Source organism: Bufo bufo, chromosome 8 (genome assembly GCF_905171765.1).
Source record: "Bufo bufo chromosome 8, aBufBuf1.1, whole genome shotgun sequence".
NCBI classification, from domain to species: Eukaryota; Metazoa; Chordata; class Amphibia; order Anura; family Bufonidae; genus Bufo; species Bufo bufo.
The window spans coordinates 39,514,140-39,586,228 of NC_053396.1; the positions used below are offsets into that span (position 1 = coordinate 39,514,140).

Here is a 72,089-nt window from a genome sequence, read left to right on the forward strand (position 1 = left end):
TCAATAAAAATAAAATAGTGGGTTTTTTTTTAAGTCAGGAAACTAGCCCCTGTGTCTTTGTTGGTTAAAGAGCCAAACAGTGCTTGAGAGTCAAACAAAGCATCAGAAGATCAGATGACAATTTGACAGCTCCAGGTAGATACAAGGGTTAACAATTTACACCGTTTTTGGCAGACACTGTTTTTTTTATTTTTATATCCAGTTTACACTATACACGTTGGTCACACAGATTTTTTTAGTTTATTAAAGGGATTTTTGACTTTTTTTTTTATATATACACAAGGGCTTTCATTTTAATTACCTACATTGATTTATATTATTGGGTTTTTATTGTGTAAAGATTACTTATTTTTTTAAACATACTCCCCCTCTCAATAACAGAAAACATTTTTTATCCATCATTGTCCATTTAGACATAGAACTTCCGATCAGGCTTGGTGGAGGGGGCATATGCAGTTGTAGTGTGTTTTTTGCATTATTATGATTTTTTATTATTTTCTTCCTGCCTGACATTACTACTACAACACAAACAACAACACAGTAAAAGATAGTTCATTAATTTATTCTGTTCCCACATAGATAATAAAACTTAAGTGTGGACGCAAGACCAGAACTTGACATTGGAAAGTGCACAACTACCAGTTCCAGAAGAAGAGCTTGCTGCCATATTTGGATGGTTTTAACTCTCCCTCAACAGGAGGGTTTGGTTCTGGTCTTGGTCTTGAGTGATAGACATTTTCTGGGAGAGGTCTGTCAGTTTTCACTTTTGTCACCTGATATGGAAGAAAACAGAAAATGTTAGTATGAAATAATAAGAATATCTCATATACAGATGCATCTCAATAAATTAGAATATTATCGAAAAATTACTGTAGTTTATTTCAGTAATTCAGTTTAAAAAGTGAAACTCATATATAAATGCATTACAAACAGAACAGAATGATCAATTTCAAGTGTTTATTTCTTTTCATGTTGATGATTATGGCTTACAGCTAATGAAAACCCAAAACTCAGTATCTCAGAAAATGACAATATTGTAGACTCATGGTGTCACACTCTAATAAGCTAATCAACACAAACACCTGCAAAAGTTTCCTAATCCTTTAAAAATGGTCCCGGTTTGGTTCAGTAGGCTACACAATCATGGGGAAGACTGATGACTTGACAGTTGTCCAGAAGACAGTCACTGACACCTTCCACAAGGACGCCACGTTACAAAAAGTCACTGCTGAAGAAGCTGGCTGTTCACAGAGTGCTGTATCCAAGAATATTAATGGAAAGTTGAGTGGAAGAAAAAAGTGTGGTAGAAAAAAGTGCACAAGCAACAGGGATAACCACAGCCTTGAAAAGATTGTCAAGAAAAGGCCATTCAAGAATTTGGGGGAGATTCACAAGGAGTGGACTGCGGCTGGAGCCAGTGCTTCAAGAGCCAACATACACACACACAGACGTATCCAGGATATGGACTACAACTTCTGCACTCCTTGCATCAAGCCACTCATGACCCAGAAGAGTCTTACCTGGGCTAAGGAGTAAAAGGACTGGACTGTTGCTCAGTGGTCCCAAGTCCTGTTTCAGATGAAAGTAAATTTAGCTTTTTGTTTGGAAATCCAGATCCCAGAGTCTGGAGGAAGAGTGGAGAGGCACATAATCTAAGTTGTTTGAGGTCAAGTGTGAAGTTTCCACAGTCAGTGATGATTTGGGGAGTCAGGTCATCTGCTGGTGTTGGTCCACTGTGTTATATTAAGTCAGCGCAGCCGTCTACCAGGAAATGTTAGAGCACTTACTGCTTCCCTCTGCCGGTAAGCTTTATGGAGATTATGATTTGAATAGCAAACTCTGACCTAAACTCCATGGGGAATCTAGGAGACACACCAGACCCAACAATGTAAGCTGGCCGCCCTGAACACCTCAGCAGTGCCACAGGCTCATCCTCCATGCCACGTCGCACTGATGCAATAATTCATGTAAAAGGAGCCCGATCACATATTGAGTGCATATACTGTACATACTTCTCAGCAGGCAAACATTTCTGTATTAAAAATAATTTTTTAAGTGGTCTCATAATATTCAGATTTCCTGAGATCTGACTTTTTGGGTTTTCATTAGCTGTAAGCCATAATCATCAACATTAAAAGAAATAAATGCTTGAAGTAGATCACTCTGTGTGTAATGAATATAGGAATTTCACCTTTGAATTGAATTACTGAAATAAATTAACTTTTCAATGGTATTCTAATTCTGTGTTCAGCAACCTTCGACACTTCAGCTGCTGTGAAACTACAACTCCCAGCATGCACACTTGCTTGGCTGTTCTTGTATCTACCATAGAAGAGAAAGGAGCATGCTGGGAGTTGTGGTTTCAGAACAGCTGGAGTGCCGGAGGTTGCTGATCTCTGTTCTGATAGTAATTTGTAGGTTACTATATCGTTCATATACCAAGCACTTATGAAGCAAATTATTGACAAAGATGTAGTCAATACAGGATGACGGCTCCACAGAACCAACCAGAAATTCTGATTTTTTTAGTCGTAACATTCTAAACTGGGCTATGATTAAAAGTGCAAAAAATAAAAATAAAAACGCACTTGAAACGCATCAGCAGCAAGAATATGCCTGTTCATATTTGATCACTTTGGCTGGATTTGAACTTGAATCAATAAACCAGGATTTTTTCCGGAGCACTGGCTGGAGCTGCTTTTCTTCATGCATTCTAGATTATGGGTCATAGTGAGGTACCACCACTATCCCCAAGTACAACATAGATATTCAATAAACAATGCATAAGTAAGACACGACTAAATCAGTGTCACAAATCTAGCACGTCTCTGTATACACTTCCATCGCAGATTCCAGAATGGCTTGGCAATAAGACCTTTCATACACCTGTACAGAAAAAACCCTGCACATTTAGAGGCCATTTAACCCCTTAGTGGCCAGCCTGTTTTTGGCCTTACTGTCCAAGCGTTTTTCTTCCTTTTTTCACCGTCGCGTTCCAAGAGCTATAACTTTTTTTATTTTTCCGTCTATATAGCTGTATGAGGGCTTGTTTTTTGCGGGAAAAGTTGTAGTTATTTTGGGATACACATCATTCTGATTAACTTTTATTAACCCTTTCTGGGAGGGAGATAAATACGGCGTAAATTTTTCGTTATAAATAACATAATATCTTTATTCTCTGGGTCAGTACGATTACAGCGATACCAAATACATATACATTTTTTTACGTTTTATTACTTTTTTTGCAATAAAACCCCTTTTTTCAAAAGGAAAAAAAAATGTTTTTGCATTGCTGCTTCCCAAGACACATAACTTTTATTTTTCTTTCTATGGAGTTGTGTGAGGGCTTGCTTTTTGCAGGACGACTTGTATTTTTCATTGGCATCAATTTTGGAGTAAATTACGCTTTTTGATCGCTTGTAATATATTTATGTAGTCTGGGTCGTTACGGACGCAGCAATACCAAACATATGGGGGAGATTTTTTATTTTATTTAACCACTTAATAGTCCCACAATGGGACTATAAAGCCTAATTCACACGTCCGTGCACAAATCCGTGAGCAGGTAGTCAGTGATGCATCCGTGAAGCTGTCCGTAAAGGATCTGTGTTGGGTCAGTGCGTCAGTTTTTTGCTGTCCGTGTTGCTTCCGTGTTTCACTGGCACTAAACAGCTTAAAAATAATTTTCAAAGTATCTCTTCTTAATAAGAAGCGCATCCTGCTGGAAATTACTCAAGGCTGGTCTGGGGCCTACATGAGACCCCAGCCAGCTTTCACACACATCTGCGCCCCACGATCACATTTGCGGGGTGCCGACGGGAGACAGAGGGAGTCTGGAGGACCCGTGCGTTTATAACAACTAAAACTTGAAACTATGGGGAACTCTGACCCCCACAAGTTTTACTTCTGGGCAGAGATGCATTTTACATGTCAGTCTCCCACGATCTTACCTTAGACAATTCTCCCAGGTCTGGTCTCACCCAACCAAGCTGGTCAAGAACACAGTTATCAAATGCCTGCTGCTGGTTACGACAGCGACGGAGTTCCAATAAACCAGTATAGTCGAGACAAGTCCAATATTCAGTAAAAGGCTCAGCACAATGAGTCTTAATTTTCCTGAAAAAAGAAACACAATCGCGTTATTTAAGGATAAGGCCTAATTTGGTCTTCAGGAAGTAGTGATTTTGTAATTTCAGCTCTGCATTTCAAAAGCATTCATTTTTAATATTTCCAAAGCCGTATTAAGCTTTTATTGCAGGATGAGATGTTTTTTTAATGGCCCCATTTTGGGGTACACCCAGTGTACATATCCGCCCCTGACAAAGCATGAGCGAAACCCGGGTCGGGCAGGAATACGAGGCCGATTTTATTGATGATATGCTTTTAACCTTACCACGTTTGTGAGTATAAATAAAACCCTTTATATGCGATTCTGTCGATGGTGCTTCACTATCTATGCGACCTTCTGATACTTCAAAGAGCGACTTACCCAGAGGGACAGTGTCTCGTGTAAAGATTGATGTTCTTTTCCCTCAGTCAAATTTTTACGTTTGAATTTTGTATGGCCGCAAACAATTTTACAAATATCCAAATGGCCCTTGGCATCAAAAAGGTTCTCCACCCCTGGTATAAGGTCTCACGGCTGATAATGCATATCCGAGCAAAAATCAAGCAATGAGGAGGAAAGAACTGCCTGTACAGCTCAGAGACAGCATTGTGTGGAGGAACAGATCTGGAGAGGGGTACAAAATATTTCTGCTGCACTGAAAGTTCCCAGGAGCACAGTGGTCGCCATAATTCTTAAATGGAAGAAGTTTGGTTCAACCAGGACTCTTCCTAGAGATGGCCGCCCCACCAAACTAAGTAATCGGGGAAAAAGGGCATTGGTAAGAGAGGTGACCAAGAACCCAAAGGTCACTCTGGCTGAGCTCCAAAGATCCTGTGTGCACATGGGAGAAACTTCTAGAAGGTCAATCATCACTGCAACACTCTACCAATCTGAGTTTTATGGCAGAGTGGCCAGAAAGAAACCTTTCCCCATTAAAAGACACAAGAAAGTTTGCAAAAAAAAAACATCTAAAAGCCTCTCAGACTGTGAGAAACAAGATTCTCTGGTCTGATGAAGGTAAGGCCTCTTGCACACGGCCGTGGTGCTCCTGTGGCCTTGAATGGGTCCGCAAATCCGGAGATGTGGTACGGTGCAAAACGGAAGCACGGAACGGAGCCCCTCGGAAGCACTACAGAGTGCTTCCGTGGGGTTCTGATCCGTGCTTCCATTCCGCAAAAAAAATAGAACTTGTTCTATCTTTTTGAGGAACAGACGGATCACGGACCCATTCAAGTTGAATGGGTCTGGATCCGTCCCAGCCGCCGCATGGACGTTGCCCGTGCATTGGGGACTGCAAATTGCGGTCCCCAATGCACGGAATGGAACCAATATGTTCGTGTGCAAGAGGCTTGCATTGCGCGTGCACCCATTCATTTCAATGGGTCTGTGTACATGTGCGTTAGTTTTCACGCATCACTTGTGCGTTGCGTGAAAAATCGCAGCATGTTCTATATTCTGCGATTGTCACGCAACGCTGGCCCCATAGAAGTGAATGGAGCTGCGTGAAAAATTGCATCCGCAAGCAAGCGATGCGTTTTTCACGGATGGTTGCTAAGAGATGTTGTTTGTACACATTCAGTTTTTTATCACGCGCGTGCAAAACGCATTAAATTGCATTGCACCCGCACAATAAAAACTGAACAGCTGAATGCGATCGCAAACAAAACTGAATGGACCTGCTTGCAAAATCACGCATTTTTAACTGAACGCATCCGCACCTAATCCGCACACACTCGTCTGCAAGGGGCCTAAGATTGAACTTTCTGGCCTCAGTTTTAAACATCATGTCTGGAGGAAAACAGGCAATCCTCAACACCTGCCCAATATCATCCCTACATGGTGGTGGCAGAATCATGCTGTGGGGGTGTTTTTCAGCAGCGAGGACACGGGGACTGGTGAGAGTTGCGGGAAAACTGAATGGAGCATAGTACAGAGATATTCTTAATGAAAACCTGATCCAGATTATTCTGAACCTCAGATTGGGCCTCCAACAAGACAATGACCCTAAGCACACAGCCATAACAACATATGGTGGCAATTCTATGAATGTCGTGGAGTGGCCCAGCTCTGACTTGAAGCCAATTGAGTCTCTGGAAGGACCTGAAAATGGCTGTCCACCAACAGTCCCCATCCAACCTGACAGAGCTTGAGAGGATCTGCAGAAAAGAGCGGCAGAAAATCCTCAAAGAGTTCTAACTAAAGGGTCTGAATACTTACGTCAGTGCAAGATCTTATTTTTTCCCTTTTTAATAAATTTGCAAAAATTTCAAACATTCTGTTTTCACTTTGTCAAATTTGTAGAATTATGGGGAAAATCTTAAATTTTATTTTATTTTATTTTAGCACATGCGTTTCACTAAGCAAATAAATGTCGCTAAAATGTAACTTTTATTAGGTATGTATTTAAATAATTGGGGGGGAAAAATCTCATAAAATATAGATTGTCCAATCCCACTTTATTTATCCCTGAGGAATAAGTGGGATTGGACAAATTTATATTTTAGGAGATTTTTTTCCCCCAATTATTTTAATACATACCAAATAAAAGTTACATTTTAGCGACATTTATTTGCTTAGTGAACCGCTCTAGTATGTTTAGTCGCCAAACTAATTCCATGATTTTTGAGTTAAAGGGAACCTGTCATCAACTTTATGCTGACCGCACTGAGGGCAGTATAAAGTAGTGACAGAAATACTTCAATTACTCTTACCGGTAATTTGTTTTCCATGAGCCCATGACAGCACCTGTGAGAGATCCTCCTCCTTCCGGACAGGAAACAGGAACTTCCCAGATCTTTAAATTGGTCCCGTGCCTTCCACCTTCAGTATTTGACAAGATTCCTGGGACCAGCAACACACCTATATATAGTGAAAACTAAAAACATAGGCGAGAAAAACATAATAGAAAAAAACTCTGCGCCAAATATATGCCAGGCATATCTCCTCTTTGGCACCATACCAAAGGGTAGATTTCTCTTTTTTCATCATTCTTTATGTATAAATAAAAAAAAATCTTTTTTAATTAAGGGAGGGAATTATGTAGGTGCTGTCATGGGCTCATGGAAAAAAATTACCGGTAAGAGTAATTGAAGTATTTCCATTACGCCCCATGACAGCACCTGTGAGAGACTAGACTAGATAACTATTAGGGAGGGACTACAGCCTGCAGCACCTTTCTCCCAAAAGACATATCCTGCACAGATGAAAGCTATAACCTATAGTGCTTGTAGAACGTAGAGGGAGAACTCCACGTTGCAGCCCTACAGATCTGTTCGATGGTAGCGCACCCTTTTTCTGCCCAGGAAGAGGCTACTGCCCTGGTGGAATGGGCTGAAAAATCTGAAGGAACCTGACAATCTGATATTGAATATGCCAGACCTATCGCTCTCTTGATCCATCTGGCTAAGGTACGGCTTGTAACTTTCGAGCCCCTGTTCTGACCCTGAAACTGAACAAAGAGTTGCAGGGTTTTTCTAAAGCCCTTTGTAGACTCTAAATATGCACAGACACACCTTCTAACATCTAAAGTATGAAAGGATCTTTCTCCTTCATTCTTTGGGTCCTGACAAAAGGAAGGGAGAACTATTTCCTGAGACTTATGGAATACCGACACTACTTTGGGCAGGAATGCAGGATCCGGTTTGAAAACAATTCTATCCTCCAGAATCTGAGTATATGGTGGGGAAGAGGACAAAGCGGATAGTTCTCCTACTCGTCTGGCAGATGTAATGGCCACTAAAAATACGGTCTTATAGGACAGCATCTTTAAGGGGATGTCCCCCAGAGGTTCAAACGGAGCCTTGGTTAGAGCAGAAAGAACCAGGTTAAGGTCCCATGGGGCTGACTTAGATTTAACTATAGGACATAGTCTAGAGGATCCCTTAATGAACCTTTTGACCCAAGGATGAGTAGCCAATCGAAAATCAAACAGGACACTCAGTGCCGAGACCTGTACCTTGAGAGTGCTGGGTTTAAGCTTTTTGTTAAGGCCTTCCTGTAAAAAGTTTAAAATTAACGGGATGTTGGGTGAGCTCAAGTCTAAGCCTGGACCTGCAAACCGAAGGAAGGTTTTCCATACTCTCAGATAGATTTCGGAGGTGACTTTTTTCCTACTAGCCAGGAGAGTCCCAATGACTTGTTCTGATAGGCCTCTAGACCTGAAGAATGTCCTCTCAAAATCCAAGCTGTCAGGTGGAGGTTCTTGACTTCCGGATGACGTAGAGGGCCCTGATATAATAGGTCCTGTCTTTCTGGACGCACCCAGGGATCGGCTATTGATAGTCTCCTCAACCAAGCAAACTAAACTCTTTTTGGCCAGAATGGTGCTATTAGTATCACTGTAGCCTGTTACCTCCTGATCTTCTGGATCACTCTGGGCAATAGGGTGATGGGAGGGAAAACATAGACTAGGCCCTTCAGATTTATCATCAGCCTGTTGGGCTTGGGGACCAGAAATAGGGTTGAATAAAAACCCTCTCCTTGTTCGTCCTTTGGGACTGGAACAAGGACTACCTTCTCCACCTGTTTTGGAGAATTTTGGTTTAATGAAGTAATTTTGAATGTCCTGGGTGGTAGTCTCTTGAAGTCTAGGCGATAGCCTTCCCTTATAACATCCTTTATCCAGGCGCTTGCGGTAATATTTCGCCAGGCCGGAAAAAATAAGGAAAGACGACCGGCTACTTGGGGTCTGGCGTCATTGTTGAGTGGAACTTGATGTTTGAGGTCTGGATTTAAACAGCACACCTTTGGATTTATCAGAACTCCACTCCCTCCTTATCTTTTGATCCCCAAAACCTTTCCTTCTTTCATTGATCCGAAATGGCTTCCCCTGTTTAGGAAAGGACGGTGCTGGAAAACCTTTTTTCTTATCAGATGCCTTATCTAAAATATCATCTAAGGCTGACCCAAACAAAAAATCTCCTTGGCAAGGGAGGGCACAAAGCTTAGATTTTGAAGCTACATCGCCCTTCCACCCCTTCAACCATAACGACCTTCTGGCTGAATTGGACAATGCAGCCGCCCTAGCGGAAAGCCTCAATGCGTCAGCAGAGGCATCAGAGATAAAATCCACTGCACTGGACATAGTTGGTATAGCCTCCAGCAGCTGATCCCTAGGAGTCTTGTTCTCTATATGAGACTCTAATTCCTCCAACCAGAGCTTTAATGACCTTGCCACCGAGGTAGTCGATATATTTGGTTTAAAGGCAGAAGTGGAAGCTTCCCAATTCTTCCTTAAGTACGCATCAGCCCTTTTGTCCATGGGATCTGTAAGGGACCCTAAATCCTCAAACGGGAGAGCTGACTTCTTATTTATCTTAGCTACGGGAGCGTCTACCTTCGGTACCTCCTGCCAAGCTGATACTTCTTGATCGTCAAAGGGGTACTTTCTCCTGACCGCTCTAGGGATAAAGAATTTTTTATCGGGCTTCTCCCATTCGCGTTTAATCAGGTCCTTGATACAGTCCTGAATGGGGAACACCCTAGACTTTTTAGGCTTTAGGCTCTCAAACATTAGCTCTGGTCTAGACCTGGACTCCTTTTCTTCCTCAAGCTCCATCGTGGATCTAACCGCCTTTAATAGTAGATCTGTATTTTCCGCTCTAAATAACGGCTTCCCTGTTAAATCCTCAGAGGAGGAATCTGAGTCTGCAATATCGCCCTCCTCAGACCCAGAGTCCATAGAATCCTCCACTATCGCCTTTTGGGCCATCTTATGCCTGGATGAGCTAGGCAGGGATTTTTTAAACTCCTCCACAGAAGAACGTACTTCATTTTTAACTAAATCTTGGATACTTTGCAATAAAGATGGCGACTCCTCTGCCACTAACTTATCCAGACATGGTTGACAACATGCTTTTGGGTAAGACGGATCCAACTTCCGCTTGCAAATTCCACACTCTTTAGCTCTTTTGTGGGAAGCTTTCTTTGGGGCTTCTTTAACCTGCATTTAATAAAACAGCCCAATCAGTCTAACCTGACCATAATAATAACTCCCCGAAGGGAGATGGTGGGGGTTAACCCCTCTTACCCCCAGGAGTACCATGCTTGGTTCCGAAAGCTGCTCCTGTCTGTCGGTGCGCTGTTGTACTTCCCCCTCTTCTTGCATGATAATGCTGCCTCAAGGGGGGCCAATGGAGGGCTGCAGGTGCCGCCTGGCGTCCGGTCCGGTCAGTATCTGCCTGCTGCTGCTCCCTCCACGCTGGCTGGCCGGCGTTCCCTCTTTCAAATGGGCCGCGCAGCGCCCGCCATGTTTAAGCTCCTCCCCTTCCGGCCGGTGGAACTCACGCGTCACTTCCGGTGCGACGCGCACGCCCAGCTCAGCCAGCCTCAATGAGAGGAGAAGACGTACCTTCCCCCTCACGCCGCAACTTCGCCGGCAGGCAGGGTCACAAGGCAGCTACAGGATTCCCCCCCATGGCACCGAAGAAGGAAAAAAACAGCAGACGCCGGGCTTCTCAGCGTCTCCTGGTGGAGACTTACGCCGACAGGTACCTCCACTAGGTTTCGCTTTAACCCTAGAGATCCTGCAGCCGAAAATAGACCTGGAAAGAAATCCTCCTGTCCCTGGACAGGAAACAGGAAAGAACTGAAGGTGGAAGGCACGGGACCAATTTAAAGATCTGGGAAGTTCCTGTTTCCTGTCCGGAAGGAGGAGGATCTCTCACAGGTGCTGTCATGGGGCGTAATGGAAATGCTGATTTCAGCGCTGTGTCACTCTTCAGCTAAAAGTAAGTTGTTGCTGAGAACCAGCATCACAATCATTGCAGACTGGGCCTGGAAAAGAGTCATAGCCACCTGAGAAGAGCCCTGGTTATTCATGACTTCCTGCTCTCCTGCCCACCTGCTGGTGACTGACAGTCTTCTACCTAGTTTTCTCCCTTTTTCTCTAGGAGAGAACTGCCAGTCATCAGCAGATGGGTGAGAGAGCAGGAGATTAGGAATAACCAGGACTCTTCTCAGGTAGATTTGACTCTTTTCAAGGCCTGTGCTGCAATGATTATGATGCTGGTTCTTGGCAACCACTTACTTTTAGCTCATGAGTGACACATCTCTGAAATCAGCATTACTGTCACTATTTTATACTGCCTTCAGTACGGTCAGCATAAAGTTGATGACAGGTTCCCTTTAACCCCTATTTTAACATGCTCACAAGATAACAAAATGTGAAAAAAGTGAAAGCGTCTGAAGACTTACTGAATGCTTTGTAGTTTTATATTTTGCTTTGTCTTTATTTATGTTCCATTCTCCACCCCCTTCCCATAAGGTCATAAGAGACTTATGGGGACATTTAATCAGCACATACATTTTTTTATTGAAGAGTTCCCCTGTAATCAGGGCTGACTGCTCCAGTTAGAGGGGGAGTACAGCCTCCTGAGACGGACTGTGGAGATCACTGGTGTCTACGATGACCCGGCAGTTCCTGGAAATATGCAGCACCTGGTGATCACACAGTCAATGGGATAGGAGCAGTATCATTACAGTAGAAACAATATGCTGATAATTGCAGTTTTTTGCAGCTCACTTGTCAGCTTTGCTGTGTAGACTAGGACAGAGTGAACAGAGGATGGTAGATTTAATGGTAGCACTACTGCACTTCTCAAGACCTTAAATAAGAAAGTATTCCAATACTATACACATAGATAAGGCTCTGTATGCATATCCCCTTGTTAATCCATGGTATTATTTTTCTGATAATTTGAGGGCTATTCCGGTTATAGGAAGTTATCCCCTATCCACAGAATAGGGCATAACTATTAGATTAGTGGGGGTCCTACTGCTGGGACCCCCAACGATCACAAGAACGCAGACTCCGTACCGCATGGGACCCCTGAAATGTATAGGGCAGCCTCTTGGGCATGCATGCAGCTGCTCCATTCAGTTTTATGGGAGCTCTGGAAAAAGCAGAGTACAGCGCATGGATAGGGGATAACTTCATGTAACCAGAATACCTCTTTACAGCTGCAGTACAGCACACCCCCCCCTGCTGGACGGTCTCTGCAGACAATACAAAATGGAAGTGGTGTCTCCAAAAAAGAAAATTATTTCTCTTCCATCTAATTAATCCAATTTAATACACAAAACTTTTCCTTTTAACTATACACAAACTTAATTCATATATCTAGTGAACAGAAATGTCTAGAAGTTCACTGTATTCTTCAGGAGGCTCTGTGAGCCATAGTAGGCCGGGCCTGTGCTGCACTGCTCTTACATATAGTGACAGATCCACTGTAACACTTTATTAAAGAGGTTCCCCAGGCTTTTAATATTGATGACTTATCCTCAGGACAGGTCATCAATATCTGATCGAAGGCACCCCCACCGATCAGCTGTATGAGGAGACATGGACATAGCAGCAGCAGGAAGAGAGGTGGGAGACGGCATGTGCACACTGCGTGCGCCGTCTCTTCATACAGCTGATCGGCGGGGTGCCGCGTGTCCGAATCCCGCCAATCTTATATTGATGACCTATTCCGAGGATAGGTCATCAATATTAAAAACCTGGAAAAACCATTTAATTCTAAAGTATTACCGGAAAAAGTCCAGGGCGCATTCGTTCACTTTTTTGCCTTCACTCAGACATTTTCTTGGGTCTTTCTCTTCCCAGCGACACAGCATGAAATCTTTGTTGGGCTTGTCACACTGGGACCCATAGTGGTGGGCCGCAGCCTTCAGCACAGCCGAGCTGACATTCACCTAAAGGGTTTAAAAATAGAAAAGTGAAATAAATTTTATTCTGGAGAATTTTTGGAGGCATGAAAGGGAAATAATCTAGAGACAGATCCACGACATCTAGGCCAGACCTGTGTACAACAGATACCGGTGATTCCCATCACACCCCAGCAAGCTAACTGGGGGCCGTACAGGGTCTGGTACTTTTGGGCACAGGAATATTGCTGCAGACTTCACAAAAATTACAATGGAAATTTCAATGGACCCCATAAATACAAGTGTGAACAGAACCTTAAAGGGGTTATCCAGGCTGTGCCATGATCCCGTGTAGCAGCTACTTGCTGGGCACCTGATCCTAACCGGGGGTTAGCCCGAATCTCTAGCCACGGCGCTAGTGAGAGATTTAGACTCATGCATGTGCTTCCGGTTATAAGTCCAGGCTACGACCACATGCCCAATGTATGGCGTGTGATCCCGGAAGTGGCCGCTGTACGGTATCATAGTGCAACCCAGATAACCCCTTTAAAGGGAGTCTGTCACCAGCATTTCACTTTTTTAACCCTTCCCACAGCTCCCTAGCATGCTTACAGTTAATAAAAACGTTACCTCTGGCATCAATCCTGGACTTAAAGAACCATCAAAAACGATCTTTATAAGATATGCAAATGAGGGCTCGCAAGTGCCCAGGTCGGCGTTACTCTCTTAGGTGCCCTGCTTGCTCAGCCTTCTCATTGCGTCCCCCCGCCCCTTCCTACCCTCTGTCCGCCCATCCTTTCCCTCTGACCGCCTTTGTACTAACTTGTTATGCTGCCGATATCCCGCGCCGGCGCACTCACTCCTTTGGCCGGCGCATGCGCACTGCGATGCCCATTCCTTGTACGGCATCACCGTAACTATTGCGCATGCGCCGGCTGACGACGCCGATTTTCGCGTCGTTAGCCGGCGCATGCGCAATAGTTACTGTGATGCCGTACAAGGAATGGGCATCGCAGTGTGCCTGCGCCGGCCAAAGGAGTGAGTGCGCCGGCGCGGGATATCGGCAGCATAACAAATCGTGGGGACTTTTTGAGGATTTAGAGGCCCGCTTGGCGATCGGTGCCTTGGCACATTTATTATAAACTACACAGGAAGCCGACATAGATTATAGAGGAAAACTACAGCAGCTCATTTGCTGTGTAAAATTCAGTTTTGGTGCACAGATACACCACAAATATTAAGGGGGTTCCCATCTTAATAACTGTGGCACATCTGATGACTGGTATATAATAGTCAAATCTTAAGGGGAATGTGTCATCAGAGATTGACTTGCTGTTTAAATCACATTTTTTAAAAATATTTAACATATTTTTAATGATGTTGTTTTTAATTTTCCATGTATTCCATATAGTTAAACAAAAAAGATAAAATCCTGCAGTTTTTGCACTGGCCGCTAAGCATAATAATATGCGCCACCTCTTGGTCTGTACAGATCACTTTACTGCAGTTATCTGCTTATCTATACACAGAGGTGGTACCATTACAGGCAGGATCCACCATTCACAGTAGGCGATTGTCCAAGCTTATCTATTCCTTCCTTGTACAATGACCTCTGCACAGGACACAGAGCATGCCTAGAAGACTCTCCCATAGAAGTCACTGAGGTCGCCTCCTGACCATTGTGTCTATGGACCATGGGGCTGCCATATAGCAATTTTCTTAATGCTTTGTAAATGCTATTAGGAACAGCTCAGGCAGTATGGCCGCCCCCATAATCATGCTCAGGAAACAGAATAAAAAATCTACAATCAGAAAGTAAAAACAGATTAGAAAAAAGATGATATGTTACTATCTGGTTTTAACTGGCAGATACATTTTGGGCGACACATTTCCTTTAATAAACGCCCCACTAAATGCACATACAATACAACCTGACCTGTAGAAATGTATGAATGGATATTCACAACGTGTATGCAGCTGAGTTCCCAAAAAGGCCAGTAGCGGTCGTGAGTAGAAACCTCTGGCGACATCTTAACCACCTCAGCCCCCCTAGCTTAAACCCCCTTAAAGGGCTTCTGTCACTCCACTAAACTCATTTTTTTTTTGTCTCCTTAAAATCCTTATGCTGCGATTTCTCAATATATAGGGCGGCTATTACTCAGTTTGGTTCAGTAGTTATATAAAAAAACGGACTTTTATAATATGCAAATTACCTCTCTAGCAGCAGGTAGGGCGGCTATCTGCTGCTAGCAGCCGCATCCTCCATTCATAATGACGCCCCCTCCTCATGTTGATTGACAGGACCAGCCAATGCGCTCGTCCTCTGACTGGCCCTGTCTGCGTTTTAAATCTCGCGCCGGTCTTCAGTTGGCGCAGGCGCACTGAGTGGAGGACGCTCGCTCGGCCGCTCCATCCTCAGTGCGCCTGCGCCGGGTGTACATGTGACGTCATCGGCCCGCGCCAACTGAAGACCGGCGCGAGATTTAAAATGCAGACAGGGCCAGTCAGAGGACGAGCGCATTGGCTGGTCCTGTCAATCAACATGAGGAGGGGGCGTCATTATGAATGGAGGATGCGGCTGCTAGCAGCAGGTAGCCGCCCTACCTGCTGCTAGAGAGGTAATTTGCATATTATAAAAGTCAGTTTTTTTTAAATAACTACTGAACCAAACTGAGTAATAGCCCTATGTATTGAGAAATCGCAGCAGTATAAATATCCCACATGTGACCCCATTTTGGAAAGAAGACACCCCAAGGTATTCCGTGAGGGGCATGGCGAGTTCATAGAAGATTTTTTTTTTTGGCACAAGTTAGCGGAAATTGATTTTTTTTTGTTTTTTCTCACAAAGTCTCCCTTTCCGCTAACTTGTGACAAAAAGTTCAATCTTTCATGGACTCAATATGCCCCTCAGCGAATACCTTGGGGTGTCTTTTTTCCAAAATGGGGTCATTTGTGGGGTGTTTGTACTGCCCTGGCATGTATGGCCAGCATTAGGAGTTTCTGCTATTCTCCTTAGGCCTCATGCACACGACCGTTGTTTGGGTCCGCATCCGAGCCGTCGTTTTGGCGGCTCGGATGCGGACCCATTCATTTCAATGGGGCCGCAAAAGATGCGGACAGCACTCCGTGTGCTGTCCGCATCCGTGGTTCCGTTCCGCAGCCCCGCTAAAAAAATATAACATGTCCTATTCTTGTCCGCGCTTTGCGGACAAGAATAGGCATTTATATTGCCGGTGCCCGTTCCGTTCCGCAAATTGCGGAAGTCAACACGGACGCCTTCCGTTTTTTGCGCATCCGCGGTTTGCGGACTGCAAAAAACGGCACAGTCGTGTGCATGAGGCCTTCTATTGAGCATACGGGTAATGAGATTTTTTTTCCCCGTTCAGCCTCTGGGCTGAAAGAAAAAATGAACGGCACAGATTTCTTCATTCGCATCGATCAATGTGGATGAAAAAATCTCTGCCAAAAAATGTGCAAAAAAAAAAAAAAACTGCGATCGCTAATAAAGATCCAAAAAGCTCAAAAGTGATCTTTATAGCGGCGCAGCGATTTTACGGTGTTTTTGCAGTGATCAGAAAAAAAACATTTCTGTCACTGCGGTGGGGCGGACTGAACGCAAGTGTGCGCACAAGATCAGGCCTGATCGGGCAAACACTGCGTTTTTTTGTAGAGCCTAAGGTGACCCTAATGTACTGATATAGATCTGATTGCGATCAGTCTTGATCACTTACAGATACTATATACTGTAGTACTAGTGCTGATTAGCGACAGCGATGACGCTAATCAGCGACTAATCAGTGACTGCGGTGCGGTGGGCGCTAACTAACTAACAAGTGGCTAACTAACTGGCGGTAATAAGGGACCCTTAGGCCCCATTCACACGTCCGCAATTCTGTTCCGCATTTTGCGGAACGTAATTGTGGACCCATTCGTTTCTATGGGGACAGACTTTGTCCCGCTCGGATCCGGAATTGCGGATCTGCACTTCCAGGTCCGCACTTCCGTTCCGCAAAAATATAGAACATGTCCTATTCTTGTCCGCAATTGCGGACAAGAAAAGGCATTTTCTATATAGTTCTGGCAATGTGCGGATCCGCAAAATGTAGAAAGCACATTGCCGGTGTCCGTGTTTTGCGGATCCGTGGATCCGCAAAACACATACGGACGTCTGAATGGAGCCTTAAAGGGGGGTGATCAATGACAGGGGGGTGATCAGGGAGTCTATATGGGGTGATCAGGGGTTAATAAGTGACAGGGGGGGGGGGGTGTAGTGTAGTGTAGTGGTGATTGGTGCTACTTACAGAGCTGCCTGTGTCCTCTGGTAGTCGATCCAAGCAAAAGGGACCACCAGAGGACCAGGTAGCAGGTATATTAGACGCTGTTATCAAAACAGCGTCTGATATACCTTTCTGATGCAAAAAAAAATAAATCGCATCTACAGCCTGCCAGCGAATGATCGCCGCTGGCAGGCTGTAGATCATCTCGTTTACCTTGCGATCCTGTGAGCTCGCGTTCACAGGAAATCTCGCGTCTCGCGAGATGACGCGCTGATGCGTCCAGGAGGAATAACCCGGCCGCCCGCAGGATGCATCCCTGCGTTAGGCGGTCGGGGGGTGGTTAAAGAGGACCTCTCACCACCCCTGACACGCCTGTTTTAATGGCTACATGCATCCCCCATGTAATAACAATTCTGGAGCATCTATTCCTATGACTCTATGTTATACCACTCCTTTATTATTTCTACTAGAAGTTATGAATGAACTGCTAGCAGTCTGCAGTAAGGGTACAGAGGGGTGGTAACCAGTAAGGGGGTGTGTCCCTGCACAGTCTGAAAATGGCAGCCCTGATTGGATAGAGTGAGTCTGTGCAGGTACACCCCCCCAACTGGTTACCTCCCCTGTGTACCCTTACTGCAGACTGCTAGCAATTCATCCATAACTTCTAGTAGAAATAATAAAGGAACGACACAACATAGAGCCATAGGAATAGATGCTCCAGAACTGTTATTACATGGGGAATGCATGTAGCTATTAAAACAGACATGTCAGGGGTGGTGAGAGGTCCTCTAACTCGCCTGAGAGAAAAAAGGATCGGGCATGCTGAAATTCTACGGCATCATCCTATCACTGACACGAGGCCCCCATAGTTTATGAGGGGAACAGTTGATCTCAGCTGGAGATGGACTCCCAGCATGCACACTTGCTTGGCTGTTTTCAAAATTCCCATAAAAGGGAACAGAGAAAGTTGGGAGTTGTAGTTTCTCAACAGCCGGAATTACGGAGGTTGCTGACCCCTGAGCTACATAAATGTAATTATGCCATACCTTCCAGTGTGCGCCATATCCGTGAAGGAATTACTCCATTCTCTAATCCCTGTTTCACACTTGCGTTGTTGTTCTCCGAGATCCGGCAGAGGATGTCAATACTGGAATTAAATGTTTCCGTTTAGTCCTCATGCCTTCTGAATGGAAACAGATCCGTTCCGGATGCATCAGGATGTCTTCCGTTCCGGAAGCATTCTGCTTTGTGACCGGACACAAAACCGCTGGGACCCGCACCTATATAGAGAACATAGCCCTGCAAGGTGGTGGCTGGAGGACTCCGGGGCGGCCACCACCAAGCCGGCTTTCCATAGAAGTGAATGGGAGCGTACCGTGCATGCGCGGCCCCCGCTCCCATTCATTTCTATGGGGCTGATGGAGAAAGTCGAGCCAGTTCTTGGCTATTTTCGCCGGCCCCATAGAAAATGAATGGAGGGCGGCTGCGCATGCGCAGTGCGCCCTCCTTCACTTGCAGGGCTCCGTTCTCAATATAGGTGCGGCTCCTAGTGATATGCCCCCGTTGTCCATGATGAGACAACCCCTTTATGTTCCGGTATTGAGATCCTCTGCCGGATCCCAATACCGGAATTAACAACGCAAGTGTGAATGTAGCCTAACAACACGTCATCAGTTTTCTCTTTAACACTTTGGAAAGAACAGAATTCTCCGTTATTTATGTGGTGCACATGACCGGTCTGTTTACGGTGGGTTCGCACCTCCATTTAACTGATTCTGCAGGAGTTCACCGGATCTGGCGTGGCCGGATACTGCCGCACCGGTTTTTGTCCGACTGAAATCCGGCAGTCATACCAGAAAGCGCCCGTGTCCCCTTATAAACACCGCATCCAGTGAATCCCGGCAGGCTGTCCCTCTGAGGTGTCAGGTACCTACCTCCAATCAGTGACATATGTCATGTGACATACAATCTTAGTTTCCGTAGACACGCGCGTTTTTGCAGCGCACACCATATCCAGGCGTAATATCTGTCAGTGTCACTCTGTAACCCCAGAGATGATAAAGACTGGTATTCTGCAACCAATAACGAGCTAATACCGCATGCACCCACACTGCACGGTAAAAACCGCATGTTATACGCGCGTGCACACATGTCATTTCTACTTTCTCCCCTGCACAGCATATTCCCATACAGGGTCTATACAGATATAGCTACCTCCTGCACTGACAGCTCATCAGCCGTGGGCAAGTCCACGGTCCCGGGCATGGCTGCTTCTGTCCCCGGAAGGTCAGCCTACTGCGCATGCGCGATAGGATTTCTCTTTCTGTCGCAGGCGGAATGACGTCACCGCGTCCTATGGTCCCTAGAAGGAAAAGGTGACCCCCGGTACACGGCGGGTATACTCACATTCAGAAATGGCCGATGTACATAAAGCTGTTCCGGGCGTTAGAGCTCCGACACTGACGGGCAGGTTGTAAATTAGGGGCTCTCGCGTAAACCCATTTCTAATTGGGCGGCGGTCGTCACGTGATCCTCGGTCGTCATGGTGAAGCTTCCTACACTGTTGTCATAGGAACGCCCGGTCTGAAGGGATGGAGTATACGGGCAGCCGGTATAATGGGGAGCACCGGAATGGAAGGTACGGGGGATGTGTGACGTGCAGGAGGGCGACACCACAGCACGAAATGACAGGAAATGGTGTGGCCCTGAAAGGTTAATGTGGCCCTCAGAAGTGATACTCTGTTATACTCGGTGCAGGGTCCGGTATTCCTAGTCAAGGACGTACATTAGGGGATCGCTATTACAAATGCTCTAGTATAAAAACATAAAAAGGAGTTGTCCATGGCAGCCAATCAGATGCCACCTTTCATTTTCCAAACCTCCTTTGGAACATAAAAGCTGCAACCTGATTGGCTGCTGAGGGCAGCAAAAACACTCTTCCTTTTGATAAATTTTACCCCCCAAACTGTATGGCTATAACCTGGAGTGTTCCTTTAAGAAGCAAGCCGTCCGGCAGTACTGCCTCCCCACCCTCCTGCGGTCCCGCTTGGGACTTCCTTTCTGACTTGCGGCACTTGGTGGTTGGGGCAGCAGGTCAAAGCTTTTCCACGTCACATGCCGCCCGCCTTCTTTTTCTGTGTTATCTGATTTTTGCAATTTTTGCCCCAAGCCCATGCACATCGTGAGAACCAGCCCATTATCGAGCGTTCCCTCCTGACTGTTGCAGAATGATATATGTGTAGTGTGCACAAGCACCGACGGGCGGGGATCGTCAGTGGACGGATGCTGGGACTGATCCAGGGGCGTAGCTAGAACTGACTGGGCCCCACAGTAAATTTTTGCACCGGGTCCTCCCCCATGACCATCCTGGCATCACATGTGAGGCTGGGTTCATACCACGTTTTTGTCATCCGCATGATGTATACGTTAAAGATACAAATACTCAGAACGCCACGTAAAAAGACATATACGTTAACATGACAGAGGCCACTGTATGGTATCGGTCTGAGACATCCGCTAACGTATACTTCTAAGCCTTCTAACGTCCCAAAAAATAAAATGAAATTTCCAAAATGATCCAAACATGAAGTAGACATATGGGGAATGTATAGTAATAACTATTTTATGAGGTATCACTATCTGTTTTAAGAGCAGAGAAACCGAAATTTTGAAAATTGCAAATTTTTCAAAATTTCGGGTAAATTTGGGATTTTTTTATAAATAAAGGTGAAATATATTGACTCAAATTTATAATTATCATGAAGTACAATGTGTCACGAGAAAACAATCTCAGAATGGCTTGGATAAGTAAAAGCGTTCCAAAGTTATTACCACATAAAGTGACACGTGTCAGATTTGCAAAAACTGGCCTGGGGTAGAAGGGGTTAAACCCCGCTGTCTGTGGAAATCTGTGGTTGCTGACCTCCGTGGGAGAGGATGATCCCTTACAGCACCCAACTACAGTATCCACATGATGTAAAAGAAAATGTGATTCCTCAGAGCAGGCCACCTTCTTCTGATGCTCCTGTGTCCATTGTGTGTACGTTTAGCAGTGGACAGGGGTCAGCACGGGCGCCCGGACCCATCTGTGCATCACCAAGCACCCGTGCGCTGTGGGCCCTGACACCTATCATCACCAGCAGGAACGTTTTCAGTTACAGCAGCTCTTCTGTGGATTTGGACCAGGCAGACTTCAGCCTGTGCTCCCCATGCACATTACTGAGCCTTTTGGCAGTTCACTGGTTCTCCTTCCTTGGACCCCTTTTAGTTGATACCACTGCATACTGGGAACTTCCCACAAGACCTGCCATTTTGGTGATACTCTGACGGTCTGACCTAGTCATCACAGTTTGGCCCAAGTCAAAGTAGCCCACATCCTTACACTTGCCCATCTCTCCTGCTTCTAGCACATCACTTGCTGTCTAATATGTCCCATGTTAGTGATGCCATTACTCACGTCACCTGTCACCAGGTCCAATGCCTTGTAGGGGTAGCTCCGCTGAAAGTAATGACACCTTTCACTTAGCGATCTTCTGCATTTAGTCCATATGAAGATGAGCAATCACGTCCACCAAGGGCAGGCCCAAGCCAATCTTTGCACCCTTCCTCCTCACACTTCCTATGCAGGCCCCTCCTTGCCATTCTTGATTGATAGGGCCAGGTTCCTACATAGTCCTCTCGCCTGACCCTGTCAATCAAGGAGATCACCTCACATGTGTCCATTGTGCTCTTTCTCGGAATTCTGGATTCTTCGGATTGGCTGACAGTTCTGCCTTGATGTGGCTCCTGGTGCTGACCCTGCCTGGTAATTGGCGTAGGGTTGTCTATTGTGGTTTTTGACTGAGGATTGTTTCTGTTTTTTTATTTGTCTTCTAAATTGGGCTTTCTTGTATTATCCTGGTTCAGACCTGGTTCTGTCTGATTGCCCTTTTAGGTCCCATGCACCTAGTTAGGAAGGGACCGTCACTCAGTTGGGGGCCGCCACTTAGGGTGGATTGTCCAAGGAGATAGGGGCAGAAGCGTGGTTGGAGTTCAGGGCTACACTGTTCCCTAAATATTATAACAATAGTAGATGGGCACTCTAATATCCAGAACCACCGAGTAATTTGTTCATAATATTTAATCAGAGTAAAACAAATAATAGCAATATCATAAAATACAATCAATGAATCCAATATCTAAAATAGGCCTACAAACAAAATATGAACAATCTTATATTAATTCTAATAGCCGCTATAGATGGGGTAGATAAAACTAGTAATAAGCTGCCACCAGAACAATCTCCGGTTACAATGGTTGAATAAGTCGGGCGGGTAATAGGCACCTGCAAATAATCCCCAAGTGATGTGTTACACAAAGAAATATATAAACGTGAAGTGCAATATAATGCAATAATCCAAGTGCAATATAATACAAATAAAACCAGGAAAAGGGGGTATAATAGAAATAAATAAAAATTATAAGATGCTGGTGATCACTTTTCCGTGAAAAAAGAGACAAAAAAGTCAATTTAGATTGTGCAATGTTGCTGTATATGAATAGGTGATAGTCAATCACTATTTAAAGTGCATATGCTGCCCGTATTCAACAAGATTTTGTAGTGGCTATTCCACAACTGTAGCTAATACCTCCGGGTATAGCTATTTTGTTCCAATGGTCTGGTCAGTGTTAAATGCTCTCCATAATCAACCAGAGAAAATGCAGAGAAAATAAAATGTCAATTATTTAACAATCGCTGCACCTTGTAGTAATACTCACGCTTGATGGTATATTCCGATCTGTAGCGTGGCTGTAAGAAGGCTTACCTCACGTATGATATAAGGAGGTACCTTGCTAGTATGTCTTGACTCTATGGTCCGTTTTCGCTGTTAACCGCAGTTGTCCAGAGCCGACCGTGGTTCCCAGGTCTCACTCTGATTGAATCAAGGGCAGAATCTGGATGCGTCTGCACTGGGCGTTTCTCACTGCTCCATGTGGTTGGTTTAATTACTCCAGCTGATTTCTGCTATCCATGTGTTACCAGACTATGGCCAGTAGATCTGGTATTAGTTTGGTGGAAGCGCTTTTTCTAGATATCAATCATCATATTGAAAATCTAGTTCTGCCGGTTTTCTGCCAGGATTAGTTTCTTATCCGTCCACGCCAGACGCGTTTCGAAGGTTGGACTACCTTCTTCCTCAGTGGCTTTGGTAAGAACTGCCTGGATATCCGGCTTTTATTCCTCTGGCTATCAAAGAGGGTTGTTTATTAACCCTGGAGTGGATCTTGTGGATCTGGTAGTCATTTAGTCATATAGTTTTTTCAATATGGTTCCTATGCGGTTTTTTATGCGGTTTTTTATTATTTATTTCTCTGGCTATCAAGAGAGCTCTTTATTAATCCTGAACACGATCTTGTGGATCCAATAGTCTTTTGGTCAAGCAGCTTTTTCACCATAATTCCTATGTGGTTTTCTGGTGCGTTTTTTTAGTGCGGTTTTTTCTGCGTTTTTTTTCATGCGGTTTCTTACAAAAATCTCATAAATTCTTTTATAACCACACATAACTCTATTTGCAATGAATCGCTTTTGTGGGAACTAGTTATATTCTCACATTAACTCGCTTTCCCTTTGAAGGTAGGAAATCAAACATCTGAGCGACATCTAAATAATTTATATATAATTATACATATCAATGGTAATGCATAAGATGGACCCATGCCCTAGACAATATAGGATCACCTATAGATTTGGCGTATCTGGTAGGTGGGTTAATCTCAGTATGCATTACCTGATATCTATCATAAAAATATAAAATAAACATATATATAATTTAATAAATATCATAAAAAGTTTTTTAGCTAAAAATTTATTAAAACATTTCTAAATTTTATTTCAAGAGAGAGACATACATGTGAGTAAAGCAGGGAGGTCTGTGGGAGAAATTTTGCAGAGGGTTCCCACTTAGAGACTTAGGTAGTGGATTATTAACCCTGTATGGTCCATTTATCGTATACTCTATTCTGGTGTGCAGTAGTAGTCAAGGGAATACTAGATGATTTCATGTAAGAGGAATACTCGTGATGTATTTGGGTTGGAAGCCTTCCGACCAGGAGGGGTCACAGTGCTGATAAACAGCCAAACTGGTACCCCCCGTGATCCGGAGGCATCCAACCCATTATAGGAATCCGAAGATCTCGAGTTCGGCATTTAATCCGGCTGGTGCCAGACTGCCAAACTCGAAAATTCTTCTTGACTCCACCCTTGACATTCGGGCAATATGATTGCCTCCCCTCCAATGTCGATCCAGCTGTTCAAAAGCTGCGAATTTCAAGGTTTTTGGATCCTGGTTATGAATCAGTTTAAAGTGTCTGGACAATACATGCTTATCATAGCCCTTTTTAATATTATTTATGTGTTCCGCTATTCTTACTTTTAATGGTCTTTTTGTTCTACCTATGTATTGTTTGCCACACATACACTCTATTATATATATGACATTTGAACTATTGCATGTTAAAAGTTTTTTAATCTCAACGGAGAAGGTATTTTGGGTTGAATTCACTCTTGTGGTTTTTCTAGCAAAGGATGTAGTTTTACAGTTCACACAGCGTCCGCATCTGTGGAAACCACTGCTTTTAAGCCAATTGTTAGTGGATCCTTTGGTCACTACTTTCTGTTTAATTGATGGCGCTATTTTCAAACCCAAATTGGGTGCTTTCGTATATACTATCTCCGGTATTAAGGGAACTAAGGGGCCTATGATTTTGTCCTTCTGGATCAGATGCCAGTGATTTTTAATAATCCGCTCAATTTTTTTATGCTGTGTATTATAAGGTAAAATTATACGGAATTTTTCTTCACTGGTTTTAGTCTCTGTATCAATCTGATTAGGTATAAAAAACTGGTTCCTATCCATTTCTCTGACTTTTTGTAGGGCTTTGTCCACCACTGCATCTGGATAATTTTTAGCCAGGAATTGATTCCTCATATTAGTTGCTTCCTCTTCAAATTTATCCTCACTAGTACAATTCCTCTTAATCCTCCGAAATTGACCTGTCGGTATATTCATCAGCCATGAGGGTAGGTGGCAGCTGGAGTAGAGAATAAAACTATTTTTCGCCACTTTTTTCTGATAGGTGGTACACACATAGTGGTCCACTTGGGTAGTGATCAGTAGGTCTAAGAATTCTGTACCCTCCTGATTAATGTTAGACGTAAACTTGAGGTTATATCTATTATTATTAATTTCTTCTAGGAAAATAAATAACTCCCCTTCATCGCCCTGCCAAATAAAGATAACATCGTCAATAAAGCGCTGCCAGAGCACCAGATCCGACCCCAGCCTGGGTAATATGGTCTCAAGTTCCCATTGAGCCATAAATAAGTTGGCATAGCTGGGGGCGAATCTGGTGCCCATGGCAGTGCCCCGGGTCTGGAGGTAATAAGCCCCCTCAAAGAAAAAATAATTATGCGTGAGTATATATTCGACACCCTCCGCCAAATATTCTATTTGTCTACTCTTAAGATTTCCATGATTTTCAAGTTGCAATTTCATATTATTTATGCCCTGTTCGTGATTAATAACGGTATAGAGCGATTGGACATCCAAGGTCCCCATACGCCAATGTGGCTCCACTTTCAAGTTCTCCAATAATTGGACAACTTGTGTGGTGTCCTTAATATATGCAGGGATCTTTTTGACCGTAGGTTGGATCAGTCTGTCAATATAGTGAGATAAGTTGGATGTCAACGATTCTATACCAGAAATTATCGGGCGACCTGGTGGGTCAGTCATATTCTTGTGAATCTTCGGGAGACAATAGAAGACAGGGAGTCTCCGTTGGGTCCCCATGATAAAATCTGATTCCTGTTTCGTTAATAAACCGCCATTAAGGCCTTTTTCACAGAATTGATTAAGTATTTTTGCAAATTCCTCTGTGGGGTCTCTTATGAGCTTCCTATATGTAGTTATGTCTCCTAATTGTTTTAAACACTCAGCATTATATTTCTCCGTTTCCAGGAGGACAATCGCCCCCCCTTTATCCGCAGGGCGGATAGTGAGATTATTGCAGCTTTGCAATTCTTTTATTGCATATATTTCCTGTGTAGTTAAATTACTCCTTCGTCCACATTTATCAGGTATCTTCCTTAGTTCAGTCTCTATATTTTTCTGAAAGGTGGCTATCTCAGCACTGATCTCCTGCCTGGGGAATTTTTTTGACCTCAATTTTAATTCAGTATATTTGATTTCTCCTTCCCTATGTTCATTTAAATTAGTTAAAATCGGGTTTTTTAAAAAAAGTTTCCTTTTCTCTTTGAGTCCAGAATGAAGCAGCAGATCGGATATCATTACATTCAGCTGAGCTAGCCCTACAAGACATTGTGCCTGGTTTAAGTCCCTTGTGAAATTTTTAAAGTGTCCCTGTACGTTCAATAAACTTTTCATATGTCATAACCTTGTGTCAAAGGTTTTGATCGGTGGGGTTCCAAGTGGTGAGACCTCAAGTGATCGCTGAAACAAGGAGAGAGAAGTGCTCGCACACAGCGCTCTCTCATTGGGAAATCTTGAGCTGATCTCGTCTGTCTCCTGCAGTGAGGAGAGAGAATGCTATGTGTGTGAGTGCTTCTCTCTTCTCATTCTAGCGATCAGTGGGGGTCTCAGTGCTCAGACCTTCACCAATCAAACTCTTTTGTGACTATGACATATCAAACATTTTATTTTTTATTAAAGGATAACTGTCATATTTTCACTAAAAATTCAATTTTCATATATGTTGTTGCTGCTGTGGTGATAATCCATAATCACTAATTATTGTGTTCACATAGCACTTGTTTCTGACTATCTTCTCAAGATGGCCGCCCTGAGGCTAAGACCTCCCTCCCTAATTACCCAGAAATCATTCTGCTCATCTCGGTAACGCGCACCAGCCTCACCCCAACCAATCGGCTTTCTCCAGACTTAAACACGCCCTCTTCCTCCTGAGTATTGTTGATCGCGAATATTCTAATCGCAAATTTTTATCGAGAATATCGGCACTATCCTGGTCCGACGGGAGCGCGCACACACAGTGTTTGGGACTGCCCTCTACTACGTCCTCTGTCTTCTGTATATAGAAGATAGGAGATGGAGGACACCTAGCAACGCTGTTTTAGCCGCACCACTGAAATGCCTGGGGGAGGAAAGAACATGCTGCAATTACCAGGTAATTCAAAACCTATACAAAAGTATTAACTAACTAGGGAACAAAGGTAAACTTAGTCAGACCAATCCAATTACATAAAAAAATAAAAATATGACAGTTACCCTTTAAAATAAAGGTGTTTTCCAGCCATTAATATTGATGACCTATCTTCAGAATATGCCATCAATATCTGATCAGTGGGGCTCTATGCGAGCGCCGCTTCCTTGTCATTACACTGCATGACGTCTCCTGTGGAGCGGTGGCGTCATGTACTTACAAGCACTTGCTTCATTCACTTGAATGGAGTGAGTACTTTTATTACATTTCACTTCTGAGACGATGTGCAATGTAAGCCCTCCTGCACACGAACATATGTGTTCCGTTCCATGCATTTGAGGTCCCCAATGCACGGAGAACGTTCATGCGGCCTCCGGGATGGAGCCAGACCCATTCAACTTAAAAGGGTCCATGATCCGCCCGTTCCGCAAAAAGATATATCAAGTTCTATCTTTTTGCGGAACGGAAGTACTTCCGTAGTGCTTCCGTAGGGTTCCGTTCCGTGCTTCCGTTCTGTATTTCTGGATTTGCTGACCCATTCAAGTGAATCGGTGTCACTGTCCCTCAAGGAGATTAGCTGAGCGTGGAGTAATCTAACAGCCTCCTTGATTTCTCTTGATTCAGTGTTGATAGGGTTAATGACCACTTCCCTTTTCTCAGCTGTTGCTCAGTGGTGATCACTTCTACCCTTTATAGTCTGACCCCACCCTTCTGACTATGCGGTAGATAGCTTAATTTGGGTTTGGCTGAGCTGGTGTGAGGTCGTCTCTGGTGTTCCTGCTCGTCCGTCTCTACAGAAGTTAAGTATTGCGTTAGTTTGTGTTTGTTATATTCCCTGCTGTTTGTATCTGGTCCTGAGACAGAGACTTCCATTCGTCCATCTGGGGAGAAATGGGTTGTCTCTGGTCCAAAACCTATTCCAGGGCCTTATAGGGATATCAGGGCCTAGGTATCCTGCATATGAATATTCCTACCTTCCAGGTCTATTCATATTGATAGGTAGTCAGGGCCCGAATTAGGGTTGTCTAGCAGGTGACCTGTTTCTTCCGTAGTTTCCAGGCCCAGTTACTGTTCCCCTCCCCTCCTGTGTTCAGTGTGGAGTCCCCCCCCCCCCCCCCCCACACACACACACTGATCGTGACAAACGGAATGCACGCGGAACGGTGTCCGTTTATTGCGGATCCGCATATGTGCTCTGCAATACTGCAACGGAACACATACGTTTGTGCAGGAGGCCTAATGAAGAGGAAGCGGCACTCGCATGGAGTGCCGTCTCCTCTTCAACCAGCTGACACCCGGGACCCGATCTGATATCAATTATCTATTTTGTAATCAATATTAATGACTGGACAACCCCTTTAACTTCCAACATATTGTTAATACTTCCCTATAGTGTTTGCCATGGCCAGAAGTAGAAATCTAGAATGCAGCAAAATACCTTTAATATCTTATTTGTCCTTTTCTTGTAGACTGGAGGGTAAAGGAGAATATATCCTCCCCACGGAAACCCGCTATGAGGGAGAGATGAAGGATGGCATGTTCCACGGACAGGGAGCACTCTATTTTCCAAATGGGAGTAAATATGAAGCTCGGTGGGATTCTGGTGTTGCTCTGGAGGTAAAAAAATGGACAAGACTTATATCCTGTACTTTAGCTTGTATTATCGACCTGTAGGCACGCTAGATGTAGCCATATGGTGCCGTATTTTTCCTGTAGAAGCAGTAACATGCAATTCCGCATGTCCCCATTTTTAATGTGGGAGAATTCTCATGGCACTTAACCTGTCGTGGGTTGTAACAAGTACCAAATAACGTATTTTTTGCTTTATAAGATGCATCTGATGATAAGATGCACCTAGGTTTTTAGAGGAGGAAAATAAGAAAAAATATATTTTTCTTTAGCCCTCAGAACAGACCCCCAGGCTTCATCAGACCCCCAGGCTTCATCAGACTTCAGATCAGACCCCCATATTAAATGTCAGATCAGACCCTCAGATCAGTCCTCAGATCTGACCCTCCATGTCAGACCCTCAGATACAACCCCTGTATCAGTTCAGACCTTATGTGAGACCTCAGATTAGACCCCTATATCAGATCATACCCCCCCCCTTTCACACCTCAGATCAGACTCTACATGTCAGACCTCAGATCGGACCCCTTCATCACATCAAACCCTCCATGTCAGACCTCAAATCAGACCCCTATATCAGATCAGACTCCCATGTCAGACATCAGATCAAACCCCCATGACAGAACTCAGATCAGACCCCCATATCAGATCACACCCCCATGTCAGAGCTCAGATCAGTCCCCCATTTCAGATCAGACCCCCATGTCAGACCTCAGATCAGACCCCCAAATTAGATCAGACCCCCATTTCAGTCCTCAGATCAGACCCCCATATTAGATCAGAGCTCACATCAGACCCCAAGACCTCAGATCAGATGCCCATCAGAAATAAAATAAATTTACTAACCTCTCCTCCTCTGCTGCCACTCTGCAGATCTGGCAGTCTCTGCTGCAGTCGCACTGCCTGATCTCCTCTGGGCCTGGGCTGCACTGTGACCTGACTGCGTGCAATCTCAGGTCATAGTGCGCGCACTTTGTCCTGGCGCTGTAAGCCGTCAGTACAGTGGATCGTGTGCCCAGAGAAGATCAGGGAGAGGTGAGTACATTCAGTGCTAGCAGCTCTTCACTCCCTGTGACTCCTGCTTACTAGTGAGCGCTTGCATAGGGGAAGCGCTCACTAGTATTCACTTTACAAGATGCACTGATGTGTCTTATGAAGTGTAAAATACGGTACTTACTCTTTAGTGTTTTTTTTTATCTCGTTGATGTTTCATAGGGAAAATACACCTTTGCAGATGGACTCCAGTATGAAAAAGAAAAATGGCATTACTGCGATGGATATGACAGAAGATTTTACACTGAAATTTGTAACGGCCTGAAGCCTGCAGGTACATCTTCGTTGGCTTCCAAATCCTGAGGCCTCTTTCATGCAAGCGTGGTCAGTCCAGGAAATACACTTTGTGCGATGATCGCGTTTTCCAGACTGAACACTGTTCCTCTGATCCAAACTCACAGCACCCTAATAACTTATGATGTAGTGACTTCCTGCCTGACAACGGGTCTGCTGCACTGTACTCACACAAAACCTTGAGTACAGTGCAAATCATTATGATACCTTGAGTTTAGGTCAGAGGAGCAGTGTTCGGTCTGCGAAATGTGACCTTTACCTGGAGTGTGTTTCTCGCGCCGAACACGCTCATGTGAAAGTGGCCTTGGTGTGACTTGTGGTTGAGCGCTTTGCGCCATATGTATAAAACAAGTGTTGCAAAAAATAACAGTACGAGTGCTGGTACCAGAACTCAGAAACCTGGCAGGACCCATTGTAAGTCAGTCAATTGTTAGTATACAATGAAGCTGCAAATTTTTTTTCTGTTGTATTTTGATCCTTTAGGTCGCTCACAACTTACAAATTTGGATCCTCCTCGACAAATCCCAGAAGGTTGCTATGATTGTGGGGATGGATTCTATGATCCAGTCAGTAGAGTGGTGAATGACTACCAACACCGATTCCTCCGAAATGCCGGTAAATTTACATTGTTTTTATACCCATTTGTGATATGAATGCAAAATAGATTTTGGCCATCAAGAAAGACACCTCACGCCACCATAAATGATCTGGCTGTGTGAATGTTTCTCTGCATCAGAACACGTAAGGCTTGTAAGGGCTAAGCGGGTGAATAAGTGCACAAAATGAAAAAAGGAAAACCTGCTGCTGTCTGAAAGGTAACTGTGATTTGGGGGAAAAATCGTTTTTTTTTTCAAGACAATGACCAATGTCATAAAGCTTGAGCTTAGGCGCCAGGAGCAAGCTTTGCGTGTACAGTTGCATTCATACTGGCGTAAGGATTAACTGATTTCTACTTCTTCTAGCACAGGAGCAATTGCTCTACTCAGACAGACTTAGGGCTCAAGCACACGACCGTATGTATTTTGTAGTCTGCAAAAAAACTGATCCGCAGAAAATACGGATGATGTCCGTGTGCTTTTTGCATTTTGCGGAACGGAACATCTGGCCCCTAATAGAACAGTCCTATCCTTGTCCGTAATGCCGACAAAAATAGGACATGTTCTATATTTTTGCGGAACGGACATACGGAAACGGAATGCACACAGAGTAACTTCCGTTTTTTTTTGCGGACCCATTGAAGTGAATGGTTCTGCATACGGTCCACACAAAAAAATGGAACGGACACTGAAAAAAAATTAGCCCTTAAAGAGTGAATCAAAGGTGCTTCCACTAAGTACTGACTTGAATAGTTGTATATTCTCATATTTTGCGTGTCTTAATTTTCGAGATTTGTTTTCACATTGTGACATTGACACTAAATAGCGATCAGTGTATAAAACATCTAATAAACAGTAAAACATGAAAAGGTCCAAGGGGGGCGAATACTTTTTATAGTGTCGGTACATGCTGCAAACACAGACTTTTATGAGAGGGTGGTTCAGACTGAATGTAATTGCCGTAATTATTCAACTGAACCTGGTTTCTGCAGGAAACCTTATTTAGACCCTCTCCTGACACCGCTCTCATCTTAGCTGGAAAATGTTTCTGTGAACAGTCACTGCACTGCAGGCAACACTTACCCATCTCTAAGGACTAGTTCAAGAGCGTGTTATATATAACTTGTCAGCGCCAAGACACATTCTCCGCGATGGGGAGCATTAACCCAACTGCTTTCTTGTGTTGTGTAGCGGCAGAAGGCTTCCTCTGTGGACGGCCACACAACTCAATGAAAGCGTCCACTGCGTCACTTAATGACATTACACATAATTATCTTTATTGTTATATTGTGCTAATGGTGGTTTATATTATAGCGCACATGTTTTTCTTTTAAGCAAATTAATGATCGCAATTCATATTTGAACTGACTGATCTATCTATAGAATTCCAACTAAAAAAGCTAATATAAAGGTTGGTATGAACACGACAATTTCCTGCTGGTCAGTCAAAAAATATAAAAAGGTGGGCATGAACACAGTTTCCTGCCAGTCAGTCCAAAATGTATTAATAAAGGAACTATTTTGTCATATTTAACTTTTAATATATATATCAATTTGTTTCCACAGCAGGGCTTCTTAACCTGTGGGGGGTTGTCCCTGCAAGTGAAGAAGCGTCCACCTGCCCCAAGATTGACCAGGCCAGACATTTAGCCCAGCCGTGACACTTTCATGTGTATATGTTTATAACTGATGACCCATCCTCTGGATAGGTCATCAATATCTGGTTGGTGGGGGTCCGATATCCGGGACCCCCTTCGATCAGCTGTTCGAGAAGGCAGCGGCACTTGCAGTAGTGCCACGGTCTCCTCTCATCTTTTCCTAGAATAGTGATGACACGTTCATCAGTCATGTAGCCTAGAAGTGAATGGGGCTGAGCTGCGATACTAAGCACAGCCGCTATACAATGTACGGCGCTGTTCTTGGTAAGCACAGAGAAGGCCGCGGCACTCACGGTGCCTTCTCAAGCAGCTGTTCGCAGGGTGTTCCGGGTGTCGGGCCCCCACCGATCAGATACTGATGACCTTTCCAGAGGAGTATGAAAATCTCAGAAAACCGTATTTTTTTCCCCATAAGACGCATTTTTGTCCCCCCAACTGAAGCGCTCATTAGTACAGGAGGACCAGGAAGCGGTGAATGCAGTGCTCCCCGGGCTCTGTACTTACCGCTTCCTGGTCCTCTGCAGTCGGCTGTGCAGTGGCTGCGCACAGTGTGAGGGCGCTCTGTAACCTCACGCTGTGCGCACCAGTTCACAGCACAGACGGAGGAAGGATGAAGACAGAGCGCGGGCAGTGAGGAGCGGCGGCGGGAGCAGGAGAGGTAAGTGGTTTATTTATTTTGTCTGGCATGAGGCTGGAGGCTGATCTGAGGCAATGGGGCTGATGAGAGGCATAAGGGTTGATAATGGGGGCTAATGAGAGACATAAGGGCTTATTATGGGGGCTGATAAGAGGCATCAGGGCTGATGAGAGGCAAAAGGGATGATTACGGGGGCTGATGAGAGGCATAAGGGCTGAATATAGGGGCTGATGAGAGGCATAAGGGCTGAATATATAGGGCTGATTAGAGACATGGGGGCTGATATGGGGCTGATGAGAGCCATGGGGGCTGAGATGGGGCTGATGAGAGCCATGGGGGCTGATATGGGGCTGATGAGAGGCATGGGGCTCCTATCTGAGGTCTGATTGGGGGTCATTTACATTGGGGTCTGAGCTGAGGTCTGATTGGGGGTCTGATCTGAGGTCCTATTGGGGTCTTATTAACATTGGGGGTATCGTCGGGGCTGTCAGCTGAGGTCTGATTAACATTGGGGGTCTGATTGCTAGTCTTACCCGAGGTGTAATGAAAAATATTTTTTTCTTATTGTCCTCCTCTAAAACCTAGGTGCGTCTTATGGGGCAAAAAATACGGTAAATATATATATACACATACCAGAGTACTTCCATTAATAGACCCATCAGAATGCCTTGTTAACAGTTTTGCCATAGTGTCCCATTCAGATTAGCAGCCAAAGATCCCCATAACACTGACTGCCTCCGGACCCCATAACAAGGATAGCTACAGACCTCCCCCCAACCCTCAATAACGTGGCAGACACATTGGACCAGTACAAAAGGGCTTGAATACCCACAGCCCCACAAAAATCTATGGCATAACTAACTGATTGGTCACAAATAGTCATTAAAGTGTAACTTTCGGTTTGTTTTTAATATCGTGTAGGGACAAGGGTAATATACACTCACCTAAAGAATTATTAGGAACACCTGTTCTATTTCTCATTAATGCAATTATCTAGTCAACCAATCACATGGCAGTTGCTTCAATGCATTTAGGGGGGTGGTCCTGGTCAAGACAATCTCCTGAACTCCAAACTGAATGTCAGAATGGGAAAGAAAGGTGATTTAAGCAATTTTGAGCGTGGCATGGTTGTTGGTGCCAGACGGGCCGTTCTGAGTATTTCACAATCTGCTCAGTTACTGGGATTTTCACGCACAAACATTTCTAGGGTTTACAAAGAATGGTGTGAAAAGGGAAAAATATCCAGTATGCGGCCGTCCTGTGGGCAAAAATGTCTTGTGGATGCTAGAGGTCAGAGGAGAATGGGCCGACTGATTCAAGCTGATAGAAGCGCAACGTTGACTGAAATAACCACTCGTTACAACCGAGGTATGCAGCAAAGCATTTGTGAAGCCACAACACGCACAACCTTGAGTAGGATGGGCTACAACAGCAGAAGACCCCACCGGGTACCACTCATCTCCACTACAAATAGGAAAAAGAGGCTACAATTTGCACGAGGTCACCAAAATTGGACTGTTGAAGACGGGAAAAATTTTGCCTGGTCTGATGAGTCTCGATTTCTGTTGAGACATTCAAATGGTAGAGTCCGAATTTGGCGTAAACAGAATGAGAACATGTATCCATCCTCTGATGGCTACTTCCAGCAGGATAATGCACCATGTCACAAAGCTCGAATCATTTCAAATTGGTTTCTTGAACATGACAATGAGTTCACTGTACTAAAATGGCCCCCACAGTCACCAGATCTCAACCCAATAGAGCATCTTTGGGATGTGGTGGAACGGGAGCTTCGTGCCCTGGATGTGCATCCCTCAAATCTCCATCAACTGCAGGATGCTATCTTATCAATATGGGCCAACATTTCTAAAGAATGCTATCAGCACCTTGTTGAATCAATGCCACGTAGAATTAAGGCAGTTCTGAAGGCAAAAGGGGGTCCAACACCGTATTAGTATGGTGTTCCTAATAATTCTTTAGGTGAGTGTACTTTATTAGGGAAAGATGTTTCTTCTTTTCACACTAGTGGAGGATGGATCCGACAGGCTGTTCACCCTGTCGGATCCGTCCTGCTGCTATTTCGCCGTGCCGCCGAACCGCGGCTCCGTCCTCATTGAATATAATGGGTAACGGGGGCGGAGCTCCGGCGCAGTTCGCGGTGAGAGGCCGCCGTACTAAAAAGTCGGACATGCAGTACTTTTAGTCCGGTGGCCTTTCGCTGTGCACTGCCGTGCTGCGCCGGAGCTCCGCCCCCGTCCTTATTATAGTCAATAGGGACGGAGCGGCGGTCCAGCGGCACGGCGAAATAGCAGCAGGACGGATCCGACAGGGTGAACAGCCTGTCGGATCCGTCCTGCCGCTAGTGTGAAAGTAGCCTTAGAAAACAAGGTGTAAGGAGTCTTCCTAGCAAAGCTCTAACAGCGTTACTAAGGAGAGTCTGTCTTCAGTCATGAGTCTGCAGAAGACTCCTGTGTGTAACATACAGAGGCTTCCGGCCGCCTCGTATCACTACCCTGGTCCGTGGCCATGGACATCTGCACTAACTTTCACTGTCCATCACCTGCATACCTTACTTGTTACACACTGGCATCTTTAGTGCTCAGTAAAATACTGAAGACAGACTCTCCTTAGAAATGCTCACTTACACCTTTGATAGAAGACTCTTTAAGAAAATTCTCAACCGTTTCCTTGTTAGAAAGCCATGCTGTTATTTAATACATATCAGGCCTTGACTGCTCAGAGAAGAAGAGAATCTGTAATTTGAATTAAAGGGGTTCTCCAAGATTTTAAAGGTGGGTGTTCCAGGATGTTTATGATTGGTGGGGGTTCCAACACAAACTTCCAAGCACTGGACGGAATTTGTAACTGCAGCGTTGCTTCTATTCATTTAGGTGGGAGCAGTGCTGTGGTTTCTAGCTCTGTCCAGTACACAATGGAAGTTGTAACTGGAGCTACCCCAAAACGTCTGATCGGTGGGGTTGGACCCAGACCGATCTGATATTGATGACCGATCTGGAGGATTGATGATCAATATAAAAAAGCTGAAATACCGCCTTAAGTTCCCAAGAGGTGGAGCTTGTCTGCTGTCTGAATTGAGGTGCTTCATAGCCCCTCCCCACTACTTTGATTGACAGCTGTAGCATCCAACCAGAAGACTACAACTTCAGCTACCGTTGGCACTCAGAGCAGAGGGCAGGGGTGGGAGGCAGCTCAATGCAGAGTGCACTTTACAGTGAATCTCTGCCTCCAGGGCACCGAAGGCGCACAATCTGGCAGAATAAAAGGACATATTCACACTACAAATGATGACAAATGCACCACAACAGGTATGTTTATCCTAAACTCCCCAGTGCCTTCCTAGTGCAATTTACCTTACCATACAGTGGTAAATGGAGATCATAAATGTCTGTATTTGTGAAAGGTGCAGAATAACTTTGTGTATAATCTAACTTATGTTTTATGTTTAATGGCCCTTTAAATAATGTGTTTACTTCCATAGTGTCCATAGGTTTTTATGCTTGCAGGATAGATCCCCACTAGCAGTGTCTGTACAAGCTGTCCTTCTGCCCTGTCTGACACCCCGTCCTATAACTTTGTCTCAGTCGTTTTAGTTGGCGAACATCCCAAAAAGTTTGGTATGCAGAAAATATTATATCAGTCGAGATAAGCAGTATGCTTTCCAAAAACACAGGAACCTGTAATGATTAACAATATGGTGGGAACACCCACCCATCCCATGTTCTCGCATAGGCTTTGAACTTGTTGTTTAGAAGATATCCTGTCTGTGACAAAATCACTGTTTAACTAGACACCAGTCATATGACAGCGGCATTGTAAACTGGGGTGCAGCGTTTCCTTGATGCAGAAAATGGCTTCACAATTTATAATTAATGTTAAAACAGATCAGAACGTACGTCACAGTGAGAGATTCTCCAAGAAATGGAAAGATGCTAACAAATACATTTACAAAATGTCTATGACGTCTGTCGGACCATTATATGTTTATTTGTAAATGTTTAGGAAAGATAAGAAGTGACCCCCATTCTTTATTATAAGCAGTATCCCATAAAATTCAGTGTCCCCACCTTCCAGTATAAATGGAGTACCTCAACCTTTCACCATAAGATGCTGTGCCTCTAACTTCTACCATAATATGCAGTGCCCCCCAACATCTACCATAATATGCTGTGACTTCCACCATCTACCATAATATGCAGTGACCCCAACATCTACCATAATATGCAGTGACCCCAACATCTACCATATTATGCAGTGATTCCCCATGTAAAATAATATGCAGTGAGCCCCAACATTTATTATAATATGCAGTGATCCCCCATCTAAAATAATATGCAGTGACCCCCAACATTTACTATAACATGCATTGATCCCCCATCTACCATAATATGCAGTGACCCTCAACATTTCGTATAATATGCAGTGACCCCCAATGTCTACAATAATAGGCAGCGTCCACCACCATCTACCATAATGGGCAGTGTCCACCACCATCTACCATAATAGGCAGTGTCCACCACCATCTACCATAATGGGCAGTGTCCATCACCATCTACCATAATGGGCAGTGTCCATCACCATCTACCATAATAGGCAGTGTCCACCACCATCTACCATAATGGGCAGTGTCCACCACCATCTACCATAATGGGCAGTGTCCACCACCATCTACCATAATGGGCAGTGTCCATCACCATCTACCATAATGGGCAGTGTCCACCACCATCTACCATAATGGGCAGTGTCCACCACCATCTACCATAATGGGCAGTGTCCACCACCATCTACCATAATGGGCGGTGTCCACCACCATCTACCATAATGGGCAGTGTCCATCACCATCTACAATAATGGGCAGTGTCCATCACCATCTACAATAATGGGCAGTGTCCATCACCATCTACCATAATAGGCAGTGTCCACCACCATCTACCATAATGGGCAGTGTCCACCACCATCTACCATAATGGGCAGTGTCCACCACCTTCTACCATAATGGGCAGTGTCCACCACCTTCTACCATAATGGGCAGTGTCCATCACCATCTACCATAATGGGCAGTGTCCACCACCATCTACCATAATGGGCGGTGTCCACCACCATCTACCATAATGGGCTGTGTCCACAACCATCTACCATAATAGACGGTGTCTACCACCATCTGCAAAGAAAAGGGGGGTTAGTCAGCACCTCCCAATGTGCAGGTGCACGATGCCATGGCTAAAAACATAGAGAAAAAAAGACAATGCAACAGCACCCTGCAAACCAGATAAAGTACAATAATGCCATAGTCGACCACCATCTACCATAATAGGCAGTGTCCACCAATATCTACCATAATATGCAGTGACACCCAACATTTACTATATTATGCAGTGACCACCACCATCTACTCTAATAGGCTGTATACACCACCATCTACCATAATATATAGTGACCCCCACTACCTACTATAATATGCAGTGACCCACAATGTCCATAATAGGCAGTGTCCACCACCATCTACCATAACAGGCAGTGTCCACCACCATCTACCATAACAGGTAGTGTCCACCACCATCTACCATAACAGGTAGTGTCCACCACCATCTACCATGACGGGTAGTGTCCACCACCATCTACCATAACAGGTAGTGTCCACCACCATCTACCATAATATGCAGTGTTCATTATCACATTATAAGAAGTAGCGCCACCCTTTCTCCTATTGTAAGATGCAGTGCCCCAACCTTACATTTAAAGGGTTTAACTTTTTTTTTTTTTAATGGGCTAAAATGTGTTAAAACTATATAAAAAAAAAAAAAATAGCACTGCCATTTTGATGCTGCTTTGGTCCCCACTGCCCTCTACTTCATGGTCTGGGCCTGACACACAGGAAATAGCTATAATTGCGCACTCAGCAAATCACTGGCCACAGCAGTGACCCATATCATCCAGTGATTGGCTGAGCAGTAGTGATGTGCGGCATAGGCAATATTCGTTTTCGTGATATTTCGCGATTTTATGCCTTAATAGTCACCATAAATTCGCAAATTCGCGATTTTGCTAGATTGTGAAAAGCGGCAATGTAGTTTGCGCGTATTGCGTGCGCAATACAGTCGTGGCTCACTTTTGCTACATTTGTCAAGCTGCTAGAAGTTTCCTGAGACTGGAGAAAATGGTTGGCAGCAACTTTTCGTGACTGTGAGGAAGAACTCCTGATAGAGTGCTCCAATATATTCACGATTGCGCAAATCGGCACTAATGATGCGCATATTTTTGGCGCAATACATGCAACTTCACATTTTATCAGGTCTGAGTAGATATTACTAATTGGTGCACTATGTCTGTAGCATGTATGTATGGACAGCAGAGAAACAGTAATTCTTAACACCCTGCACTAGAACATCAGCTACACTATATCACTATCTAACCTACACTGACTATCTCCCACTAACTATCTGTATTATATATTTGAGATAACTATCTAATGTAATGACACAGGAAAGCAGAGAGCACAGCAATGACACTGCTGTCTCTCTCTGAGATCTGCAAAATACTGCATACAAGGGCTGCTGGGAGGTTCTTATATAGTAAGGGGCAGGCAACTTTCCTATTGGTTGCTAGGGATGTTGCTAAGCTCAGACAAAGACATTGCAGCCTTCTTATTGGCCCACAAGCAAAAAGGGAGGTTACTGATGAAAAAAAAATCTAGAATATTCGCGATTACAAATATGTAGCACTATCTTCTAGATGATCGCGAATTATCAAAGTGCCGAAATTCACAATAAAAAATTTGCGATTAGAATATTGGCGCCCAACACTTCTGAGCAGACATTTCCAGCCATTTATTGTGTGTGCCGAACAAGGCCAGGTGGTAGGGAGCAGCAGGGACCAGAGCAGCAGGGGGACAGTGAGGTCCGTAATTCTCATTTTTTTTAGTTCAACCTATTCCTGCTTTTAAAGAAAATGTTTTCTTCTTGTCAGCCCATTTAAGGGGGTTGTCCAAGTGGATGAACACTTTCCTAAACAGACTGCCCGATAGGTCCAACTGCTGAAGGCCTGAGAATGATCTTTGCGCCCTATGCTCTGGCAGATAGTCAGGGGGCTCCCCTCGAGCTATTACTTTCTATCTTCAGCTAGCGAGGAGGGATTACACTTGCCTGTGCACTTTGTCAGCAATATTACCGGTCTCAGCGCCTGGACCCCCACAAATCACAACTTCTGGAATGTCAATGTACTCTTTAAATGAGTATCACAAAGCATCACTATGCAATCAATAAGGCATTTCAAATGAAGTCTTATTGCAATATACATTTTTATGTAGATTACATGTTCCTCTCTGGTAGCGCCCCCTGCTGTTTCTCCTCTGGACACCTTCTCCTGCATTCAGTGGTGGACTCACATGCTCAGTAGATTCCTGTCTCTCTTCCCAGTGTAGTGATCTGATAGAGAAGCAGGTGAAGCGGTCCAGACATCATTCACTCTCTCAGCTCTACTTCCAGATTCATAGAGATATACAGCTATTTCTCTCTAGACAGTGGAGAAGGAAATTGTGGGGGCATGATCTACCATATGTAACTTTAGGGCTGTATGTGAAGGACTATATTCTATGCAGCGGAGGAAGGGTTTAACAACAGCTATTGGGAGATGCAGGCGCTTGATGAGCTGCTGTCCACCCACAGAAAGGAGAGAAAGTCCTCCAGATAAGTGAGTATAAAATTCATGGGAGAACCCCCTTTAAAAAATAATCAGCAATATTAAAGGGTTTGTGCAGCGATTTATAGTGATGACCTATCCTCAGGATGGGTCATCAATATCATATCGGTGGGGGTCCGAAACACGGCCCCACCGCCAATCCACTGTTTGAAGAGGAGACGGCGCTCCATGCAAGTGCCGCTTCCTGTTCATTACACTGCCCGTCGTCTTGGAAGTTTGGAAGTGCAGTGTAATACAAGTACTTGCTCCATTTACTGTAATTACACTACGCTGCCGCTCCCCAGGAGACAAGGGGTAGTGTAATGACCTGGAAGTGACGCTTGCGTGGTGTGCTGGATGTCAGACCCCCGCCAATCAGATATTGATGACCTATCCTGAGGATAGGTCCTCAATATAAATCACTACACAACCCCTTTAACCCCTTTTAGGGAATGACTTTCTGTAATACATCCATTCTATACTATATTTATTATTAAATTAGGAAATTGCTATTTAAGCAGTGCCATTAATTAGGAGCCAAGAGGTGATTGCTTTGCTGGATTATTCGATGGAACAGTTTATGAAACTTAGGGGACATTCACATGACCGCATATTTCATGGGTAACGACTGTGTACTTTCCGCATTTTGTAGATCAGCACGTCCCTCCCTTTGTTAGAAATGCGGATTAGATGCAGACCTGTGAATGCCCCCTTAGGCCTCCTGCACACGACCGTTTCTTTCCCCCGTTTACTGGCCGTTTTTTGCGTTCCGTATACAGTCCGTATACGGAACCATTCATTTCAATGGTTCCGCTAAAAAAACGGAATGTACTCCATATGCATTCCGTTTCCGTATTTCCATTTTTCCGTTCCGTTGAAAGATAGAACACGTCCTATTATTGCCCGCAAATCACGTTCTGTGGCTCCATTCAAGTCAATGGGTCCGCAAAAAAACGGAACACATTCCGTTTTTTGCGGAACCATCTATTGAAATGTTATGCCAAGCCCAATTTTATCTATGTAATTACTGTTTACTGTATATGCCATACGGAAAAATGGAACGGAAAAGCGGAACAGAAACACAACGGAAAAACGGACCGCAAAACACTGAAAAAGCCATACGGTCGTGTGCAGGAGGCCTTAGGCTACTTTCACACTTGTGTTCGGGGTTCCGCTTGTGAGCTCCGTTTGAAGGGTCTCATATAAGCGGCCCCGAACGGATCCGTACAGCCCCAATGCATAAGGATAAGGATACGCTCAGAATGCATCAGTATGGCTCCGTTTCGCCTCCGTTCCGCTCAGCAGACGGACACCCGAACGCAGCTTGCATCGTTCAGGTGTCCGCCTGGCCGTGCAGAGGCAAACAGATCCGTCCAGACTTACAATGTAAGTCAATGGGGACGGATCCGTTTGAAGTTGACACAATATGGTGCAATTTCAAACGGATCCGTCCCCCATTGACTTTCAATGTAAAGTCTGGACGGATCCGTCTGACTAACTTTTAGACTTTTAGAATTTTTTCGGAAATATAATGCAGAAGGATCCGTTCTGAACGGATCCCAACGTTTGCATTATAGGAGCGGATCCATCTGTGCAGATACCAGACGGATCCGCTCCGATCGCAAGTGTGAAAGTAGCCTTACTTGTAGATAATCTGACTGGTTGTCTCTTCTCAGAATTCTGCTCCTGATGATAGGAGATCCCCGATTATTTTGCAGTTTTGGGTTAACAATAAGTGCCAATTATCCAAATTCTTGAATTTTACATTAAGGTTTTTATTTTCTGTTTATGAAGTTTCATCCCAGGTATTGTCATGTATACACAAACCTAGGAGAGTTTGTTAAAGGGGTTGTCTCACTTCAACAAGTGGCATTTATCACGTAGACAAAGTTAATACCAGGCACTTACTAATGTATTGTTATTATCCATATTGCCTCCTTTGCTTATCACGTTACTCACTGCTCATTTCGATGGTTACGACCACCGTTCACTCCATCAGCGTGGTCATGCATGACCACTATAGAAAAAAGCACCAGCCTATGTGCATTCCCACGGTCGCGGCCACCAGAGAGGCCGGCACTTCTTCCTATAGTGTGCAAGCACGACCACCGCTGCTGGATTGCAGGGTGGTCGTAACCATGAAAACGAACGGTGTATAATGTTATGGAAAAATGAATTCAGCCAGCAAAGGAAGCAATATGGGTAATAACAATACATTAGTAAGTGCCTTGTATTAACTTTCTCTACATGATGAATGTCATTTGCTGGTCACACAACCCCTTTAACAATACAGTGATACCTCGGTTCACGAACTTAATTCGTGAACTGACTCTGGTCGCGAACCGAATTGGTTGTGAACCGAGGCACATTTTCCCATAGGGTTCAATGTAAATCCGGTTAATCCGTGCTGACCTTTTTTTGGGGGTTTTTGAAGCACAAAAATATGAAACAAATTACAATACACATTAGTACAGTATAGTATAGCTCAATGGTTATTTTCTTCTCAACCTTGCTGTCACCTTTACTATTGCTCTGCACTTTCTTTTTGCCACCATGCTTGCGCTGCACATTCTTGTCACCTGCATTTCCACTTTGCACATTGTCACTTGCATTTCCACTTTGCACATTGTCACTTGCATTTCCACTTTGCACATTGTCACCTGCATTGCTGTTCTTGTCACCTTCATTGCTGCTCCGCACTTTCTTCTTTCCACTATGCTTCTTGGGAGCCATATTGGGTGTCCAATGAACTGTACAGTACTGTATGTGCTAAAAAGCACACCAAAAATCAAAAAATCACTTAAAATGTTTGCAGAGTACTCACAGTACTTCTTTCTGTGTCTCTTCTTCTCTCCACGGTCTTCCTACAGGAAGTCACGACCATGTGACAGCCTGGAAATAGCATTAAAAAGGCTGCGGCTCCTGTTCGTGAACCGAGGCGGAGTTCGTGAACCGGAGCATATTTTTATGAACTTTTCTGTTCGTGAACCGAGTTGTTCGTGAACAGAAGCGTTCGTGAACCGAGGTATCACTGTATATGCGAAAGAAAAGTGATGGCCATTACACTCGCAATCTCCCCTAGCTCTTTGCTGGCATAGCTTTCATATTCTGCCTAATGGACCTCCTGAGGATGCTCCAAACTAATCAAGGCTACTTTAACACTTGCGTTGTTGGATTTTGGCAGGCTGTTCCGTCGCCAGATCCGGCAATCTGTATGCAAAAGGACACCATTTGTAGAAGGATCTGGATGCGGATCCGTCTCACAAATGCATTGCAATACCGGATCCGTCTCTCCGGTTGTCATCCGGAAAAACGGATCCAGTATTTATCTTTTTCACATTTTTAAAGGTCTGCGCATGCGCAGACCACAAAACCGGATCCGTTTTTCCAGAACACTTGGGCCCGGATCCGGAAATTAATGCATTTCAATGGAAAATAATGCCGGATCCGGAATTCCGGCAAGTGTTCCGGAATTTTGTACGGAGAAAATACTGCAGCGCGCTGCAGTATTTTCTCCATCCAAAAACCGTACAGCGACTGAACTGGAGACATCCTGATGCACACTGAGCGGATTGCTCTCCATTCAGAATGCATTAGGATAAAACTGATCAGTTCTTTTCTGGTATTGAGCCCCTAGGACGGAACTCAATGCCGGAAAAGTTTAGCAGTAGTGTGAAAGTACCCTAAGAGGGGTGCAGCTCTTAATAATTTTGGCACATCATATACTAAGTTTTATTAAGACTGGAGTCAGAATTTCCCCCAAGATATATAGAAAAGATGTGCAGGATGGTCAGTTTTCCATCCGAATTCATTTTATTAGACCGGCACGTGGACAGAATCCTGAAGCTCTTTTCCTATTATTCTGCATTGGAGGGCAGGCTCCTTTTGTATGGATTCTTTTCCTATTATTCTGCATTGGAGGGCAGGCTCCTTTTGTATGGATTCTTTTCCTACTATTCTGCATTGGAGGGCAGGCTCCTTTTGTATGGATTCTTTTCCTATTATTCTGCATTGGAGGGCAGGCTCCTTTTGTATGGATTCTTTTCCTATTATTCTGCATTGGAGGGCAGGCTCCTTTTGTATGGATTCTTTTCCTATTATTCTGCATTGGAGGGCAGGCTCCTTTTGTATGGATTCTTTTCCTATTATTCTGCATTGGAGGGCAGGCTCCTTTTGTATGGATTCTTTTCCTACTATTCTGCATTGGAGGGCAGGCTCCTTTTGTATGGATTCTTTTCCTATTATTCTGCATTGGAGGGCAGGCTCCTTTTGTATGGATTCTTTTCCTATTATTCTGCATTGGAGGGCAGGCTCCTTTTGTATGGATTCTTTTCCTATTATTCTGCATTGGAGGGCAGGCTCCTTTTGTATGGAGTGCTTCTCTTGTAATTGCCCTCATGTACTGGAGAGTTCTTCAGACACAACTATGACTCTTAGACACATGCCATGCTTTATTGGAGCCTTTCCTTTACTCCACTTTAGACGGAGGATTGGTATTGTAGAGATTGTACTGACATATGACACCTACTCATACAATTAGTACGGCATGCAACACCGGAGCCTTCACTTAGGTTAGGTGCAGGCAGCATTTTGACAGAATTGGTGGCTGCTGGTCATGCGTGCAGAGAAACGCCCTAACAATGCCCCTCAGTATTTACACAGTATCTCCATAGTAGATTGAACGTGTGTTAGAACATTAGTAGGATGTTCCTTTTAATTAATACTCAGCAGTATCCCCAAGTAGGGATGAGTGAACTTGTGTTTTCAAGTTCGGCGTACAAGGTTCGGGTTATTTAAGAATTCCGTTATGGATTCCACTACCACGGACCATAAGTTATGGTCTGTGGTAGCGGAATTCATAAGGGAATTCTTAGATAACCCGAACCTTGTACGCCTAACCTAAGGGGAGAACCCCTTTAATAAATGCCGGCAGTTGGCTGGACAAAAAACACTGCATGCAGCCATATTTGTCTGGCTGAAACCCAGCTGGAACGCGGCCGGATCACCACCAGATCCCATTATAGTTAATAGGGATCTGGCAGTGATCTGTTGAATGCCGGATCTGGTGAACGCCGGCTGACTATTCTCTGACTATTCTCTGCCGGCAATGCCTGCCAGAAACGTTCACTGGAGATGCAAATGTCGCTAATGGCTGACACCATTAGGAGGTGGAAGAGAAATGATCCTTCAGATCCCTCATGCTCTGTACATGCTTGGAGTGCCGACTGTATGGAATGGTGGACCCTTTCACAAGTCTGGTCTACAGCTTTTGGGACATAGGGGTTCTAATACTTCTTCTCATGGGAGTCTAGCCAGGTAGAAGGTATCCTACTGAATATTATAATGTTCCCAAAGGACAAGATCCAAGACCATGACACTCAAGGGAGTATTGTATATGTACATGGGTGTTAATTGTATGGATCCTTAAATGAGTTTTGTATGGAATCACTCAGATGAAAACACATTATAAAGTTTGAAACAATACTACGAAACATTTAGTAGATTGATAACATTAGGATATGTGGAGTAGCAATGAAACAGAAGGTCCCTGGGGAGGTACTTGAAGGCACAAGGCCACGAAGTAACGGAAGAGTAAAAGAAAAAAACACGTCGTAGGCAGAGGAAAATGAGGAAAGGGTCTGGAATGACAGGGAACCCATCCAGAACGACTTGTGTAGGGCGGGCAGGAAGGAGCAGGAAAACTCCAAGGCTACAGGCCAGCCCACTAAAGCATCTAAAGCAGATGGTAGGAAGCATTCAGGAAGTCCTCTGCAGCAGTGTCTTAAGGAGACAGGTTTAGCAGAAGTTATGTGGGGGTCTGGGAGTGTCGCTGTAGGATGTCTATCACAGCCGAGTTCACATGTAGCTTGTTTTTACAGAACAGTTTAAATGGTGGTTAGGGTCAAAGATCACATCGAAGACAATTCAGTAAAAAAAAATATATATTCTTCTTTCCTACAACCTGAGCCCAAACCCCAGTCCCTAGATGTAGATTAACTTTTATAGGATTTTGTGGACTGAGCCAAATGATGTCAATGCAAGGAAGGTTATCAGCTCCTCTGACACGTTGAGAAAACAGACTAAGCACAATACTGGGTCTGATATTACTTCCACGTGGCTCCAACCATCTTGGGGATGGAAATATTGGTATTTGAGTCAAGGAAGATTTCATCTTAACCACCTCAGCCCCCAGTGCTTAAACACCCTGAAAGACCAGGCCACTTTTTACACTTCTGACCTACACTACTTTCACCGTTTATTGCTCGGTCATGCAACTTACCACCCAAATGAATTTTACCTCCTTTTCTTCTCACTAATAGAGCTTTCATTTGGTGGTATTTCATTGGTGCTGACATTTTTACTTTTTTTGTTATTAATCGAAATTTAACGATTTTTTTGCAAAAAAATGACATTTTTCACTTTCAGTTGTAAAATTTTGCAAAAAAAAACGAGATCCATATAGAAATTTTGCTCTAAATTTATAGTTCTACATGTCTTTGATAAAAAAAAAATGTTTGGGTAAAAAAAAAATGGTTTGGGTAAAAGTTATAGCGTTTACAAACTATGGTACAAAAATGTGAATTTCCGCTTTTTGAAGCAGCTCTGACTTTCTGAGCACCTGTCATGTTTCCTGAGGTTCTACAATGCCCAGACAGTACAAACACCCCACAAATGACCCCATTTCTGAAAGTAGACACCCTAAGGTATTCACTGATGGGTATAGTGAGTTCATAGAACTTTTTATTTTTTGTCACAAGTTAGCGGAAAATGATGATTTTTTTTTTTTTTTTTCTTACAAAGTCTCATATTCCACTAACTTGTGACAAAAAATAAAAAGTTCCATGAACTCACTATGCCCATCAGCGAATACCTTGGGGTGTCTTCTTTCCAAAATGGGGTCACTTGTGGGGTAGTTATACTGCCCTGGCATTTTAGGGGCCCAAATGTGTGGTAAGGAGTTTGAAATCAAATTCTGTAAAAAATGACCTGTGAAATCCGAAAGGTGCTCTTTGGAATATGGGCCCCTTTGCCCACCTAGGCTGCAAAAAAGTGTCACACATCTGGTATCTCCGTACTCAGGAGAAGGTGGGGAATGTGTTTTGGGGTGTCATTTTATATATACCCATGCTGGGTGAGAGAAATATCTTGGCAAAAGACAACTTTTCCCATTTTTTTATACAAAGTTGTCATTTGACCAATATATTTATCTCACCCAGCATGGGTATATGTAAAAAGACACCCTAAAACACATTCCTCAACTTCTCCTGAGTACGGGGATACCAGATGTGTGAAACTTTTTTGCAGCCTAGGTGGGCAAAGGGGCCCATATTCCAAAGAGCACCTTTCGGATTTCACAGGTCATTTTTTACAGAATTTGATTTCAAACTCCTTACCACACATTTGGGCCCCTAGAATGCCAGGGCAGTATAACTACCCCACAAGTGACCCCATTTTGGAAAGAAGAGACCCCAAGGTATTCGCTGATGGGCATAGTGAGTTCATGGAAGTTTTTATTTTTTGTCACAAGTTTGTGGAATATGAGACTTTGTATGAAAAAAAAAAATCATCATTTTCCACTAACTTGTGACAAAAAATAAAAAATTCTAGGAACTTGCCATGCCCCTCACGGAATACCTTGGGGTGTCTTCTTTCCAAAATGGGGTCACTTGTGGGGTAGTTATACTGCCCTGGCATTTTCCAGGGGCCCTAATGTGTGGTAAGTAGGTAAATGACCTGTGAAATCCGAAAGGTGCTCTTTGGAATGTGGGCCCCTTTGCCCACCTAGGCTGCAAAAAAGTGTCACACATCTGGTATCTCCGTACTCAGGAGAAGGTGGGGAATGTGTTTTGGGGTGTCATTTTACATATACCCATGCTGGGTGAGAGAAATATCTTGGCAAAAGACAACTTTTCCCATTTTTTTTATACAAAGTTGGCATTTGACCAAGATATTTATCTCACCCAGCATGGGTATATGTAAAATGACACCCCAAAACATATTCCCCAACTTCTGCTGAATACGGAGATACCACATGTGTGACACTTTTTTGCAGCCTAGGTGGGCAAAGGTGCCCAAATTCCTTTTAGGAGGGCATTTTTAGACATTTGGATACCAGACTTCTTCTCACGCTTTGGGGCCCCTAAAATGCCAGGGCAGTATAAATACCCCACATGTGACCCCATTTTGGAAAGAAGACACCCCAAGGTATTCAATGAGGGGCATGGCGAGTTCATTGAAAAAAAAAAATTTTGGCACAAGTTAGCGGAAATTGATTTTTTTGATTTTGTTCTCACAAAGTCTCCCTTTCCGCTAACTTGGGACAAAAATTTCAATCTTTCATGGACTCAATATGCCCCTCAGCGAATACCTTGGGGTGTCTTCTTTCCAAAATGGTGTTATTTGTGGGGTGTTTGTACTGCCCTGGCATTTGAGGGTCTCCGCAATCATTACATGTATGCCCAGCATTAGGAGTTTCTGCTATTCTCCTTATATTGAGCATACGGGTAATGAGATTTTTTTTTTCCGTTCAGCCTCTGGGCTGAAAGAAAAAAATGAACGGCACAGATTTCTTCATTCGCATCGATCAATGTGGATGAAAAAATCTCTGCCAAAAAAAGAAAAAGGAGGGGAAAGGCGTCTGCCAGGACATAGGAGCTCCGCCCAACATCCATACCCACTTCAGCTCGTATGCCCTGGCAAACCCGATTTCTCCATTCACATCAATCGATGTGGATGAATAAATCATTGCCGGGATTTTTTTTTTTTTATATATACAAAGTGTTTGCCAAAGTATATAAACACTGCCACCTCCTCAGCTCATATGCCTCGGCAAACATATCTTTTACTGCAGAGGAGAAATCTCGTCTTGCAGCGCCGCATACACCGACTTGCGTGTAATCTGACAGCAGCGCAATGCTTCTGTCCGAATGCACATCAGTGCTGCAGCTAGTCGATCGGTTGGCCCACCTGAAAGGTAAAAAAAACAAAACAAAAAAGAAAAAACCAGGCCGCAAAGCAATAACTTTATTAACTTTAGAACAGAACATATTAACTTTTTTAAACTTTTTTAACTTTTTTACTTACCGGTAATTTTTTTTTTGTTTAGTTTTTTTTACCTTTATAGAACAAACCTCTCCTTCCCCATGGGACAATGTGCAAAGCGCAAATCGCCCAAAGATGTGGCGAAGTACGTTATGCACTTTATCCCAGGTGAAAGGAGAGGTTTGCAGCAGCTGAGAGTAAAAGGGCCCTAATAGCCCTGTGTGCCTGTCCTGTGAGATGCAATCCCTATGCTAGGTGTACCTGTGTGTGGTACTTCCGGAAACACTCTCCATAGCATAGGGCAGGGTGGTCCGGACAGTCAGGACAGAAATAGCGGGTGTCACGCCTTATTCCACTCCTGCTACAGACACGACATCTTTTTCGGGGTGACGGTTGGGTTGAGGTACCAGGAACGACACTGGGGAAATGTCGCTCGTGTAGACGGCTAACTACACTGGGGGATGGGGCCACGGAACCTCCTGGGTAAAGGAGGTTCTCGATGATCTCTTCCTGGAATTTGAGGAAAGATCGTGTTCTCCCAGCCTTACTGTAGAGAACAAAACTATTGTAGAGCGCCAATTGAATTAAATATACAGACACCTTCTTATACCAGCGTCTGGTTCTGCGGGAAACTAAATACGGAGACAATATCTGGTCATTGAAGTCCACCCCTCCCATGAGCGCATTATAGTCGTGGACACAGAGGGGCTTTTCAATGACACGGGTTGCTCGCTCAATTTGGATTGTCGTGTCTGCGTGAATGGAGGAGAGCATGTAAACGTCACGCTTGTCTCTCCATTTCACCGCGAGCAGTTCTTCGTTACACAAGGCAGCCCTCTGCCCCCTTGCAAGACAGGTGGTTACAAGCCGTTGGGGGAAGCCCACGCGACTAGTTCGCGCGGTGCCACAGGCGCAAATCCGTTCTAGAAACAAATGCCTAAAGAGGGCCACACTTGTGTAAAAATTGTCCACATAAAGATGGTACCCCTTGCCGAATAAGGGTGACACCAAGTCCCAGACTGTCTTCCCACTGCTCCCCAGGTAGTCAGGGCAACCGACCGGCTCCAGGGTCTGATCTTTTCCCTCATAGATCCGAAATTTGTGGGTATAGCCTGTGGCCCTTTCACAGAGCTTATACAATTTGACCCCATACCGGGCACGCTTGCTTGGGATGTACTGTTTGAAGCCAAGGCGCCCGGTAAAATGTATTAGGGACTCGTCTACGCAGATGTTTTGCTCGGGGGTATACAAATCTGCAAATTTCTGGTTGAAATGGTCTATGAGGGGCCGAATTTTGTGGAGCCGGTCAAAAGCTGGGTGGCCTCTGGGACGGGAGGTGGTGTTGTCGCTAAAATGCAGGAAACGGAGGATGGCCTCAAATCGTGCCCTGGACATAGCAGCAGAGAACATGGGCATGTGATGAATCGGGTGCGTTGACCAATATGACCGCAATTCATGCTTTTTTGTCAGGCCCATGTTGAGGAGAAGGCCCAAAAAAAAATTAATTTCGGAAACTTGGACTGGTTTCCACCGGAAAGGCTGGGCATAAAAGCTTCCCGGGTTGGCGGATATAAATTGTGTGGCATATTGGTTGGTCTCTGCCACGACTAAGTCCAAGAGCTCCGCAGTCAAGAACAGCTCAAAAAATCCCAGGGCCGAACCGATTTGAGCCGTCTCAACCCGAACTCCAGACTGGGCGGTGAAAGGGGGAACTACAGGTGCGGCTGAAGTTGGTGACTGCCAATCAGGGTTTGCCAGCACCTCAGGGATTCTAGGGGCTCTACGGGCCTGTCTGTGCGGTGGCTGCGACGGGGTAACTACTGCACGTGCCACCGTACCAGCTTCAACTGCCCTTCTGGTGCTCGCCACGTCACCATGTTGTACGGCAGTGCTGGTACTAGGTCCAGGGAGGGCTGCGCTGCTGGTGTATGCCTCACCACGTGATCCGGCAGCGACAGCCCCACTCTGCTGCTCTTGAAGCGGATCCTGCATAACCTGTGGTCTAGCGACACGGGGCCTGGTACGCCTGGTGCTGCCAGGGACCTCCTCGTCCGAACTTTGGGTCAGAGAGCCACTGCTTTCCACAGGTTCATATTCTGACCCGCTAGATTCGTCAGATGAGGGTTCCCACTCCTCATCCGACTGGGTCAGAATCCTGTAGGCCTCTTCAGAAGAATACCCCCTGTTTGACATTTTGGACTACTAAATTTAGGGGTATTCCCTGAGACTACCCAAGAAAAAAAGCAAACCTGTCTTACAAAGGAGAGGCTAGCGAAGTACCAGAGGCCGCTGCGGTTGATAAAAAATATCAAAACTGATTTTTTTATCGCCGCAGTGCGTGTAAAATGAATGTGCAGTGATCAAAAAATATATATTTTTTGTCACTGCGGTGGGGCGGGCGTGGGTGAACGCACGTGTGGGCGACCGATCAGGCCTGATCGGGCAAACACTGCGTTTTGGGTGGAGGGCGAACTAATGACACTAATACTATTATAGATCTGACCGTGATCAGTTTTGATCACTTACAGATACTATAAAAGTACAAATGCTGATTAGCGATACGCTATTCAGCGAATAAAAGTGACTGCGGTGCGGTGGGGTGGGCGCTAACTGACGCTAACTACCTAACCAAGGGGCCTAAACTATCCCTAAAACCTAACAGCCAATACTAGTGAAAAAAAAAAAGTGACAGTTTACACTGATCACTTTTTTTCCTTTCACTGGTGATTGACAGGGGCGATCAAAGGGGTGATCAAAGGGTTAATTGGGGTGCAGGGGGGTGATCAGGGGCTACAGTGAAGTGTTTGGTGTACTCACAGTGATGTCTGCTTCTCTGCTGGATCCAACCGACGAAAAGGACCAGCAGAGGAGCAGAGAAGCCATATAACAGATCATTTTTACTAATATGATCTGTTATATGGCTTGTGATTGGATTTTTTAAAAATCGCCAGCCTGCCAGCCAATGATCATTGCTGGCAGGCTGGTGACGAACTTGTTCTTTAACTTTTGCCGGCCCGCGATGCGCATGCGCGGGCCGGCTTGGAGCGAAATCTCGCGTCTCGCGAGATGACGGGTATATGCGTGACTGTGCGCAGCGCTGCCACCTCCGGAACGCGAATCTGCGTACAGCGGTCCGGAGGTGGTTAAAGCAGCCTCTCACTTTACTTGTCTCATTTATCACACTTGGGGTGAGATTTATCAAACTGGTGTAAAGTAGAATTTGCTTAGTTGCCGAAAGCAACCAATCAGATTCTACCTTTTATTTTCCAAAGGAGCTGTCAGTAATGAAAGGTGGAATCTGATTGGTTGCGATGGGCAACTAAGCCAGTTCTACTTTACACCAGTTTGATAAATGTCCCCACGATTTCTTTGTCTTTTTGTGTACGTGATGCTTTAGACTTTGTCTTAAAACATTATCTCCCCCCTGAAGGGGGAGCAAGCCACTCATGCATGGCCACCCCTCCATTCATCACTGCCTTCAGTATTTTCGGAGGTCTAAGGCTACGTCTACACGACGACATTTGTCGCACGACAATAAATCGCGTGACAGATAGGGCACAACTACACTGCAACATTTGTAGCGCAACATTTTGTTGCACTAATGTCGCGCGACAATTTTTATAATGGCAGTCTATGGTGTCGCACTGCAACATGCAACATGCTGCGACTGCAGCGCAACAGTCGCAGAAAAATCCATCTCGAATGGATTTTCTGCGACTGTCGCGTCACAGTCCCAGCATGTTGCATGTTGCAGTGCGACACCATAGACTGCCATTATAAAAATTGTTGCGCGACATTAGTGCAACAAAATGTCGTTCGACAAAGGTCGTCGTGTAGACGTAGCCTTATAGTTGTGATTGGAGGGGTGCGGAGCATACACAGCTTGCTCTCCATTCACTGCTATGAGACTTCTGAAAATAGCCAAGTGCTCTATAGAGAGGAATGGAGAGGATGCCCCAAGTTCTTGGCAGGGCCCTGTTCCTGAGGTAAGAGCAGGTACCAGAGGTGACAGATATGGTATATAGTGTAAGTATGCCAGTTATGTCCGGGTAGGAATTCCCCTTTAAACCATGCCTGATGGAGAGACCCAAGTACTCTTGAAAGCTTGCTATATATCATATGCTTGTCAGTGAGCCACAGGGGTGTATTTATAGGTGTAGAATATGAACTGCAAATTGCAGTGGTTTTTTTATGCACTTTTTATTTTGTTAAGTCTTCTATAGGTGAAACCTGCGTTTTTCAGTGTAGTAACTGGCCACATGGCAAACAGACAATCCCAATGGGCCAATATGAAAGCAGCGTTAGGCTAGGGCTACACGGTGATATGTGCCGCGTGTCAAGTTGTCCTAGCCTTAAAGGTTTTACTAGTGATACCTCTAATTTCTGATCAGATGGTTTTAGTATTTTCTTCTCCACCGTAAATCCAACACAGAGAGGTACACTAGATGTAGCTAAGGGTGGGTTCTCACCAGCGTTAGGAATTCCGTTATAGTGTTCCATTATAACAGAATGCAAAACGGAACCCTTTAAGAGGCATTCCTTTTTCCTCCGTCCTAATATATTTCTATGGGCCCATACAACGGTTTCATTTTTTTCCATTATGCATGATGAAGAAAAAAGTCCTAAGGACAGGATTTTGCATGATGGGGAAAAAATCCTGTCGTCAGAACTTTTTTCTTCATCATGCATAATGGAAAAAAATGAAACCGTTGTATGGGCCCATAGATATATTTTAGGACGGAGCAAAAATGCCTCTTAAAGGGTTCTGCTTTGCATTCCGTCCCAAAATTCTGTTATATTCAGATATAACTCTGTTATAACGGAACACTATAATGGGATTCCTAACGCTGGTGAGAACCCGCCCTAAACAGGGTACCAGACAATTTGGTCATAAATTCAAAGCTTTTAGAACTTGTTAGGCTACTTTCACACTTGCGGCAGGACGGATCCGACAGGCTGTTCACCATGTCGGATCCGTCCTGCGGCTGTGCCGCCGGACCGCCGCTCCGTCCCCATTGACAAAGCCGCCGGACTAAAAAGCCTGACATGCAGTAATTTTAGTCCGGCGGCCTTTCGCCGTGCTGCGCCGGAGCTCCGCCCCCGTCCGGTGGCACGGTGAAATAGCCGCAGGACGGATCCGACATGGTGAACAGCCTGTCGGATCCGTCCTGCCGCAAGTGTGAAAGTAGCCTAACTAAGATTGACAAAACATGTAAAGGGTTTGTGCAGTGGTATAATAGCGATGACCTATCTTCAGAATAGGCCATCAGTTTTAGATTGGCCGTGGTCTGACTCCCAGCACCCCCACAGATCGGCTCTTTGAAGGGGTTGCAAGGCTCGTTCAAGTGCACGCCTTCACCCTTGTAGCTGCGGTCCTGGGTTATTACAACTGCTCGTCTCGTTCACTATTAAAGGGGATGTGCCATGAAACATATTCTACATTTTTCAAACCAGCACTGTGTCTGAATACTTATGCAATTACATGTAATTAAAAATGTTGTATAGCCACCTGCTGTTTGTTCTTTTCCTTATTTCTTGTCCACCTCGCTGAGGTGGCCGCACACGCTCAGTTTAAATCTTCAACTGCCACCAACCATATCTTTTGTTATAAGCGGTGTCAGTTACAGGGATAGAGCTACAGCAGAAAGGACATGCCCCCCCAGAGAAAGGACACCCACCCTGAGCCCACCCTAGATCCATGTGAGGTACAGGGCTGGTTCTAGCTTTATTAGGCAGAGATTGTCATGTCCTATATGATGTCTGATTTTTATTTTTTACATCAATCATGGGATAACCCCTTCAAAGATAGACTTATTCAGTATGCCTGTAACTGGATCTACAAGTGCAATAAATGTATCTTTATACGATATGATTGATAAATGATGTAAAAAAAAAATGTAATAAAATCTGTCTAAACTGCTCTTTTTCTGCATTTCCTCCAATAATGACAAGCGTTTTATTACCCAGTGATCATTTTTGCAGTAATTCATGTGTACAATAACACATGCATCCATAAGTCAGCTGTAATATCCTGGGGAGAGATGGTTGCCGTACTTTTAGGCCTCATGCACACGACCGTATGTATTTTGCGGTCCACAAAACACGGATCTGCAAGAAATATGGATGACGTCTGTGTGCATTCTGTATTTTGCGGAACGGAACAGCTGTCCCCTAATAGAACAGTCCTATACTTGCGGACAATAAGAGGACATGTTCTATTTTTTTGTGGAATGGACATACGGAAAAGGAATAACTTCAGTTTTTTTTTGCGGACCAATTGGAATGAATGGTTCCGCATTTGGTTTGCAAAAAAAAAAACGGAACGGACATGGAAAAAAAAAAGTTGTTTTTTTTTTAAAGCAATTTTTCCCTTTCTACCAAAACAGCAGCTGGACCTCACTGCCCGCCCTGACACCAACCATAGATAGAAATTAAGATCTTGAGATGTTGTAAAACCGTCTCTGTCACGGTATTAACATATTCAAAGTAACTGCTATTGGAAGAGCAGCAATTATTAGTCTTGCGATTGCTGGCGCTAATCAATACCTAGGAATAATTGCATCTTAAACATTGATGCCTGGTCCTGGTGCTTGAGGTCTCACAAGCAGGAGAGCGGAGTGCCGGGGCTCGCAGGCAGCTGCAGTAAGAGGCACATACATTTGTGATTCAAATTGTCGGCTGCACAGCCAGGTAGTGTGAAAAGGATAGTCAAGTGGCTGTTAAGTCCATTGCCGCCAATTACTGACAATCAGGGAGGAGCTTTAAGGCTTGTTCAGTATAATAAGCCCAGTTTGTCTGGTATCATGGGTTACTGCTGAAGAGGTTGCAGCTGCACAGATTGAAATGGTCTCAGCGCTGCCGTAATTATGAAGCAATCGGCTATATACAAACAGGAACTGTTAAGTTTGGGCCTTCATATGGCGTACATCGTGTTCTGCTACATCAGATTTTATACTGCGTTTTTTTGTACTTTATTGTATCTGGTATTTGTTACTTGGAAATATTTTAGGTTTTTAGACTTACTCGTACAGTTTTGAAGCTAAAACCGGGAGTGGATTCCAAAAAGAGGAGAAATAGAATCTGCCAGTTATACTGTATGTTTTGGGGCAGGTTTTTTATGCAGTTTTTGAAGCCAATATCAGGAGTGGATCATAAAAGAAGAAAGAGTATAAAGGACAGATACAATTTGTCCTCTTATTTTTTATTTTTTATTCACTCCTGTTTTTGGCTTCAAAATGACATCAATAGATCAGGATGTGTGTCCATACCCTTAAAGGGGTTCCGAGCTGAACCTGGACAGCTCCCCCTAGTATGAGCATCGGAGCATTTCCTTCCCCGTGCTGAATCACACAGGGCAAAGGTGACGTACTGGGCTCTCCATGGGGACTGCTAGGCGAAGGCACTAATGGACTTACTTTAGTGGTGCCATAGCCTGTAAAATGGCTGGGTCAGCGCTGAAGCCCGGCCCATCAGTGCCAGTGACGTCACCAGGAACACTGCTGGGCAGAAGCTTCTGCCTAGCAGTGTAAAAACATTTAAGAAAAACTTGCCCTGCGCGATCCAGTATGAAATGCTTCGATGCTCATATCACAGGGCCTGCCTTTAAAGATGCCGTTGTGGTCCAAAAACGACATCAGGAAACCTGATCAAAATCTGAACATGTAATAGAGACTCCTGGCAGTAATTGGCTCATCATATAGGAGTACACATGCCAATTTTACCTGCCTTTTTACTACAACACTACATTTATTCCGTGCACTGTAATATACAGAATATTTATACTACATGGTTAAACCTCCCTAGCAGATGAAGACAGGTTGTAGGAATGCAGAATTTAGGTGTTTTCTTCTCAAAATTGACTTCATGCCGAATCACTAATATTGTCTAATTTTAGACAATGTATACATTAAATAGACAGGTCTAAAGAGGTGCCAGATTTATCACAGTGGCTGATGCATCTTTACACTGTCTAGTCTGAGTTTACACCAACCACTATTTGGCTCACGTTATGCACCAACATTTTGGTAACTTCTTGGCACCCAATGGTGCATGTCCGCTTTCCAGTAGGCCAAACCACAGCCTCTTGTCAATTGACTTAAATAAAATGTAGAAATCATTTCAGCTACGAGGGGCAAAGCATGTATGCCATTCTTTCAGCGTAAATTATTCTAGATCTCTGGGGCATTTGATTAGTAAATCTCCCCAATGAAGAATGCATTGATTGATTCAAGCCTGGCAAATGCCTGCCCAGTAGGTCTTACCAATGTGAGCCATGGTTATGAATAAATGTGACAGATACATTGCCATCACTGCAAAAATTCATGAATGTGACAACCACAGTGCCCTGTATCAGAGCAAGCTGCAAAGAGTCAATAACGATGCTATGCACTGTGCCCCTGTGCCCAGTTATCAGTGCCTCCATAGAACCCACATGTCACTGCAGTGCCCACGTGAACGCTCATGCACTTGTACCTTCTGCTCTAGTTGTGTCCTGTGTATTAAATCATTTGCTTCTTCTCTGTCTCCGCAGATGATGATGAGCACGAGTGGATCATTCAGACCTGTCGGAAGGGATGGGATGAGGTTACAGGATACAAGCCTAAGCACTAGCACCAGATACATCTCTCCAGGTCATTAGGGCTCATCTAAGCGTAAAATTGATCCCAGATAGTAGAGTCTGCTCAGTGTTTCACCTCGATTTGTGAATAAACTAACCATTTTATAAAATGATACCAGTGTCATAGTAATGTGTGTGGAGAAAAGAATCCGAAAATGGAAGATGGAAATTTGTCTTTTATGGCACATTTGTCTTTTATGGACACATTTTGGCTTCTGTATAGCTTTTTGTATTGTTTCTATTGATCCAAGCTTGGATATTATGTCCAGGTAAAACAGGACTTACATTGTGTCAGCACATGAAATGTTTCCCGAAAATGATACACTTATAAAACAAAAGTAAAAATAATGTCCCAAACCATTGCTCCGTTTTGAGCACTGCCAGTTCTTAGTGAAGTGGGTTCCGTTCACACACAGTCTGTAAAGAATTAAAACTGCGCTGCTCTTATTCAGCACTTGATGGTTCCACCCCTGAAGGCACACAGAGAGTTCTTGTGATATGGTCAATTACTGGTTATCTCGGCTTCCACAATAGTTAGTGTTCTTGTCCCCTATAATGATAAGAGAAACAGCCCGACAGAGAGAAGTACCGCAAGCTCTTGTCTTATTCAACTCTTTTATTATACTCACAAGTTGCCATAAAATCTCACCCTCCCGGGTTTCGCCTCTGCTTCGTCAGGGGCATCTTCGTCAACTGCTGAATAAGAGCAGCGCAGTTTTATTTTTTTACATGAAGTGTTTTGACTGTTTTAATATACTGTAGCTTAAAGGAGTTCTGCCTCAAACAACACTCAACCCATATCCCCGAGATAGAGGACACATGTCAGACCACTGGGCTAATCTCTCCTGCAGTCCTTTAGAATTGAATGGAGAGGTGGTCATGCACACACCACTGCTACATTCACCCAGGAAACTAAAGGACCCTCTTGTGATCACTGCAGGTCCCAGCGGTCGGACCTCAGCAATCTGACACCTAAACCCTACCCTGTGAACAGGATAAGTGTTGTTAGTGGGAAAAAACCCTTTTTATGGACAGGAGGCTTATCCGTGTACTCAGTGACTAGGATGATCTTCAGCTATTGTACAAGATGACTGCACTCACTGTGTATCCTGTAGCTGTCCTCAGTCGGAAGATTTAAAATAGTTGACAGTGAAACCTCCCAGATGACCACCCAAAATTGCCTTGAAAAATGAACTTCTAGATATAGATTTCTCTGAAAGAGGATGACCAGTATATAGTACATGATGGAACTGAAATTATGTCACAGGAACATCTAGATCAGGGGTGGGGAACCTCCGGCCCCCTGCCAGAACATGTTGGGAAAATGCTAATTAGCATGCAGGAGCCACAGGAAGGTGAGAACAGCACATTGCTAGCTGTACTCACCTTCCCTGGTCTTCTTCCGGCCCCACGCTGTGTCCTGACATGTACAGTGTCAGTACGTAGTGCGCGTAGACGCACACTATGACCTGACGTGTTGCGCTGTCAGGTCACATTACAGCGTGGCAGGAAGAAGACCAGGGAGGGTAAGTAATTCTGCCAAGTGGCAGCGCCGTCTGGAGCTGCAGAGGTAAGTTTATTTTTTTATTTATATTAAATGTCTGATCTGAAGTCTGATTGGGTCTGATCTGAGGCTGGAGGGGTCTGATCTGAGGCCGGGGGTCTGATATGGGTCTGATCCGCGGCTGGGGAGTCTGATCTGAGGCTGGGGGGTCTGATGGGGGCTGATCTGAGGCTAGGGATGGTCTGATGGGGGTCTGATCTGAGGTTAGGAGGTCTGATGGCTGTGTGATCTGAGGCTGGGGGTCTGATCTAAGGCTGGGGAGGGTCTGATGAGGGTCTAATCTGAGGCTGATGTAGGCTGGGGGGTCTGATAGGAGGCTGATTTGAGACTGGTGAAGGTGGCGGGCAGATCTGAGGCTAAGAAAGGGACAAAGGCAGGGACAGTTGCGAAAAAAGAGGCAGGGTCAGTGGCGGGGAGAGTGAAAGCTGGGTGAACCCCTCTCTGGACCCCTCTGGGTTTAGCTTGACTGCCATTAATGCCAAATAAAGAACTAAATATATGTAATTCGCAAATTAAAAATTGGACAGCTGTATGTGGTCAAAATGGCGCCTGTACTATATGTAATATATAGAGCAGGCACCATTTTGTGCTGCAAAAATACAGCGCTCTAGATTTTTTTATTGAAGCGCAATTCCTGTAACTTCCCCCTAAGTCACTTATATGTTTAAATAAATATAGCCGTCAAATTTTTAAGTTGAGAATTTTTTATGGCCCCCGAACGATGTTACAAATATCCAAATGGCCCTCGGCAGCAAAAAGGTCCCCCACCCCTGATCTAGATAAAGAAGAGGTGGTCCTATTCAGAGGGATATGCAGCAGTATTACATTTTGATAAATGGTTTACAGGAGGGTACAAATATAAAGAAGCCATGCTTACCCTCACCGAACCCTGTCACTGCCATTCTGACTCAGTTCCTCGCTGCTCTCCACCTCCTGGTCCCAGATCGACATGAAGGAAATGTCAGGAAAGGCCCACTCATCCAGTTACCGGTCATCGTGGTGACCTACTCCAGCCAGTAATTGTTCAAGTGGGCCTTTTCCTGGGGGGGGAATTGGTGAGGTTGACTATGGCTTCTGTTTCATCCCCTGTGAGCCATGTACAAAAAATGAATACCACTGGACAAACCCTTTAATTTCTGGACACTTTTACATACATTTAAATTACTACAGAGCCCCTTTAAAGGGTTGTTGATGCTAAAACAGGGTTCATTCATGTAGGTTCCTATTCTGTTATCCAAGACAGCTACAACAATAAGTGACCATATATTAGATGGCTTCCCATTGACCCCCTTCCCACCAAGGCTTATTGCTTGGGATTTCAGCAACTGGACCCTTGGCAATAATTTTTTTTAAAGGGATGCACAATTAAAAAAAACTTCCTGTGAAACAATACTTACAGTTTATTGAAGATCACTGTATTATAATGTTTGCTTCAATAAGCTTTATAGTATTCCCCTTTATTATGGAAAATATCAATTGTAGCTAGTTGTCCAGTGTCCCTACTTTTGTTTAAAGTATTTAATGCTAACGAGGCAAAGCTTCTGCCTATAATTACTTGTGTACATTTGGTATCATGCTTGCTTATATTCTCTAAAATGTAAAAACAATGTTAGCACTCAAGTATAGCCCAAGGGGATTGGCAGTGTAAAACCAAGAGCGCAAGAGGTTCTGACCTGGTGTAATTTAAAACCCTTCTTTAATTTTCTTGCAGTACACATCCTCAGAAAGGAAGAACCTCATGTGACCTTGTGTAGACTGACCTTGAGCTTTCTCAATTAGCCATGGCTGATTTTAATAATATGGTCATTTGGAAATAAAACTTTTCAAATTGCAGCATCATTTTTTTTTATTTAGTGTTGTCTGGTCTCAGATGTTGAGCTTCTTGAATCTGTTCATTTGTACTGCAAATCAGACAGAGAGAGCCTGCAGCTTACTGTGTAATCTCATAATATCAGGGCCAAACCATGTAGACTAGACAGGACATGGTGGGTGCTAAAAGCATACAGAAAAAAACAACATAGAATAGTACTGCTGGAACGCAGCAAAATATGTAGAAACATGGTGTAAGTTTGGACTCTCACCTTGTGCCGTTGTGATGGGTCACAGCAAACATACACTCACCTAAAGAATTATTAGGAACACCTGTTCTATTTCTCATTAATGCAATTATCTAGTCAACCAATCACATGGCAGTTGCTTCAATGCATTTAGGGGTGTGGTCCTGGTCAAGACAATCTCCTGAACTCCAAACTGAATGTCAGAATGGGAAAGAAAGGTGATTTAAGCAATTTTGAGCGTGGCATGGTTGTTGGTGCCAGACGGGCCGGTCTGAGTATTTCACAATCTGCTCAGTTACTGGGATTTTCACGCACAACCATTTCTAGGGTTTACAAAGAATGGTGTGAAAAGGGAAAAACATCCAGTATGCGGCAGTCCTGTGGGCAAAAATGCCTTGTGGATGCTAGAGGCCACAGGAGAATGTGCCGACTGATTCAAGCTGATAGAAGAGCAACGTTGACTGAAATAACCACTCGTTACAACCGAGGTATGCAGCAAAGCATTTGTGAAGCCACAACACGCACAACCTTGAGGCGGATGGGCTACAACAGCAGAAGACCCCACCGGGTACCACTCATCTCCACTACAAATAGGAAAAAGAGGCTACAATTTGCACAAGCTCACCAAAATTGGACTGTTGAAGACTGGAAAAATGTTGCCTGGTCTGATGAGTCTCGATTTCTGTTGAGACATTCAAATGGTAGAGTCCGAATTCGGCGTAAACAGAATGAGAACATGTATCCATCATGCCTTGTTACCACTGTGCAGGCTGGTGGTGGTGGTGTAATGGTGTGGGGGATGTTTTCTGGGAACACTTTAGGCCCCTTAGTGCCAATTGGGCATCGTTTAAATGCCACGGGCTACCTGGTCATTGTTTCTGACCATGTCCATCCCTTCATGACCACCATGTACCCATCCTCTGATGGCTACTTCCAGCAGGATAATGCACCATGTCACAAAGCTCGAATCATTTCAAATTGGTTTCTTGAACATGACAATGAGTTCACTGTACTAAAATGGCCCCACAGTCACCAGATCTCAACCCAATAGAGCATCTTTGGGCTGTGGTGGAACGGGAGCTTCGTGCCCTGGATGTGCATCCCTCAAATATCCATCAACTGCAAGATGCTATCCTATCAATATGGGCCAACATTTCTAAAGAATGCTATCAGCACCTTGTTGAATCAATGCCACGTAGAATTAAGGCAGTTCTGAAGGCAAAAGGGGGTCCAACACCGTATTAGTATGGTGTTCCTAATAATTCTTTAGATGAGTGTATATGCATGAAGAGAATATCACTAGAGGATATTGGTTGCCAGGCCCAAACCATAAATATGAACTGGACATCAACAATTGGTGCACTTGTGAGAGGCTATGGAACCTCAAGTCTTTCACCATTGCACCAATCGAGGACATGATGGGAGGAATTTATCATCCCCTTTGCGTCAGAAAACTGGCATCATAAAGTCACAAATTTTGGCTCACAAACCATTCTTTTTGTGGAAAAGTGTGAGAAGTTGTAAACCAAATGTATCAAATGCTACTTTTTAAAAAGTCTAACAATCTACCTCCAGTAGGAGGGTTGAGTGAAAAAGTGGAGTAACATCTGTAGACAAACATTTTCTTTATAAAGATGCACCAAGTTTATCAAATAACATGGAATGTTTTGATAAATTTAGTGCAAAATTATGACAAACGCAGACTCATGCAAAACTGACAAAAACTCCCCTCAAGATGTCTTGTCCCTCATCTGAGCACCATATACAGTGGGATGCGAAAGTTTGGGAAACCTTATTAATCGACATGATTTTCCTGTATAAATCGTTGGTTGTTATGATAAAAAATGTCAGTTAAATATATCATATAGGAGACACACACAGTGATATTTGAGAAGTGAAATGAAGTTTATTGGATTTACAGAAAGTGTGCTATAATTGTTTAAACAAAATTAGGCAGGTGCATACATTTGGGCACTGTTGTCATTGTATTGATTCCAAAACCTTTAGAACTAATTATTGGAACTCAAATTGGCTTGGTAAGCTCAGTGACCCCTGACATACATACACAGGTGAATCCAATTATGAGAAAAAGTATTTAAGGGGGTCAATTGTAAGTTTCCCTCCTCTTTTAATTTTCTCTGAAGAGTAGCAACATGGGGGTCTCAAAACAGCTCTCAAATGACCTGAAGACAAAGATTGTTCACCTTCATGGTTTAGGGGAAGGATACAGAAAGCTGTCTCAGAGATTTCAGCTGTCTGTTTCCACAGTTAGGAACATATTGAGGAAATGGAAGACCACAGGCTCAGTTCAAGTTAAGGCTCGAAGTGGCAGACCAAGAAAAATCTCAGATAGACAGAAGCGACGAATGGTGAGAACAGTCAGAGTCAACCCACAGACCAGCACCAAAGACCTACAGATGCAGATGGAGTCACTGTGCATCGTTCAACCATTCGGCGCACTTTACACAAGGAGATGCTGTATGCGAGAGTGATGCAGAGGAAGCCTTTTCTCCACCCACAGCACAAAAAGTGCTGCTTAAGGGGGGCTAAAGCACATTTGGACAAGCCAGCTTCATTTTGGAATAAGGTGCTGTGGACTGATGAAACTAAAATTTAGTTATTTGGCCATAACAAGGGGCGTTATGCCTGGAGGAAAAAGAACACAGCATTCCAAGAAAAACACCTGCTGCCTACAGTAAAATATGGTGGTGGTTCCATCATGCTGTGGGGCTGTGTGGCCAGTGCAGGGACTGGGAATCTTGTCAAAGTTGAGGGACGCATGGATTCCACTCAGTATCAGCAGATTCTGGAGACCAATGTCCAGGAATCAGTGACAAAGCTGAAGCTGCGCCGGGGCTGGATCTTTCAACAAGACAACGACCCTAAACACTGCTCAAAATCCACTAAGGCATTTATGCAGAGGAACAAGTACAACGTTCTGGAATGGCCATCTCAGTCCTCAGACCTGAATATGATTGAAAATCTGTGGTGTGACTTAAAGAGAGCTGTCCATGCTCGGAAGCCATCAAACCTGAATGAACTAAAGATGTTTTGTAAAGAGGAATGGTCCAAAATACCTTCAACCAGAATCCAGACTCTCATTGGAACCTACAGGAAGCGTTTAGAGGCTGTAATTTCTGCAAAAGGAGGATCTACTAAATATTGATTTCATTTCTTTTTTGTGGTGCCCAAATGTATGCACCTGCCTAATTTTGTTTAAACAATTATAGCACATTTTCTGTAAATCCAATAAACTTCATTTCACTTCTCAAATATCACTGTGTGTGTCTCCTATATGATATATTTAACTGACATTTTGTATCGTAACAACCAACGATTTATACAGGAAAATCATGAGGATTAACAAGGTTGCCCAAACTTTCGCATCCCACTGTATACACTAGAAGGTAAGAAGGCTAGTCATGAGAAGGTAGCTGCTTGTGAAACCTGCACTCTAATCCTAATGAATGTCTCCCTACTAGGGATGAGCGAACCCGAACTGTATAGTTCGGGTTCGTACCGAATTTTGGGGTGTCCTTGACACGGACCCGAACCCGAACATTTTCGTAAAAGTCCGGGTTCGCGTTCGGTGTTCGGCGCTTTCTTGGCGCTTTTTGAAAGGCTGCAAAGCAGCCAATCAACAAGAGTCATACTACTTGCCCCAAGAGGCCATCACAGCCTTGCCTACTATTGGCATGGCTGTGATTGGCCAGTGCAGCATGTGACCCAGCCTCTATATAAGCTTGGGTCACGTAGCGCTGCACGTCACTCTGCTGATACAAGCGTAGGGAGAGGTTGCTGCTGCGACGTTAGGGCAAGATTAGGCAGATTAACTCCTCCAAAAGACTTAATTCAGTGATCGATCTCCAGCTGTGGATCATTGAAGTGCTGATATTGAATTGCTCACTTTTTTTAGGCTGCCCAGAGCGTTTTTTTCTGGGGTGATCGGCGGCCATTTTGTGGCTTGTGGTGCGCCAGCACAAGCTACCACCAAGTGCATTTAACCATCAATAGTGTGGTTATTTTTTGCTATATCCTACATCAGGTGCAGGCTGAGCCTGTGTCACCCAAGTGCATTTAACCATCAATAGTGTGGTTATTTTTTGGCCATATAATACATCAGGGGCAAGTTGAGCCCTGACATTTATATTCCTCCAAATCAGTACTGTTTTAGCTGGTCAAGTTATTTGTAGTGACCGTAAAAGCACAGTTTTCGTTCTGGGTTGAAAAACTATTCCCAAATTTGCCATTCTCAAAATTAGTAGTTTCTGCTATATCAGGCCTACTTTAAATCTATCCCAAAAAGGGTATATTAGATTCAAGGTGCTGATAGTGTCATTCTGAAAAACTTAACACACACGCTACAGTGCAGATACAAGTCTAATTCTGTGATTAAAGGTATACCTGTCACACAGCGCCTAAAAAATAGCCCTGACATTTATATTCCTCCAAATCAGTACTGTTTTAGCTGGTCAAATTATTTGTAGTGACCGTAAAAGCACAGTTTTTGTTCTGGGTTGAAAAACTATTCCCAAATTTGCCATTTTCAAAATTGTGGTGAACGGGAACACATCTAGTAAGGGACGCGGACGTGGACATGGTCGTGGTGGTGTTAGTGGACCCTCTGGTGCTGGGAGAGGACGTGGCCGTTCTGCCACAGCCACACGTCCTAGTGTTCCAACTACCTCAGGTCCCAGTAGCCGCCAGAATTTACAGGGATATTTGGTGGGGCCCAATGCCGTTCTAAGGATGGTAAGGCCTGAGCAGGTACAGGCATTAGTCAATTGGGTGGCCGACAGTGCATCCAGCACGTTCACATTATCTCCCACCCAGTCTTCTGCAGAAAGCGCACAGATGGCGCATGAAAACCAAGCCCATCAGTCTGTCACATCACCCCCATGCATATCAGGGAAACTGTCTGAGCCTCAAGTTATGCAGCAGTCTCTTATGCTGTTTGAAGACTCTGCTGCCAGGGTTTCCCAAGGGCATCCACCTAGCCCTTCCCCAGGGGTGGAAGAGATAGAATGCACTAACGCACAACCACTTATGTTTCCTGATGATGAGGACATGGGAATACCACCTCAGCACGTCTCTGATGATGACGAAACACAGGTGCCAACTGCTGCGTCTTTCTGCAGTGTGCATACTGAACAGGAGGTCAGGGATCAAGACTGGGTGGAAGACGATGCAGGGGACGATGAGGTCCTAGACCCTACATGGAATGAAGGTCGTGCCACTGACTTTCACAGTTCGGAGGAAGAGGCAGTGGTGAGACTGAGCCAACAGCGTAGCAAAAGAGGGAGCAGTGGGCAAAATCAGAACACCCGCCGCCAAGAGACTCCGCCTGCTACTGACCGCCGCCATCTGGGACCGAGCACCCCAAAGGCAGCTTCAAGGAGTTCCCTGGCACTTCTTCAAACAATGTGCTGACGACAAGACCCGAGTGGTTTGCATGCTGTGCCATCAGAGCCTGAAGCGAGGCATTAACGTTCTGAACCTTAGCACAACCTGCATGACCAGGCACCTGCATGCAAAGCATGAACTGCAGTGGAGTAAACACGTTAAAAACAAGGAAGTCACTCAGGCTCCCCCTGCTACCTCTTCTGCTGCTGCCGCCTCGGCCTCTTCCTCCGCCTCTGGAGGAACGTTGGCACCTGCCGCCCAGCAAACATGGGATGTACCACCAACACCACCACCTGCGTCACCAAGCATCTCAACCATGTCACACGGCAGCGTTCAGCTCTCCATCTCACAAACATTTGAGAGAAAGCGTAAATTCCCACCTAGCCACCCTCGATCCCTGGCCCTGAAAACCAGCATTTCTAAACTACTGGCCTATGAAATGCTGTCATTTAGGCTGGTGGACACAGACAGCTTCAAACAGCTCATGTCGCTTGCTGTCCCACAGTATGTTGTTCCCAGCCGCCACTACTTCTCCAAGAGAGTCGTGCCTTCCCTGCACAACCAAGTGTCCGATAAAATCAAGTGTGCACTGCGCAACGCCATCTGTGGCAAGGTCCACCTAACCACAGATACGTGGACCAGTAAGCACGGCCAGGGACGCTATATCTCCCTAACTGCACACTGGGTAAATATAGTGGCGGCTGGGCCCCAGGCGGAGAGCTGTTTGGCGCACGTCCTTCCGCCGCCAAGGATCACAGGGCAACATTCTTTGCCTCCTGTCTCCTCCTCCTCCTACTCAGCTTCCTCCTCCTCTTCTTCCACCTGCTCATCCAGTCAGCCACACACCTTCACCACCAACTTCAGCACAGCCCGGGGTAAACGTCAGCAGGCCGTTCTAAAACTCATATGTTTGGGGGACAGGCCCCACACCGCACAGGAGTTGTGGCGGGGTATAGAACAACAGACCGACGAGTGGTTGCTGCCGGTGAGCCTCAAGCCCGGCCTGGTGGTGTGCGATAATGGGCGAAATCTCGTTGCAGCTCTGGGACTAGCCGGTTTGACGCACATCTCTTGCCTGGCGCATGTGCTGAATTTGGTGGTGCAGAAGTTCATTCGCAACTACCCCGACATGTCAGAGCTGCTGCATAAAGTGCGGGCCGTCTGTTCGCGCTTCCGGCGTTCACACCCTGCCGCTGCTCGCCTGTCTGCGCTACACGTTAACTTCGGCCTTCCTGGTCACCGCCTCATATGCGACGTGCCCACCAGGTGGAACTCCACCTTGCACATGCTGGACAGACTGTGCGAGCAGCAGCAGGCCATAGTGGAGTTTCAGCTGCAGCACGCACGGGTCAGTCGCACTGCGGAACAGCACCACTTCATGACCAATGACTGGGCCTCCATGCGAGACCTGTGTGCCCTGTTGCGCTGTTTCGAGTACTCCACCAACATGGCCAGTGGCGATGACGCCGTTATCAGCGTTACAATACCACTTCTATGTCTCCTTGAGAAAACACTTAGATGATGGAAGAGGAGGTGGCCCAGGAGGAAGAGGAGGAAGAGGGGTCATTTTTAGCACTTTCAGGCCAGTCTCTTCGAAGTGACTCAGAGGGAGGTTTTTTGAAACACCAGAGGCCAGGTACAAATGTGGCCAGACAGGGCCCACTACTGGAGGACGAGGAGGACGAGGATGAGGAGGAGGTGGAGGAGGATGAGGATGAAGCATGTTCACAGCGGGGTGGCACCCAAAGCAGCTCGGGCCCATCACTGGTGCGTGGCTGGGGGGAAACACAGGACGATGACGATACGCCTCCCACAGAGGACAGCTTGTCCTTACCTCTGGGCAGCCTGGCACACATGAGCGACTACATGCTGCAGTGCCTGCGCAACGACAGCAGAGTTGCCCACATTTTAACGTGTGCGGACTACTGGGTTGCTACGCTGCTGGATCCCCGGTACAAAGACAATGTGCCCACCTTACTTCCTACACTGGAGCGTGATAGGAAGATGCGCGAGTACAAGCGCACGTTGGTAGACGCGCTACTGAGAGCATTCCCAAATGTCACAGGGGAACCAGTGGAAGCCCAAGGCGAAGGCAGAGGAGGAGGAAGAGGTCGCCAACACAGCTGTGTCACGGCCAGCTCCTCTGAGGGCAGGGTTAGCATGGCAGAGATGTGGAAAAGTTTTGTCACCACGCCACAGCTAACTGCACCACCACCTGCAACGGAACGTGTTAGCAGAAGGCAACATTTCACTAACATGGTGGAACAGTACCTGTGCACACCCCTCCACGTACTGACTGATGGTTCGGCCCCATTCAACTTCTGGGTCTCCAAATTGTCCACGTGGCCAGAGCTAGCCTTTTATGCCTTGGAGGTGCTGGCCTGCCCGGCGGCCAGCGTTTTGTCTGAACGTGTATTCAGCACGGCAGGGGGCGTCATTACAGACAAACGCAGCCGCCTGTCTACAGCCAATGTGGACAAGCTGACGTTCATAAAAATGAACCAGGCATGGATCCCACAGGACCTGTCCATCCCTTGTGCAGATTAGACATTAACTACCTCCCCTTAACCATATATTATTGTACTCCAGGGCACTTCCTCATTCAATCCTATTTTTATTTTCATTTTACCATTATATTGCGGGGCAACCCAAAGTTGAATGAACCTCTCCTCTGTCTGGGTGCCGGGGCCTAAATATGTGACAGTGGCCTGTTCCAGTGGTGGGTGACGTGAAGCCTGATTCTCTGCTATAACATGAAGACTGATTCTGTGCTGACATGAAGCCAGATTCTCTGTTACGGGACCTCTCTCCTCTGCCTGGCTGCCTGGGCCTAAATATGTGACAGTGGCCTGTTCCAGTGGTGGGTGATGTGAAGTCTGATTCTCTGCTATGACATGAAGACTGATTCTGTGCTGACATGAAGCCAGATTCTCTGTTACGGGACCTCTCTCCTCTGTCTGGGTGCCGGGGCCTAAATATGTGACAGTGGCCTGTTCCAGTGGTGGGTGACGTGAAGCCTGATTCTCTGCTATGACATGAAGACTGATTCTGTGCTGACATGAAGCCAGATTCTCTGTTACGGGACCTCTCTCCTCTGTCTGGGTGCCAGGGCCTAAATGTGTGACAGTGGCCTCTTCCAGTGGTGGGTGACGTGAAGCCTGATTCTCTGCTATGACATGAAGACTGATTCTGTGCTGACATGAAGCCAGATTCTCTGTTACGGGACCTCTCTCCTCTGTCTGGGTGCCAGGGCCTAAATGTGTGACAGTGGCCTCTTCCAGTGGTGGGTGACGTGAAGCCTGATTCTCTGCTATGACATGAAGACTGATTCTGTGCTGACATGAAGCCAGATTCTCTGTTACGGGACCTCTCTCCTCTGTCTGGGTGCCGGGGCCTAAATATGTGACAGTGGCCTGCTCCAGTGGTGGGTGACGTGAAGCCTGATTCTCTGCTATGACATGAAGACTGATTCTGTGCTGACATGAAGCCAGATTCTCTGTTACGGGACCTCTCTCCTCTGTCTGGGTGCCAGGGCCTAAATGTGTGACAGTGGCCTCTTCCAGTGGTGGGTGACGTGAAGCCTGATTCTCTGCTATGACATGAAGACTGATTCTGTGCTGACATGAAGCCAGATTCTCTGTCACGGGACCTCTCTCCTCTGCCTGGCTGCCTGGGCCTAAATATGTGACAGTGGCCTGTTCCAGTGGTGGGTGACGTGAAGCCTGATTCTCTGCTATGACATGAAGACTGATTCTGTGCTGACATGAAGCCAGATTCTCTGTTACGGGACCTCTCTCCTCTGTCTGGGTGCCAGGGCCTAAATGTGTGACAGTGGCCTCCTCCAGTGGTGGGTGACGTGAAGCCTGATTCTCTGCTATGACATGAAGACTGATTCTGTGCTGACATGAAGCCAGATTCTCTGTTACGGGACCTCTCTCCTCTGTCTGGGTGCCAGGGCCTAAATGTGTGACAGTGGCCTCTTCCAGTGGTGGGTGACGTGAAGCCTGATTCTCTGCTATGACATGAAGACTGATTTTGTGCTGACATGAAGCCAGATTCTCTGTTACGGGACCTCTCTCCTCTGTCTGGGTGCCGGGGCCTAAATATGTGACAGTGGCCTCTTCCAGTGGTGGGTGACGTGAAGCCTGATTCTCTGCTATGACATGAAGACTGATTCTGTGCTGACATGAAGCCAGATTCTCTGTTACGGGACCTCTCTCCTCTGTCTGGGTGCCAGGGCCTAAATGTGTGACAGTGGCCTCTTCCAGTGGTGGGTGACGTGAAGCCTGATTCTCTGCTATGACATGAAGACTGATTCTGTGCTGACATGAAGCCAGATTCTCTGTTACGGGACCTCTCTTCTCTGTCTGGGTGCCGGGGCCTAAATATGTGACAGTGGCCTGTTCCAGTGGTGGGTGACGTGAAGCCTGATTCTCTGCTATGACATGAAGACTGATTCTGTGCTGACATGAAGCCAGATTCTCTGTTACGGGACCTCTCTCCTCTGTCTGGGTGCCAGGGCCTAAATGTGTGACAGTGGCCTCTTCCAGTGGTGGGTGACGTGAAGCCTGATTCTCTGCTATGACATGAAGACT

General features: G+C 44.9%; 2 protein-coding genes across 3 annotated transcripts; one reads left to right on the top strand and one right to left on the bottom strand.

The window, feature by feature from the left end:
• Positions 1-543: 543 nt before the first annotated feature.
• Positions 544-19,401, bottom strand: NDUFA8 (NADH:ubiquinone oxidoreductase subunit A8). The gene is made up of 4 exons (XM_040405381.1): positions 19,246-19,401; positions 12,639-12,802; positions 3,951-4,116; positions 544-773 (listed from the first exon to the last, which is right to left on the bottom strand). Exons 1-4 carry the CDS (start codon positions 19,294-19,296, stop codon positions 636-638), a joined length of 519 nt encoding a protein of 172 aa, XP_040261315.1. The 5' UTR covers positions 19,297-19,401; the 3' UTR covers positions 544-635.
• MORN5 (MORN repeat containing 5) lies at positions 19,357-58,583 on the top strand. Of its 2 annotated transcripts, none has more exons than XM_040405383.1 (5): positions 19,357-19,427; positions 28,719-28,866; positions 30,094-30,205; positions 30,709-30,840; positions 58,384-58,583. In XM_040405383.1, exons 2-5 carry the CDS (start codon positions 28,774-28,776, stop codon positions 58,461-58,463), a joined length of 417 nt encoding a protein of 138 aa, XP_040261317.1. In that variant the 5' UTR covers positions 19,357-19,427; positions 28,719-28,773; the 3' UTR covers positions 58,464-58,583. The 2 variants fall into 2 exon arrangements, with proteins under 2 accessions (XP_040261317.1, XP_040261316.1); XM_040405382.1 differs by lacking the exon at positions 19,357-19,427 and adding an exon at positions 19,439-19,669.
• The last annotated feature ends 13,506 nt before the right edge of the window (positions 58,584-72,089 follow it).

Bases quoted from the DNA above. Each gene is read 5' to 3' on its own strand.
- NDUFA8 (XM_040405381.1), bottom strand. From the start codon at position 19,296: ATGCCCGGGACCGTGGACTTGCCCACGGCTGATGAGCTGTCAGTGCAG. The intron at 4,117-12,638 runs GTAATACTTTAG...TTCTTTTTTCAG, and splicing joins TGCGCCCTGGACTTTTTCCG to GAAAATTAAGACTCATTGTG. The intron at 774-3,950 runs GTAAGATCGTGG...CTTCCATATCAG, and splicing joins ACCTGGGAGAATTGTCTAAG to GTGACAAAAGTGAAAACTGA.
- MORN5 (XM_040405382.1), top strand. From the start codon at position 19,623: ATGGAGTATACGGGCAGCCGGTATAATGGGGAGCACCGGAATGGAAG. The intron at 28,867-30,093 runs GTAAAAAAATGG...GATGTTTCATAG, and splicing joins ATTCTGGTGTTGCTCTGGAG to GGAAAATACACCTTTGCAGA. The intron at 30,841-58,383 runs GTAAATTTACAT...CTGTCTCCGCAG, and splicing joins CCGATTCCTCCGAAATGCCG to ATGATGATGAGCACGAGTGG.